The sequence below is a fragment of the Neoarius graeffei genome, chromosome 20 (genome assembly GCF_027579695.1).
Source record: "Neoarius graeffei isolate fNeoGra1 chromosome 20, fNeoGra1.pri, whole genome shotgun sequence".
NCBI lineage: Eukaryota > Metazoa > Chordata > Actinopteri > Siluriformes > Ariidae > Neoarius > Neoarius graeffei.
In genome coordinates this window covers 18,852,262-18,903,514 of record NC_083588.1, presented here as the reverse complement: position 1 = coordinate 18,903,514, position 51,253 = coordinate 18,852,262, and the positions used below count along the sequence as shown (strand labels likewise).

Sequence of the window (51,253 nt, the reverse complement as noted above, 5' to 3'; positions counted from 1 at the left end):
CAAGTGTTTGTAGCTTACCTTTCTCTGGTGGGAAAAAGATATACTTAAACTGTGACCCAGCAATATTTCCATGGTCTGCGGAATGGCCTTCTGTTATATAAGATTATAACAATTGATACGGTTCATCATCTGAAACTAGCGATATTCCAAAGCCTGTAAAACAAAGAAGCATTCTTCAGACCGATAAAACTCCCAAACCATAAAGGGTTCTCTTTCGGGTGTGTATAATGTTCAGTGTACCTCACTAGCAGCATTTATTGAAGTAAATGCATTTATACATGACACAGCAAATCAGCAGGTTTCCAAAGATTTTTTTTGTAATGTTTGTTTTATTTAACTAATCACTCATTTATAAATGTTTTAATGCTGTTCATCTGGGCCCGGGATCACGAAGCAATCTTAGTCTGAATGTAACTTCGCCATGAACACTATAAACATTACAGCCAATTTCAGAGAGGCTACATACAATTCCCAATATTCAGATAGATTTGTTTTCTCGATAAAGCTTAGCTGGTGCAATATACATCCTCAGAAATAAGATATTCTGAGATTTGATGTTGTTGTACGGTGTGGTAGACTCAGCCTAGACGCTTACGTTCTCATCAAGCTTGATTCGGATTTTCCTGCTGTAAACCCTCAACATGTTATCCATTTCTTTAAATCACCAATTTCATTGTCTTCCATGACAGAGCATGGCAAAATCGCTCCTCTCACGTCGCTCTCACGTAAAATTAATCTGACATCCGTCATATCGCTCAACTACCAACCCCGGCTATCCCCCACAATGCATTACAGTAAACAAGTGATGACGTAGTTATGCTTGGATGGGCTATTGCTGGGTTTCAGTCACGTGACTTTTCTTAGCGGTTTTACCGGAAGTGAAATAGCTGGTGGTCTAAATGGCTGCCATAGTGCAAACAACTAGCAATAACTTATCAGAGTATGTTCGTAATCTAGAAGCCACTGCTGGCTTTAGATATATTCAGAAGATTGCTATGTGCAATGGAATCGACCCCTCCAGTCTGGGAAAGAAGGATTTGCCATATGATCTCGAAAACTACCCTTCAGTCGAGTTCCCCGACATCTCGAACTATCTGGTGTTGGAGACGTCCTTCTACACCGCAAAACAAATGAAAGCATGGAAGAGTATGAAGAGTATGGCTGGGTAAAAGACCTCGGTATCAAGGCGCTGCCGAATGAGTCCTGTATTGGTTTTTTTAAGCTTTTCGTTCGCGTCTTTACAACGAAGCGCTGCAAGTTGAAATGTAAACAAACAACAGTTCGCTTGATTCTCACTTATGTTAACTCTTATCTCTCAGGTAAATCATTCACAAAGATCATCAGAAACTCCTTTAAAAACCTGGATCTTAGTTAAACAAGACGGAGAAGTGATCATGGCACACTGTAACTGTATGGCTGGGTAAGAATTTTGTCGTGACCTTCATGCATATGGACTTTGTAAGGAGTGAGGAGTTAACAAAGTAACAGCTGGGCACTTTAGCGCTTCGTGACTAAAAAAAAGTACCACATAGCAAGAAAAGTACTTGGAAAACACTGAGGACATAACTAAGAGGGATATGTAAACCTTTCATCAAGTGATCACTACAAACTCGAGCATGCTTCGACTCGGCTCCCTTTGATTTCAGTGAGAGGTTCAAAAGCCACCTTTATTGACGTCTTTTTGTGAAATCCTGTGTTCGTTCACCCTTTTTTATTAGTTCACGGGGAATCCTGAAGAAACTTTAATCAGTTTCACGGTTTGATCGATTCGAATAACCTAAAACATCCATCCATCCATCCATTATCTGTAGCCGCTTATCCTGTCCTACAGGGTCGCAGGCAAGCTGGAGACTATCCCAGCTGACTATGGGCGAGAGGCGGGGTACACCCTGGACAAGTCGCCAGGTTATCGCAGGGCTGACACACAGAGACAAACAACCATTCACACTCACACCTACGGTCAATTTAGAGCCACCAGTTAGCTTAACCTGCATGTCTTTGGACTGTGGGGGAAACCGGAGCACCCAGAGGAAACCCACGCAGACACGGGGAGAACATGCAAACTCCACACAGAAAGGCCCTTGGCGGCTGCTGGGCTTGAACCCAGGACCTTCTTGCTGTGAGGTGACAGTGCTAACCACTACACCATCGTGCCGCCCCCAACCTTAAACAACGTAAGCGTAAGGCATTTTTCATGCGAGCAATGCACCTACTTCATACAAACACTTTGTCAACTGAGCTTTAGTAGACCACCAGCTGAAGATTTGTATAACTAATAAAGCGGATGTGACGTCACATGAAACCCAGCAATTGCAGAGGTTTTGCTGCACAGAGAGGTGACAGGAAGCGGTCAAAACAAGAGTGAGCCATGCCATCCACATGAAGGAAGCATTAATATTTCTCAGACCAAGAAGGAAATAAAAGCAGATTAAATGCGAAGCACCATCACTGCCCGATCCTATAACTATTATTATTTAGTTTTATTTATATGTATATGCATTTTTTTATAGGGCACACTGTTATTGGAGCCTAGCTCTGTTGTGTGACCCCCACCATTTTATATATATATATATATATATATATATATATATATATATATATATATATATATATATATATATATATATATATATAAACACACACACACACACAGTGGTGCTTGAAAGTTTGTGAAGCCTTTAGATTTTTCTATATTTCTACATAGATATGACCTAAAACATCATCAAATTTTCACACAAGTCCTAAAAGTAGATAAACAGAACCCAGTTAAATAAATGAGACAAAAATATTATACTTGGTCATTTATTTATTGAGGAAAATAATCCAATATTACATATCTGTGAGTGGCAAAAGTATGTGAACCTTTGCTTTCAGTATCTGGTGTGACCCCGTTGTGCAGCAATAACTGCAACTAAACATTTCCGGGAACTGTTGATCAGTCCTGCACACCGGCTTGGAGGAATTTTAGCCCATTCCTCCATACAGAACAGCTTCAACTCTGGGATGTTGGTGGGTTTCCTCACATGAACTGCTCACTTCAGGTCCTTCCACAACATTTCGATTGGATTAAGGTCAGGACTTTGACTTGGCCATTCCAAAACATTAACTTTATTCTTCTTTAACCATTCTTTGGTAGAACGACTTGTGTGCTTAGGGTCGTTGTCTTGCTGCATGACCCACCTTCTCTTGAGATTCAGTTCATGGACAGATGTCCTGACATTTTCCTTTAGAATTCACTGGTGTAATTCAGAATTCATTGTTCCATCAATGATGGCAAGTCATCCTGGCCCAGATGCAGCAAAACAGGCCCAAACCATGATACTACCACCACCATGTTTCACAGATGGGATAAGGTTCTTATGCTGAAATGCAGTGTTTTCCTTTCTCCAAACAGAACGCTTCTCATTTAAACCAAAAAGTTTTATTTTGGTCTCATCCATCCACAAAACATTTTTCTAATAGCCTTCTGGCTTGTCCATGTGATCTTTAGCAAACTGCAGACGAGCAGCAATGTTCTTTTAAGAGAGCAGTGGCTTTTTCCTTGCAACCCTGCCATGCACACCATTGCTGTTTAGTGTTCTCCTGATGGTGAACTCATGAACATTAGGCAATGTGAGAGAGGCCTTCAGTTGCTTAGAATTTACCCTAGGGTCCTTTGTGACCTCACTGACTATTACACGCCTTGCTCTTGGAGTGATCTTTGTTGGTCAACCACTCCTGGGCAGGGTAACAATAGTCTTGAATTTCCTCCATTTGTACACAATCTGTCTGACTGTGGATTGGTGGAGTCCAAACTTTTTAGAGATGGTTTTGTAACCTTTTCCAGCCTGATGAGCACCAACAACGCTTTTTCTGAGGTCCTCAGAAATCTCCTTTGCTCGTGCCATGATACACTTCCACAAACATGTGTTGTGAAGATCAGACTTTGATAGATCCCTGTTCTTTAAATAAAACAGGGTGCCCACTCACACCTGATTGTCATCCCACTGATTGAAAACACCTGACTCGAATTTCACCTTCAAATTAACTCCTAGAGGTTCACATACTTTTGCCACTCACAGATGTGTAATATTGGATCATTTTCCTCAGTAAATAAATGACCAAGTATAATTTTTTTTGTCTCATTTGTTGAACTGGGTTCTTTTTATATCTACTTTTAGGACTTGTGTGAAAATCTGATGATGTTTTCGGTCATATTTATGCAGAAATATAGAAAATTCTAAAGGGTTCACAAACTTTCAAGCAGCACCACTGTAGGGATATTATTTTAATACGTATATGTTTTATGTGGGGCGGCACGGTGGTGTAGTGGTTAGCGCTGTCGCCTCACAGCAAGAAGGTCCGGGTTCGAGCCCCGTGGCCGGCGAGGGCCTTTCTGTGCGGAGTTTGCATGTTCTCCCCGTGTCCGCGTGGGTTTCCTCCGGGTGCTCCGGTTTCCCCCAAAGACATGCAGGTTAGGTTAACTGGTGACTCTAAATTGACCGTAGGTGTGAATGGTTGTGTGTCTATGTGTCAGCCCTGTGATGACCTGGCGACTTGTCCAGGGTGTACCCCGCCTTTCGCCCGTAGTCAGCTGGGATAGGCTCCTGCGACCCTGTAGAACAGGATAAAGCGGCTAGAGATAATGAGATGAGATATGTTTTATGTGTTTATTTATTGTATGAGGTGGAAGCTTAATAAAATAAAAAATAAAAATCCTGTAGACTAGATTATGTTTAAGTTTTCTAAACTCCTGATAGTTTATTTTGCTGTAATTGTGCTCGCACTGACTGCAACGAAACAACACTGACGGAATCTCGCTGCTCTGTGTTGCCATGGAGATGACGCAGCTGCTCAGGCCACGCCCTCAGTGCGTCTCAGGTGTCCGGTGTGACAGTCACGAGCGCTCCGGAAACACGGCTTCAGCGGAAGACGCTCGCTGTCCAGCGCCGGTGACGAAGACTCAAGCATAATGGAGGCCGAAGTTCGAGAGCAACATGAATGATAAGTACCACAGGGCAGCGCGAGATGGTTACCTGGATCTGCTGAAAGAGGCCACGCGGAAGGACCTGAACGCCCCGGATGAAGATGGCATGACCCCGACACTATGGGCCGCGTACCACGGCAACCTGGACGCTCTCAGGCTCATTGTAGCGAGAGGGTGAGCTTTCAGCTTCCTCCCCTTTCTCTATTTCACAACTTCAACTTGGACAAGAACCAAACACTGTATATATTTAACCCGAACTTTTAAGATTTATGTAATTTTATTAAATAACAAATTCCCATTCACTTTTTTTTTAGATAATTTTAACACAAACCTACCAAATAAACCTTACATGATTCATATTCATTAGTGTAATAAAGATTATATATTTTGAATGCATAATCCTCGGGTTTACGTATTTAATATTAATAAAGTACTCTAAATAAATAATAATGAGAGTAGTTATTTAAAATACATAAAGTATATTGTTTGAATTGCATAATAATCAGGTTACTTATACAAGATAAATAGCATATATGTATTTAAATTACATGCTTGGGTAATAAACCAAATTAATCAAAATGCATCACATTTATGCAATTCTTTTCCATTCAGTACAATCTTAAAGCTGCTTAAGAATAATCAGACCAGCTTCTGGATTCAAGACATTTATTAACGTTAATGCTTCGGCACGGTGGTGTAGTGGTTAGCACTGTTGCCTCACAGCAAGAAGGTTCCGGGTTCGCAGCCGGCGAGGGCCTTTCTGTGTGGAGTTCGCATGTTCTCCCCGTGTCCGCGTGGGTTTCCTCCGGGTGCTCCGGTTTCCCCCACAGTCCAAAGACATGCAGGTTAGGTTAACTGGTGACTCTAAATTGACCGTAGGTGTGAATGTGAGTGTGAATGGTTGTCTGTGTCTATGTGTCGGCCCTGTGATGACCTGGCGACTTGTCCAGGGTGTACCCCGCCTCTCTCCCATAGTCAGCTGGGATAGGCTCCAGCTTGCCTGCGACCCTGTAGAAGGATAAAGCGGCTAGAGATAATGAGATGAGATAATGCTTTGGCAGGACCCGAAACACTTTTCTTTAGAACAAATCTTTTGACATCTCTCTCTCTCTCAACTTTTCAGCGCCCATAGCTGTCGGCGTAAGAGAGGACAGTAGGGATGCTTCTCATTATGCCAACTTCTTTCCTTTCCTCTTTCCTTTCTCCTCACGCCTCGTTGTCAACCTGGGTAATGTCAGTTTCATATTGGACATTCATTTAACATTCAAAATAAAAACGTGATATATCCAGGGAAAAAATAAGTCTTGATACTGTTGATCACAACATACTGCTATATCGACTTGAACACTGGGTTGGGTTGACTGGTAAAGTTATCAATTGGTTAAAGTCATACTTAAAAGATAGAAGCTTCTTTGTTACCATGGGAAATTGTACCTCAACATCAATGTCCTTGACCTGTGGTGTCCCCCAGGGGTCGATCCTTGGACCATTACTATTCAACCTTTATATGCTCCCACTTGGACAAATTATCAAGAACAACTCAATTTTGTATCACTGCTATGCAGATGACACCCAAATTTATTTTGCTCTATCACCTAATGATTATGCCCCCCTTGAATGTCTCTACCAGTGTATCGACCAAATCAACAACTGGATGTCACAAAATTTTCTTCAGCTGAACACAGATAAAACAGAAGTAATTCTATTTGGGAAAAAAGATGAAAGACTCAGGATTACCACTATTCTTGACACAAAGGGGATTAAAACAAAAGATATGGTTAAAAATCTTGGTGTTTTCATTGACAGCGAACTAAACTTTGACAGTCACATGAAAGCAATCACTAACTCGGCATTTTATCACCTAAAAAACATTTCCAAACTAAGAGGACTTATGTCAAAAAATGATATGGAAAAACTTATACATGCCTTCATCTCTAGTAGGGTTGATTACTGCAATGGCCTTTTCACAGGCCTGCCAAAAAAGACCATCAAACGACTTCAGCTGGTGCAAAATGCAGCGGCTAGGGTTCTCACACGAACAAAAAGAACAGAGCACATTACTCCAATTCTAAGGTCCCTTCACTGGCTTCCAGTAAGCTACAGAATTGACTTTAAAGCATTGCTGCTGGTGTACAAATCTCTAAATGGTACAGGGCCCAGTTACCTCTCTGATATGTTGGAGCGGCCTAACCCAATCAGATCTACCAGATCACAGCAGCAAAATTTACTGGTAAAACCTGTTGTTAAAACAAAGTGTGGCGAAGCAGCTTTTAGCTACTACGCAGTACAGCTATGGAACCAACTCCCAGAGGACATTAAAAATGCTCCTGCTTTTGGCAGCTTCAAATCTAGATGAAAGCCCCGTCTACACGATCATACATTTGTCCATGGACATCGTCATACAAATGGACGTTGTATGATGATGTTCAAATTTTTAGAATCGTGTTTCTACTTTCCAACAAATGTTCACAACATCTTACAACATTTTGGGTCATCCACCAATCAGATTGTTAATTCGGGTCATGTGATCTACACTGCCTGTCATGTGACATACAAAATGGCAGCCCCCAAGGAAGAGAAGGTATGGACCTTTCAAGAGGTTAATTATTTAATTGAGCTGTATGAGGATAAGCCATGCCTCTGGAATACGAAGATTAAAGACTACAAGGATTAGCGAGAATTTCTTCAAATGATGTTTCATCCATTCTTAAGAATTTTTTGTAGCTACCAAAATCAGATTCTTGTAGCTCTTGTAGCAATGAATTATATGCCCCAAATGTCCCTCTCCGCTGTATCCAGTCCTTGGTCCATAACCTTTTTGTCTTTTTTTTTTCTCAAGTATACCAAAGACATGACCAGCAAAGCTGCTGAGCCACTCATTAAACTCAGGGAATCTTCAGCCTCCATATTGAAGGAATGTGTGATGTCATTTCCCTCCAATTTCTTTCATACTTCATCATACAAATGTCCACGAATGTATGATCGTGTGGACAGAAATCCACAACATGATCATACAAACTTGAACATCATCATACATTTGTATGATAATGTTTTGGACAAATGTATGATCGTGTAGACGGGGCTTAAGACCAAGCTGTTTTCAGATGCTTTCTGCTAACTGATTAATATCGTCATCTTTACATGTTTTAAACTTTACTTAACTTTTACAGTCTCTGCATGTTTTAAACTTTACTTAACTTTTATTCTATTTTATTCTGCCGTTTTTACTGAAGTTTTACTTCATTTTATTATTTTATTTCTACTATTGTTTAATTCTTATTTTTTTCTCTCTTCTTCCCCCTTTATTTTATGTAATTTTATTTTACTGTTGATTTTACTGTTTACTGTTTATTTTACTGTTTATGTAATTTTAGTTTACTGTTTTGCTTTTACCTCTGTAAAGCACATCGAACTGCCACTGTGTATGAAATGTGCTATATAAATAAACTTGCCTTGCGGAATGAGGGACATTTGTCTTTGTTTTCAAGGTTGGTTTGACAAGGCTTATCTTTGAATTTTGAATGTTAAATTAATGTCCAAAATGAAACTGACTTCAACCAGAATTTACCGGAGTTTAGCTTCTTCTCTAGGGCGGCACAGTGGTGTAGTGGTTAGCGCTGTCGCCCCACAGCAAGAAGGTCCGGGTTCGAGCCCCGGGGCCGGCGAGGGCCTTTGTGTGTGGAGTTTGCATGTTCTCCCCGTGTCCGCGTGGGTTTCCTCCGGGTGCTCCGGTTTCCCCCACAGTCCAAAGACATGCAGGTTAGGTTAACTGGTGACTCTAAATTGACCGTAGGTGTGAATGTGAGTGTGAATGGTTGTCTGTGTCTATGTGTCAGCCCTGTGATGACCTGGCGACTTGTCCAGGGTGTACCCCACCTTTCGCCCGTAGTCAGCTGGGATAGGCTCCAGCTTGCCTGCCACCCTGTAGAAGGATAAAGCGGCTAGAGATAATGAGATGAGATGAGCTTCCTCTTCTTCTATGTATCTTTGGCAGCCGGCTTCCAAAAAGTTGTGCTATTGCTCCCTATTGGACTAACAACGTTTCCGGTTTCCCCATTTCTTCTAACTTCTATGAAAACCAATCACATAAATTTTAAATAACAGAATTATGTTTGTTTTATACCTTTGATTATTTAAACCATATTAATATGTATTAAGTAATTACATTTCATACATTTTAGAATTGATTAAATTATGTAGATTATAATTAATTTTGATGCATACATTTGAAACATACACATTTTTAAATAAAATCAAATAGATATAAATGCATAAAAACTAACTCTGCCATGAATCATTTCTGTGAGTGTACTCCCGCACTGTACCAAGTTTCCCAAAAGCATTGTAGCAAAAAGATCATCTTTAAACGGTAGAGCGAGCAGCACAATGAATGCTCTCTCTCAGGAGATACACAGAAGGGTTGTTTTACAATCAGGGTACGCAAGCTAAAAATCACATTTAACACTTGTTATCTTCAATATCAAAAGGCTTGACTAAATAAACTTGGTTGTTTATTGTAGCCCTGTGATAGCTCTATTTATCATGCAAAAAAAAATTGGTGATAACGTTATTTTTGGTGACCGTCCTCTCCGAGACGGCTAATTTTTCAATATAAAATAACGTATCTAAAATGATTATTTTCATCCTAAAATGTGGTCAAGCTATTGGGACATAATATTAGAGACAACTAACACAAAGCTTACAGCCTTATATTTAAAAGCACTATGGAAGTAGTGGATTCTGAATTGTCAAAAAAAATGTCCTCTCCGAGAATCACTTCATTTGTTTCTCCCATCTTATAGCAGATTACACAAAACTACCATATACATATGTCAAAAAATTACCTGAAATCTGTTCTTTAACTTGTCCTTCACTTAAAAACTGGTACAAGAACCAGTTTGAATCAATTTGAATTTTGGACCCCTGTGACACAAACTTTGTACCCTAATTGTAAAACAACCCATAACCTTTATTTTTAAATACATTTCTGAGTGGATAGTATCTCCATCCTTGACTCTTGTATGCTGCATAAATGGGAATAAAAAAAATTAATTTTTTCGCAGTGCGGTTTCCATCAAATCCTGCGCTCAACAACAACAAACAGTAGAATTTTTGTCAACATTTATCTTTTTTTTTATACAAGATTTATCTAGGGCGGCACGGTGGTGTAGTGGTTAGCGCTGTTGCCTCACAGCAAGAAGGTCCGGGTTCGAGCCCCGTGGCCGGCGAGGGCCTTTCTATGCGGAGTTTGCATGTTGTCTGCGTGGGTTTCCTCCGGGTGCTCCAGTTTCCCCCAAAGGCATACAGGTTAGGTTAACTGGTGACTCTAAAGTGAGTGTGAATGGTCGTCTGTGTGTCAGCCCTGTGATGACCTGATGACTTGTCCAGGGTGTACCCCGCCTTTCGCCCGTAGTCAGCTGGGATAGGCTCCAGCTTGCCTGCGACCCTGTAGAACAGGATAAAGCGGCTAGAGATAATGAGATGAGAAGATTTATTTATAAGATTATCAAAAATCTTATAAATTTTTGCCAGCATTTCTCAGGAGAATCGCATTAATTTTACATCACGGATAGCGATAACGACAGTGTTCACAGCGAAAGTGAGTTTTACTACCCTGAGGAAGAAGAAATAAAAGAAAACATTTCAAGAGAAAGCTAAAAACCTGTAACTTGCTAACACCGAGCAAAAACGTGGCTGAATCCTGAATGACTCCGATTTGTATAAATAGGGGACTACATAGGCGGCAAAATGTATTTTTTTTTTCCTGCCATGGAAGTGCACTTGTATACCGAGGAGGAAGCAATTTGCATTACAGCCGTGAATGAGGATTCAAAATAGCATTAATTTTACAGCATGGATAGCGATAATGACAGTGTTCACAGTGAAAGCGAGTTTTACTACCCTGAGGAAGAAGAAATAAAAGAAAACATTTCAGGAGAAAGCTAAAAACCTGTAACTGTTGCTAACGGCAAGCAAAAACATGGCTGAATCCTGAATGACTATTTGTATAAATAGGGGACTACATAGGCGGCAAAATGTAGTTTTTTTTTTCCTGCCATGGAAGTGCACTTGTATACCGAGGAGGAAGCAATTTGCGTTACAGCCGTGAATGAGGATTCAAAATGGCGGCTCGGCTCGGTTTTCCCTTTCGGGCGCTCTCGTTTTCTGTTAGAATTTGGTAAAGAAAAAATAAATATATTATTTACCAGCTTAAGGTCAGTCCATATGGTGAAATACCGTGACCTCGGCCTTGAATACTGACCTCGGCCCAGAGAGCCTCGCTCAGTACTTTCAAGACCTCGGTCATGGTATTTCACGATACGGACCTCCCAGCTGGTAAATAACATATATATATTTTTCAGAGTTAGAATCGACCGCAAAGTTGGCATTTGAGCTGCCCTGCTGAGCCAGCCAGCCCTGAGTGCGTGACGTCACAGCGGTAACCAGTTTTAAGGCCGAGGCCCTTGACAGCTATCGACTAACGTCATATAAATAAAAATTGATGGTGAAAGTAAGAAATACCGTTACCGACTTGCTCAACTAATTCTGATTTGACTTCATTGATTGTGGGTTGACTGTCATTAAAACAGGATAGGTGTTATAACTTATGCAACATCCATGTACATGCATGCATTTTCACTGATAAAATGTAAAAGGCTAATTAAATAATCAGATGAACTGAGACAATCACATTCTGAAGCAATCTTATACTGGTAACTTAAACATACAATACAAGTTACATGTATTAATCTACATGCAGGTAAACAACGAGTGTTGTTGTTTTTGTTATTTTGTATCCAAATGAGAGTTGGAGCTTGCCCGTCTGTGTTCTCGCTTCTTGAAGGCCGATCTTGTGGCCGATTGTTTTGAAACAAACAATCTGATTTTCAGTTGTTCATTCAGTTCTCCGTTCACTCGCTTCTTCCATGTAAGGGCGAGATATTGCTGCCGAGGCGAGCATATCCAGCAGAGAAATCAGACGGCTGGTCCACTCATTCTCCATTTTCTTCATACTGAGTACTCCGCCATTACTGCTCAGCTCAGGCAATTACTAAAACCCGGGACGGGACGTCACCGGTTTTAGCAATAACCACAGGGAGGTCACTGCCCGAGCGATAATATGTCACATCCCGTTCCATCCCGTGTTTTAGCAACAACCCTCGGCTCACACTCCAGGAGAACTGGTGCAACTGAACGTACTTTCCTTTTCTTGTAGTTTTCTTTAATTGTTGGTACTGCACCCTCTTTCAATACAGGCTTATAGCCAACGCTCCTCAACAGATCAGAGGTCTCATACGAGTCTTCAGTAAAATGTGCAGAGGAGAGACCACTTCGTAGCCGTCCAATGTGTCCGTGAACTTCTCGCAAAATGTGTCCAAATCTTTGCAGTTTGAGTATTCTTCGGCCATGAATGCAACGTAAATCCACCTTCTGTCATGTTGCCGCACCCGCCAGCAACACATCTACATGGCATGGTGATAAATTAGCTCAAAATGGAGGGTCGAAGTTGCAGTCAGTTCTGTGTTTTAGTATAGTGGAAATGGCGATGAGACCGATAGACTTCCTCCTGTAACGTCACGGACGTCAAGGTCATTCACTCAGACCGCTACCTATATGAATCACTTTGATCGTAAAAATTACTATATTATATTTATTGTTAACGCTTAAAACTATTCCTGTGCCATTCTTGAGGTCTCAAGGCATTTATAAACAAAAAGTGAGGCCATGGCTCTGCGTATATACTTTAAGATGTTCTTAGTGTTAAGAGGGTTTTGGGAAACCCGCCACTGATTAGTAGCATGTGTCAAAACAGTACACTAATGTTGTGTTAAATACTATCCCACCTCATACTACCATACTAAGTAGTAGGCCATGTCAAAATAGTACGCTCCCTTTGTAACAGAATTCGACCATACTAACTAGTAGCCTCTGTTCAAACAGAACTCTGCCATTATAATAACATAGTACTATACTAACTCGCAGCCAATATCAGTATAGTACACTGATACTGTAACAGAACACTACTGTACTAAATAGCAGACTGGGTCCAAATAGCACTCTGTCGTTGTCATAGCATTCTCATCTCATCTCATCTCATTATCTCTAGCCGGTTTATCCTTCTACAGGGTCGCAGGCAAGCTGGAGCCTATCCCAGCTGACTACGGGCGAAAGGCGGGGTACACCCTGGACAAGTCGCCAGGTCATCACAGGGCTGACACATAGACACAGACAACCATTCACACTCACATTCACACCTACGGTCAATTTAGAGTCGCCAGTTAACCTAACCTGCATGTCTTTGGACTGTGGGGGAAACCGGAGCACCCGGAGGAAACCCACGCGGACACGGGGAGAACATGCAAACTCCACACAGAAAGGCCCTCGCCGGCCATGGGGCTCGAACCCAGAACCTTCTTATTGTGAGGCGACAGCGCTAACCACTACACCACCGTGCCGCCCCAAATTGTACAATGTACACTGTAATTGTAACAGTGTATGACTGTACTAAACAGTAAGTTATTTTAAAATAGTACACTGTACACTGCCATTGTAACAGTGTACTACTGAACTAAACAGTAGGTTATTTTAAAATAGTACTCTGTACTTTGTCATTGTAACAGTGTACTGCTGGACTAAACAGTATGTTATTTTAACGTAGTACACTGTACACTGCCTTTGTAAAAGTGCACTGCCATTGTAACAGCATACTATTGTTCTAAACAGTATGTTACTTCAAAATAGTACACTGTATACTCATTGTAACAGCATACTACTGTGTTACATAGTAGGTTATTTTAAAATGGTACACTGTACACTGCCACTGTAACAGTGTGCTACTGTACTAAATAGTAGGTTATTTTAAAATAGTACACTGTACATTGCCATTGTAACAGTGTGCTACTGTACTAAATACTAGGATAATTTAAAATAGTACATTGTCACTGTAACAGCATGCTACTATAATAAATAGTAGGTTATTTTAAAATAGTACACTGTACACTGCCATGGTAACAGTGCATTACTGTATTAAATAGCATATTCTTTTACAATAGTACACTGCCACTGTAACAGCATACTACTGTTTTAAACAGTATGCTACTTCAAAATAGTACACTGTACACTGCCATGGTAACAGTGCATTACTGTATTAAATAGCATGTTCTTTTACAATAGTACACTGCCATTGTAACAGCGTACTACTGTTTTAAACAGTACGTATGTTAATTCAAAATAGTACACTGTGCTCTGTCACTGTAACAGCATACTACTGTACTAAACAGTAGGATAATTTAAAATAGTACACTGTGCTCTGTCACTGTAACAGCATACTACTGTACTAAACAGTAGGTTATTTTAAAATAGTACACTGTACACTGCCATTATAACATAGTACTGTACTAAATTGTAGGATAATTTAAAATCATACACTGTCACTGTAACAGCGTGATGCTGTACTAAATAGTAGGTTATTTTTAAATACTACACTGTACACTGCCATTGTAACAGCGTACTACTGTACTAAATAGTAGGATAATTTAAAATAGTACACTGCCATTGTAACAGCATACTGCTGTACTAAATAGTAGGTTATTTTAAAACAGTACACTGTACTTTGTCATTGTAACAGCATACTACTGTACTAAAAGTAGGTTATTTTAAAATAGTACAATGTACACTGCCATTGTAACAGCATATGACTGTACGAAACAGTAGGTTATTTTAAAATAGTACACTGTACATGGTCACTGTAACATCATACTACTTTACTAAAAAGCAGGTTATTTTAAAATAGTACACTGTACACTGTCATTTTAACAGCATACTACTGTACTAAGCAGTATATTACTTTAAAATAGTATACTACACTGTTATTGTAACAGCCTACTACTGTACTAAATAGTATGTTATTTTAAAATAGTACATTTATACACTGTCATTGTAACAGCATTCTACTGTACTAAACAGTATGTTAATTTAAAATAGTACACTGTACACTGTCAATGTAACAGTGTACTACTATACTAAATAGTAGGTTATTTTAAAATAGTACACTTATACACTGCCATTGTAACAATGTACTACTGTGCTAAACAGTATGTTACTTTAAAATAATACACTGTACACTGTCATTGTAACAGCCTACTGCTGTACTAAATAGTAGGTTACTTTAAAATAGTACACTTGTACACTGCCATTGTAACAGCGTCCTCCTGTACTAAAAAGTGTTACTTAAAAATAGTACATTGCACACTTTCATTCTAACAGTGTACTACTGTACTAAATGGAAGGTTATTTTAAAATGGTACACTTTACACTCATTGTAACAGCATAGTACTGTACTAAATAGTAGGTTACTTTAAAATAGTACACTGTACACTGCCATTGTAATATTATAATACTGTACTTTGCACCAATCTACACCATTACCATACTAAGTAGTAGCCTTGGTCAAAATAGTACTCTCATGTTGCAAAAACATATTACTATACAAATTAGTAGTCTGCCATTGTAATAGCCTACTACCATTCTAAATAGGAGTCTGCTTTTGTCAAACCTGTACTAAATATTACCATACTAAATAGTAGCCTAGGTCAGGTCTGTCATTGTAACCGCATACTACCATACTAAATAATAGCCTGTGTCAAAATTAGAGCTGTGCAATATATCGTATTTTTATCACGATATCGATATTGGTGTCAAACGATATCAAAATTCATAATATCGATATGAAACGATTTTTTTGTCATTTGTCGAAAGGGACGTGCACAATATTTCTACAATGGCAATAAAACAACAATAACATTGACGTGACAGTAAGGTAAAACGAACCCTTCTGTCCCCTAAGGCACACCGTAGCCTTGCATACGTCATCCATTCTACTCCCGCGATATCTCCGCAACAGTAAGAAATCAGTTCTTCTGTTTTCATACGTGTCGGGTGATTTGATATATTGATTTCTTAATATGTTGTTTGATTTGCTTGCTAATAGTTATAATAATACAATTAACATATATTTACGTCATATTTTTGGATGTGGGACTGGGTAATGTAAAAATGGCATCTACGGAAGAAAACAAGCACAACAATATTAGCACATATCCAGCTTGCTAGCTGTGTTAGATGTGTTAAACCGTGTGGATTTAAGTGGAATAATTGCGAGTTGTCCTGTGGTCAAGGCAGTGTTTTAAGGTAAGGCAATTTGGTTATTAATGTTGCCCGCCGCGGCATGTTTACTTGGGTTCATTTGATTTTGACTTGTGCATCTGCAGCTAGCATCATGCTTTGAAGTAGGTTCTGCTAAGGACGGGTTTATTGCGCGATGTAGACGGACTCAGATGTAATTACATTGTTTTTAAAATTCCGTGCGCTTAAAACGGTGTCCCCCTGCTAATCATGTAGCCCTAATCATGTGTTGCTTTTACTTTTCTTAATGGCGAGTGAAATATCTCTGCAAATGGTATTTCAATGCTGACATGCCAAAAAGATAGCGGAGTCCACATTTGGAAGATGAAGGAAGAGAAGCCTGATGCTTGAAAATAGATCGCTTAATCCACAACGCATATCTGTATTTGAGACATAACCTGCAACTAGTGGGGATGTTTTGGAATGACTGTGCATGGGGTGTTTTTGGCCACAGAACACTAACCCACAGTAGTAGGAGGACTACTGGGTTCGTGGATTTTGTCTGTTGACTGAGCGAAGCATGGTGTTTGCCTTGTGCCATTTCACGTAGCATCTAGCCGCAGTGCCACCTACACTTTCAGGGAATGTTTACATGCCGCTGAGCTATTTTCATGTATTGGCCCTTTTCCACTACCCTTTTTCAGCTCACTTCAGCTCGCTTCAGCTCACTTCAGCCCGACACGGCTCGCGTTTCGACTACCAAAAACCAGCACGACTCAGCTCGTTTCAGCCCTGCTTAGCCCCTAAAACTCGCACCGTTTTGGAGTGGGGCTGAAGCGAGCCAAGCCGTGCCGAGTGAGGTTGGGGGCGTGAGCAGACACTCCCCTGTGCACTGATTGGTGAGGAGGCGTGTCCTCACATGCCCACACACGCCCCGCAAGCGCGCTGGGATCTGTAAACACCGCAAACCCGGAAGAAGAAGAAGAATTACGAGAATTTCTGAAGCCTTATGCGCCTCGCCTCATCTATACGCTCTTGCCAGTATCTGTTGGCGTTGTCGGTGACAACAAGCCACAGCACCAAGACCAGCAACACTAACAACTCCATGTCCTCCATGTTTATTGTTTACTATCCGGGTCGTGAGACTACCGCTTAAAAGCTCACTGAATCGGTGACATACAGAGCATCGTGGACGAGTTCGCGGAGCGCAAGGCTCGTCGTATGCCCTTCAAATAATGCGCGCAGTAGGCTATTGATGTTTTATTATGAGCCATGTACAGTATGTCACCTAATGTTTTTTTGTTTCTGAGTTATATGTTCGTTTGAAGGACTTAATGTACAAAATAACATAGTTGCACCCCGTAGTGTTGAAATTGGTAAAAACAGTGCATTCAGTGAGGTTTGCACCGCCCTCCTTTTATTTCTGACTCTTCCTGTCACCGTTGCAACCTCTGAGCGCTCATTCGTATGCCCTTCAAATAATGTGCGCAGTATAGGCTATTGCTGTTTTATTATGAGCCATGTACAGTATCCTAATGTTTTTTGTTTCTGAGTTACATGTTCGTTTGAAGGACTTGATGTACTAAATAACATAGTTGCACCCGGTAGTGTTGAAATTGGTAAACACCGCAGTTGCGGACATTTTGTAGCCTAAAATGATGTTATGATAAGCTTTAATAAAGGGCCCGGTCATTTGCCCCGCCCCCGGCCCGGCTCTGACTTGTTCCGCCACTGTCACTGATGTCACTGTTTGCGCTGCTTAACGACATCACGTGACGTCCACCCACTTTCGCTAACTCCACCCAATGTGTCCACCCACTTCCAGCCAGCACGGTTCAGCGCGGTTGTAGTCGAAATGCAACTCCAACAGCCCCGCTCAGCTCGACTCAGCTCGACTCGGCACGGCACGGCTCAGCCGCGTTTGTAGTGGAAAAGCGGCATATGTTAATTCTTAAGGACTTGTCTCTATATTGTGCGTGTTCACACACGGACTGGCCATCGGGAGTAGCGGGAGTTTTCCCGGTGGTTCAGTGTGGGCCGGCGGAGAAAAAAACAAAACAGTTGCGCGCTGGCCTTTAATATGATAAGCAATGTTAACAGTTTCTTTAAGAAACTGTTAACATTGTTTATTACAGTTGCGCGCTGGCCTTTAATATGATAAGCAATGTTAACAGTTTCTTAAAGAAACTGTTAACATTGCTTATCATATTAAAGGCCAGCGCGCAACTTTTTTTTTTCTCCGCCGGCCCACAAACTCCCGCTACTCCCAATGGCCAGTCCGTGTGTGTGCGTGTTTTAATGTTGGTGTCTTAACAACACACAAGCTTACGTTGTAGTGTGTGTGTGTGTGTGAGAGAGAGATTTTATCCTTGGCTGGCTACGAGCCAGTGTGGACGTTACGCAGTAATCACTGGTAATACCAGCGCTGGCTCCATCCTCTGTGATCGGAAATGTTGAGTGAGGAGAACGTGAGCCTTGTGCAGGCGATAGGACCTATGCAAAGTACGCGCTTGCACAGTAAATAGTTTAAGTAAAAGGCGTTTCAGGGTACAACGGGAAGGGTTGACAGGTAGCCTATGAGGCCTGTACTATAAAAATGTGGCCCGGTGCCTCAGGTGTTGATGATCAGGGCTTTAAAAAAAGGTGTATAAATATCGTTTTAAAAATCGCGATATCGATATTTACTGAAAAAATCGTGATATTGATTTTTTCCAATATCGAGCAGCCCTAGTCAAAATAGTAGTCTGCTATTGTATTACCAAACATTTGGCCAAAAGTGAATGCTGCAGTTGTATATGCATACTAGCAGGTTAATACAGTACATACATTGGTGCTTGAAAGTTTGCGAACCCTTTAGAATTTTCTATATTTCTGCATAAATATGACCTAAACATCATCAGTTTTTCCACACAAGTCCTAAAAGTAGATAAAGAGAACCCAGTTAAACAAATGAGACAAAAATATTATACTTGGTCATTTATTTATTGAGGAAAATGATCCAATATTACATATCTGTGAGTGGCAAAAGTATGTGAACCTCTAGGATTAGCAGTTAATTTGAAGGTGAAATTCGAGTCAGGTGTTTTCAATCAGTGGGATGACAATCAGGTGTGAGTGGGCACCCTGTTTTATTTAAAGAACAGGGATCTATCAAAGTCTGATCTTCACAACACATGTTTGTGGAAGTGTATCATGGCACGACCAAAGGAGATTTCTGAGGACCTCAGAGAAAGCGTTGTTGATGCTCATCAGGCTGGAAAAGGTTACAAAACCATCTCTAAAGAGTTTGGACTCCACCAGTCCAAAGTCAGACAGATTGTGTACAAATGGAGGAAATTCAAGACCATTGTTACCCTCCCCAGGAGTGGTCGACCAACAAAGATCACTCCAAGAGCAAGGCGTGTAATAGTCAGCAAGGTCACAAAGGACCCCAGGGTAACTTCTAAGCAACTGAAGGCCTCTCTTACATTGCCTAATGTTCATGAGTCCACCATCAGGAGAACACTGAACAACAATGATGTGCATGGCAGGGTTGCAAGGAGAAAGCCACTGCTCTCCATAAAGAACATTGCTGCTCATCTGTAGTTTGCTAAAGATCATGTGGACAAGCCAGAAGGCTATTGGAAAAATGTTTTGTGGATAGATGAGACCAAAATAAAACTTTTTGGTTTAAATGAGAAGCGTTCTTTTTGGAGAAAGGAAAAACACTGCATTCCAGCATAAGAACCTTATCCCATCTGTGAAACATGGTGGTGGTAGTATCATGGTTTGGGCCTGTTTTGCTGCATCTGAGCCAGGACGGCTTGCCATCATTGATGCAACAATGAATTCTGAATTATACCAGCAAATTCTAAATGAAAATGTCAGGACATCTGTCCATGAACTGAATCTCAAGAGAAGGTGGGTCATGCAGCAAGACAACGACCCTAAGCACAGAAGTCGTTCTACCAAAAAATGGTTAAAGAAGAATCATTATGAAAGTTAATGTTTTGGAATGGCTAAGTCAAAGTCCTGACCTTAATCCAATAAAATGTTGTGGAAGGACCTGAAGCGAGCAGTTCATGTGAGGAAACCCACCAACATCCCAGAGTTGAAGCTGTTCTGTACGGAGGAATGGGCTAAAATTCCTCCAAGCCGGTGTGCAGTACTGATCAACAGTTACCGGAAATGTTTAGTTGCAGTTATTGCTGCACAAGGGGGTCACACCAGATACTGAAAGCAAAGGTTCACATACTTTTGCCACTCACAGATATGTAATATTGGATCATTTTCCTCAATAAATAAATGACCAAGGAAAATATTTTTGTCTCATTTGTTTAACTGGGTTCTCTTTATCTACTTTTAGGACTTGTGTGGAAATCTGATGATCTTTTAGGTCATATTTATGCAGAAATATAGAAAATTCTAAAGGATTCACAAACTTTCCAGCACCACTGTAGTACTATTTTAATAAGCAATATAGTACACAAGAATGCTATGTCCTTAAGAAGTGAAAATGATGTTCAGTTCTAAGTTGTTACATTGCTTCTTTCAAGTTTGACCACAATGTCCTCCGAAACCACTTTACTACCTGTTCCCAACACAAAAGCAATATCCAGTTATTATCCAATCTGTCATCTGTCTGACAGTACAATATGTCATACAGGTCATTCTACACTTCCTTTCCATTTTTCTTTCAAGCTGACAGATTTATGTGGAATACAGTTCTTCATTTCAGAGAAATAAACTCACTTCTGCTACCATCCACTCCAGCATGTAAACCAATCATTGTCTAATCTATTTTTAACCTGTTTTATGGACAAATAATAGAAGTCCTGCACTGACTGAAAGGATCAGGCAAGTAGACTTACATTTGCGTTTTGTACAAGTATTTAGCATTTAATATGTAATGTACAAACCCCATTTCCAGAAAAGTTGGGATATTTTCCAAAATGCAAGAAAAACAAAACTGTGATTTGTTAATTCACACGAACTTTTATTTAACTGGCAAAAGCACAAAGAAAAGATTTTTAATAGTTTTACTGACCAACTTAATTGTATTTTGTAAAAATAAACAAAGTTAGAATTTGATACCTGCAACACACTCAAAAAAAAAGTTGGGACAGAAGTATTATTACCATTGTATTACATCACCATTCCTCATCTCATCTCATCTCATTATCTCTAGCCGCTTTATCCTTCTACAGGGTCGCAGGCAAGCTGGAGCCTATCCCAGCTGACTACGGGCGAAAGGCGGGGTACACCCTGGACAAGTCGCCAGGTCATCACAGGGCTGACACATAGACACAGACAACCATTCACACTCACATTCACACCTACGGTCAATTTAGAGTCACCAGTTAACCTAACCTGCATGTCTTTGGACTGTGGGGGAAACCGGAGCACCCGGAGGAAACCCACACGGACACGGGGAGAACATGCAAACTCCACACAGAAAGGCCCTCGCCGGCCCCGGGGCTCGAACCCAGGACCTTCTTGCTGTGAGGCGACAGCGCTAACCACTACACCACCGTGCCGCCCACCATTCCTTTTAATAACAATTTTTAATCATATGGGAACTGAGGATACTAATTGTTGCAGTTTTGCAATTGGAATTTTTGTCCATTCTTGCTTGATACAAGACTCAACAGTCTGTGGTCACTGTTCTCTGTTCTCTTGATGATGTGCTGTACATTCACAATAGCGGACGGATCTGGACTGGCAGCAGGCCAGTCAAGCACATGCACTCTGTCTATGAAGCCACACTGTTGTAGCCCATCCAGAGTGAGGCCTGGCATTGTCCTGTTGAAATAAACATGGACTTCCCGGGAAGAGGCGTCACCTTGATGGCAGCATACACTGATCCAGGGCTCAACATTAACGGTAGTCCGACTGTGCAGGACAACCAAATGTTTGGTCCGGACAAGTTAAATCTGTATCTGCCTGTCCAATGGGACAAGTTGAATATTTGTTGAAAATCACCATTTTTAAAGTAATTATTCAAGAGTTACATCAATAAAGTTCCAACAAAACTAGTTCAATCACCTCAGTGATACAGCCGTGTTATTGTTTATGAAATTCCAGGGAAGCCGAGTACAGCAGGTGCGTGTGTAAAATTAACCACATCGTAATACTTAATTATAGATTATTAAATTTTGAATTCATCGAAATCAGGGAAATCAAGTCAAGTTTATTTTTATAGTGCTTTTAACAATAGACATTGTCGCAAAGCAGCTTTACAGAATTTTAATGACTTTAACATGAGCTAATTTTATCCCTAATCTATCCCCAATGAGCAAGCCTGTGGCGATGGTGGCAAGGAGAAACTTCCTCAGATGACATGAGGAAGAAACCTCGAGAGGAACCAGACTCAAAAGGGAACCCGTCCTCATTTGGGTGATAACAGACAACGTGATTATAACATTTTTAACAGTTTTAATATGAAGTCTGTTTTGTTGAAGTTATAAACTGTTCACTGATGGAAACTTGAGTGCAAAACTGTTCATGACAACTGCAGTCCTAGAGTTAGCAAGTCAACTATAGTCCTCAGACATAAAAGCATTACCGTAAGTGTCCAGAGTATCTTCCAAGTGTGACTTTCAACTGTCCATATGGGGCCGTCCTCCACAGGAGTGATGTGATGAGACTCCAGCCAGACATAGAGCACCAACATGGCTCAAGCAGGTCCGAGGGGTAGAAGAGGTCAGCATCTTGGTCTCAGGATCAACATGTAACTCAGAGGAACAGACAGAGTGTGTGTGTGTGTGGGGGGGGGGGGGGGGGAGACGCAGGTGGTTAGGTATGCCCAATGTCACCTGATGAGTAGGAACAGTATACATTTTGCGCTGAGTACAAGCAGGGACTCCAGCAAAACTAACTCTGACAGCATAACTAAAAGGGGAGAGCCAGAAAGTAACACAGGCATGAAGGCACCCCGGGACATAAAACAGCACCCACTACACCATCAACAAACTCGAGTGAGCAAGTGAGTGGGGGGCTGACAGCATCTATACATCCCAGTTTACCAAAACACTCTATGTCTGAGGATCCTCCAGATCTACTCCTTTACCTCATAAACACCATTAACAAAAGGCTTGACTAAACAGATATGTTTTCAGCCGAGACTTAAATGCTGAGACTGTGTCTGATTCCCGTACACTACTTGGAAGGCTGTTCTATAACTGTGGGGCTTTGTAAGAAAAGGCTCTGCCCCCTGATGTAGCCTTCACTATATGAGGTACCAGCAGATAGCCTGCACCTTTTGATCCAAGTAGACGTGGCGGGTCATAAAGGACCAGAAGTTCACTCAGGTACTGTGGTGCAAGACCATTCAGTGCTTTAAAGGTCAATAGTAGTATTTTATAAACAATACGAAATTTGATTGTGAGCCAATGCAGTGTGAAATTGCGATCAAATACCTCAAAATAAATATCTGTGGTGAATTTTCATTTCATTCAGACATTCATTGTATTTTTCTTTTGTATGGTACACATTAACCATCACAGATGTTGTAAAATATTTCGTGGGAATTTTACGACAGTGCTTGTTTTTATTCACACCGTGATTCTGTCCCCTTCATCATGTCCAATGTGTTTTCTTTCAGTTTCGTTTCTTTCAATTAATTTATACGTCAAGTTTTACTGGTTTCATCAAGAGCTACTGTAGCACAAACTGCTGAAAAAGTTAATGCTGGCTAAAAGAGAAAGGTGTCCTCATTAACTTTTTCAGCAGTTTGTGCGACAGTAGCTCTTCTGTGGGATTGGAGCATATGGGATAGCATTCATGCCCCATGCAAACCAGTGAGCCTTCAATACCCATGACCCTGTCGCCAATTCACTGGCTGTCCTTCCTTGGACCACTTTTGGTAGGTACTAACCACTGCATACCGGGAACACCCCACAAGATGCCATTTTGGAGATGCTCAGACCCAGTCGTCTCGCCATCACAATTTGGCCTTTGTCAAAGTCCTTACGCTTGCCCATTTTTCCTGCTTCCAACACATCAACTTAAAGAGCTGACTGTTCTCTTGCTGCCTAATATATTCCACCCCTTGACAGGTGCCATTGTAATGAGATAATCAATGTTATTCATTTCATCTGTCAGTGGTTTTCATGTTGTGGCTCACTTAAATCCCAGTGTCTACGTCAGTGGTACCTTCACACACGTGCAACTCGCCCATGCTTTGGGCACTGATGCCCCCCATACCATCACAGATGCTGGCTTTTGCATCTTTCTCTGATAACAAACTGGATGTTTGTGTTCACCTTTGGTGCGGAGAACTCAACATCTGGTTTTCCCAAAAACAAGCTGAAATATGGACTCATCTGACCACAGCACATTTCTACTGTCTTTCGGTCCATCTGAGATATGTTCGGGCCCAGAGAAATCAGCAGCGTTTCTGCATAGAATTGATGAACGGCTTCCTCCTTCCGTAATAGTTTCAGGTTGCATTTCTGGATGCAGAGGCAGACTCTGTTAAGTGACAACGGTTTTCCAAAGTACTCCCAAGCCCATGTGGCTATATTTGTCACATTAGCATGACGGTTTCTCACTCAAGCAGTGCCACCTGAGGGCTCGAAGGTCACGCACATTCAACAGTGGTTTCTGACCTTGCACTTAACGCACTGAGATGTCTCCGAATTCCCTGAATCTTTTCACAATATTATGTACTGTAGATTTTGAAACACTTAAATTCTGTGCAATCTTGCATGAAGAAATGGTCATTTTGAATTGATTAACAATTCTCTCACAAATTTTGGCACAAAGGAGTGAGCCACGACCCATCCTTGCTTGCAAAGACTGAGCCTTTGGTGCTGCTCCTTTTATACTCAATTGTGTTACCAGTTAACCTGCTTATTGTGGAATCTTCCAAAATGGTGTGACTTGAATATCCTATAAACTTTTCAGTCTTATTTTGCTTCTGTCCCAACTTTTTTTGAGTATGATGCAGGCATCAAATTTTAACTTCATTTATATTTACAAACTACAATTAAGTTGGTCAGTAAAGCTAATGAAAATCTTTTTTTTTTTTTTTTGAGTTTTGTCCGTTAAATAAAGTTTCACACGAATTACCAAATCAAAGATTTTTGTTTTATCGCTTTTGGAAAATACCCCAACTTTTCTGGAAATGGGATTTGTAAATATTTTTATTCAGGTGCCCTTCCCATCCGTTTGAGAATATGGGAAGGGTTAATGAAAGACAATATACAAAAGCCTTTTGGTACCTTTCTGGCTGACCTGGTGTCCTGTCCTGGTCCAAGAGTTCCACTGAGTAATTAATTTGCAAAAATTCTCAAAAGGCTAATTTGGCCTCTGTGGAATCTATTGAAAGACACTGGTTATCGTGTGATCTCCTCCAGACAAAACCAGTATTGAGTGCCATGTGCACAGGCTATTTAACACACCTGCACGCAGGTAAAGGGAGCAATTACGGTAGCTGCCTGCAGTGTGTTGGTCTCTTGGGCATGTTTTCTTTTGTCTGTTAGGAAACGCATGCCAGTACACAGTGCATGCCAGAAGCCATGGCACGAGTTCCCACCACCACAGCCTTGAATATGAGACTTTATACAAGTCCATAACACAGGACAGAAAAGTCTGTTTTCCCATCTTAATTTATTGAGACATCAACTGCAAATGCAATTAGCCAGACATTTATAGTCAGTGGTGGATCATATAGCAGTCAGCACTTTTGAGATTACAGTACTGACTTACGATCAAGTGACTGGCTTTATAGCACAATCTGTCTCACTGGGCACTTTGGTAACAGTGACAGCACAATATATATTGTTCCCTGTAAGTCTGTGAATAGGGCTATTTTTAAGCTCTTCCGCTCTTTACTGTCGGTTGGACACAAATAGCGCAGGTTATTAATGTCGGCGTCTTTGTTTAATCAACAGCCAACAATTTTTCACTCCAGAGCACTTGCTCATGCTCACATGTGAGCATGATATCTGAAGAACTCCTGAACTTCTCAACACACATCACGCGAGCAGAAAAACAGCCCTATTCTGTAGCCATCATCCTTTCATGATGATAGAAATGATCTGCACAGTAAAACTGAGATACTGCGATAACGTCAAAGGGAAAGTTGAAATCAGGGTCAGACTGGTTAGCAGAGGATAGTCCTAGTGCTAGCTACGTCTAGTCCTACACACAGCTTCACTCACGTCTGTGAAAACCTCGCAGTTTTGCTCATCTATAATGTACTGCTGTGAGGCCTTGTCGGCGGCCCATAAACTATTAATGAGAGCCGTTGCTGCATGAGTCACACGGAGCCCAATGGAATCCAAGCCAAGAGCTGAGTGTGTCGGTTTCATTGGAATAAAAGCGCAAATGTGGGGTTACTTCCTTTTTCAAGAAATATGATCATATTTGTAAAGGTGCAGACCAATGAGAGCGCTCAGTCGATAATATTTTGTGCTTTCAGCAAAGTAGAAATAACTTTACTACAGTTTGAAAAAAAGTATGTTAAGGATAAGTTGCAACAAATATAATGTGATGGGCAAAGTACAAAGCACAAAATAATTTTTTTCTTAAAAAATTTGGCACAGGATTGTCTTTCTTGTAAATTAAGCACATGTATTTTTATTGCTCCGAAATCACTACATTAATTTATGCATAAGATTTCTTCCACAATGGTTAATGTCCTTCCACCTAATTGAGATGGTCATGTGCTTATTAAAGAAAGATCCCGGGAGGAAGTGTAGATTTTATTGCCTTGATGACAAATTACAAAGGAAAGCTGACGTGAAGTGTAGAATCATCTTTTAAAGAAATTGTGCTGTGAAAGTTTCGGCCCTGCTAGTAGGGCAGGTCCAGAGCATACATAAAGGCTTCTATTATTACTATCAGTGTTGATGTCACATGGTCCTTCAGTGCTCTTATTTAGACTGGTTTGAACATGATGCTGTCAATCGACCCTATCCCTGAGTTAAAAACAAGGAACTGCACTGAGTTTCTAAAGGAGTCAAAACACTACGTTACCTTTCTGAGTCAGAGAACATGTTATCAGTGCCAAGAAAAAGTTGTCTGGTTTTGCCACCAAAATTTTTAACAGAGGTTTAAAGCAGTGCACCAAAGTGTTTGTCTTTATTCTTGGCTATACTTTGAGTACCAGGAATTCAGCATTACATCACACTAAGTGCAATCCTACCGGTGTTCCCTGCAAGAAGACACTCATAGAGTTACTATCAAGGCAAGTCGGGGGTCAAATAACATGTACTGTCCCAGAACTCCGGTTCAGCTTCATTGGAGATGAACCTCCGGTCAGAAGGTTGTGGACCATGTATCATAGTCATTAATTGGAGCAAGTACAGTAGGGGGTATTAATGTCTCTGTAGCATTCCCGAGCGTGTTCGTAACCAGGATTTTCTTGTATATTTATATTTGTTAATGCTGGCCATTACCATTTCAGAGAAATAACACTCAGACAAGCACCTCAATATAATAATCTTATAAATAATTTATTATCCTCTCTAATCCTGTGCATGCTTAAGAGGGCAGTGTTGAAAGCAGGATCAAAGTATGTCAGGTTAACCTTTGTATGATCTCCAATTTTGGGTTTTGAAGAACAAATAAAGCATAATGCAACCTGAGCCTGTGTTGAGCACACGTCCAGGTTATTGTATGACAAATAAGCAGTCCACTTTACACCACACCATTGTCACAGAGATGAAATTGCTTCCTTATGATTGCCAGAAAATCAAGCCAGAAGTTGCAATGGCAAGTGACATACGAGATATTTTCCATATTGGTTATTTATTTTCTCTGCTGCTGTTTTAGAGGAAATCCTGACAAGTGTGACATATGGGGTAACACGCCACTCCACCTGGCCGCTTCCAACGGCCATCTCAACTGCCTGTCCTTCTTGGTGTCCTTTGGTGCAAACACATGGTGTCTAGACAATGACTACCACACGCCTCTGGACATGGCTGCCACCAAGAACCACATGAACTGTGTACGCTACCTGGACTCTATTGCTGCCAAGCAGACAGCTCTCAACCCCAAGCTGGTGGCCAAGTTGAAAGACAGAGCCTTCCGTGATGCCGAACGGCGCATCAAAGACTGTGTCAAGATGCAGCGCAAGCACCACCGCCGCATGGAGCGCAAGTTCCAGAAGGAAGCCACAGATGCTTCGCTTTCTGATGCCATGAGCTTCTCCAGCTACACCAGCAGCACTTTTAGCCGCAAGCTGCACCCATTCAACACTGCCACCAGTGTGCCATACTCACAGGTCAGCCTTGTTGATGTCTTTCAAAATACTGGAAAAGTCCTTTCAGAATCTTTTTTACTTTTGTTTGTGTGTCACGTATTCGTTGTGCAGTCTCTATGAGATTGTGGTCTTAAAGCTATAAGAATTGAAGCTTAAAGCCAATGTGGTTTCTTATGTTCCAGGCTACCCTCCATGCCACAGCCAGGGGCAAAACCAAGATCCAGAAGAGGTTGGAAAAGAAGAAGCATGGTGATGGGTCCTTCAAGATCTATGAGGATGGAAGGAAGAGTGTGCGCTCTCTTTCTGGTCTACAGTTGGGTAGTGATGTCATGTTCCTAAAGCAGGGTACCTACGTAAACCCAAAAGATCGGGGTCGGCGAAACGTCCGTGATATGTTCCCACGGGACAACGAAGATGCTATCTCGCGTGCCATCAGCGAGCCAGACCTGCATGGGGGAGACATGGACCACTCAGAGATTAGTACCGACTCGGGCCATGACTCTCTTTTCAACCGGCCAGGCCTGGGTACCATGGTCTTCCGGAGGAACTATGTGAGCGGTGGACTCTTTGGCATAGGCTCTCGTGATGAAGGCAGCATTGCAGGCAGCGGGAGGGCACCAAACGTCCGTCTGCGTAGCCGTCTTCAGCGATCTCCCAGTGTAGATGAGGATAGTATCGGCAGTGCTCGAAGCCTCCAGGCCAGGAACATGGAGGAGCTTCCGTGGGATGAGGTGGAGTTAGGACTGGATGACGACGATGAGCCAGAGAGTAGTCCACTTGAGGTATTCCTGGCTGCCCATTACATGAACGAGTTCATCCCTATTTTTAAGCGAGAGAAAATTGACCTGGATGCACTGCTGCTGTGTTCGGACAACGACCTCAAAAGCATCCACATTCCCTTGGGACCCCGTAAAAAGATCATTGACGCGTGCAAGAGACGTCTGGACACCCTTGAGGATCCTGACAGCATAGAAGACACAGAGTTGTAAGTTGACCCCCATGTTGTTTCCTAAATTATTTACATTCAAAATTCATCCAAAGAGCAAACATGTCACTAGGGATTAGTGTTATGGGATTAGTGTTATTAGTGTCCATTTTGCCACTGTTGGCTCCGCAGAGCTGTTTTTAAGCTCATAGTGGACCTTTAAAGGCCAAGAGAAATGCATTTTTTTGCGCTAAAACAGAACAGTAGTTAAATTCGGCGAGGTTTATTGAGTCCCTGGACAGAGGCAACTATTCTCTAAACCGCACGGTAGCGGATATATTCGCAGATAAAAGCCAAGTAAATTTAACCCTTTTAGACTCGCCCAGAAGTAGCAGACGGGAGCCGTGTGACGTTACTGGTGTGTGTCGGCCACAAACAACAACATGAGCGAGCAGAAATTTAGTGAGGGAGAAACTTTTAAGTTTTAGTAGTTTTTCATCAATTCAAGTTGATGACGATGAGGACAGTGGAAGAAGAAGTGGCCAGTGATAAGGAAGAAGTGAGAGGTATCGAACCCTACCGATTCGAACCAGGATTGTCCGATGAGAGCGGGGACAGTGACAATGAACCCAAGAACTATCATGAAGACCGACTTGCAAATATGGAATGGTAAGCTTTTCAAAACCATTCTTAGAATTAGAATAGACTTTTAAAAAAAGACTAAGAAGATATGCTAGCCTAGTACAGCTACAGCTGACAGTCTTCAGTTCAACTTTTCGGTGGCCGTGCATAGTCTATCGCTGGCAGTAGACTGCCCAGTAAATGCGTGGGGGGGGGACTGGAAGTTGAAGATGGATTCCTCAAATTAGTCCAAAGTCTTGACTAATTAGTGATTACCTTTATCTTTCGGGAAAAGGAACAGGGCCACTCCCTCCATGGCATTTGTGTTGCTGCACCCGGCAGTGATGCATCGCTTTCCGGGCGCTTTCCCTTTTTTTCTCTCCCCCTTCTTCTCCATAACAGTCGTAGATTGTAGTTTAACAATTTGTCTCTCTTTCTACGTCGTGTTCTGTCACAAGTTTCAGTCAAAATGAAAGTAATCTCGCAGAGAGTCGGACAGAAGCTACACTATGTGGACGTAAGTGGAAAAACCGCCGGTAAAACCACCCACACTCCTGACGTCACGCGAAAGCCAGCTAATCATGGCAACATTGGTACCGGAATTCCCTTGGCAGGAAATTTAAACTCGAGAAATTCTGAATGTTCCCTACATTTACGACGTGGGTTTCAGTTCTAAGTTTTCATTGTCGTGACTTGTACTATTATTATCCAAGGAGGAAGGGGGTACATTTCTCTAGGCCTTTAAAATAGTGGTGTGCTTTTGATTTTTTCAGAGTAATACACAGTTTACTTCGCAAACTGTCAAAGCAGACAACATGTCAGCTGTATGCTATTTCTCTTTACAGATAGCACAGAGGACTTGTTACTCTGTGCTTTTGGCCATACCGATGGTACGTCGAGGTACACGTGCAACAGGACAGAAAGACAGTTACACTGAAAGGAAGTGTAACTCTTGTGTGGATTTCAAACAATTAATGGTGCATGTCCCTTTACCATAGGGATAAATTTGGAATATCAGACTGAAAGTAGTACCTCTTTGACTGGCACAGATAAGAAAGTATTCATGTCAGCCGTAATAGCTGAATCGAGCTGAGGTTCCATGATTGCCATACAGTACATAACAGTACCGTAAAAATCCTGCTGACAACCCTGATGAAGTCAGACCCAATCAGCATTATTGTCATGATGTGTCTGCCCCTGTGGGGCAATGGTCTTAGTGCCTGTACTTCCAGTGCATGCACATATCTCTGCATGATGTATTTTTATGACATAGACTTGGGCAGATTTGAAAAGCTTGGGCTTCATCTCCGGGAACCTTTCACACACTGCCTAAATGACGTCAAACACATATTAAAGGTCGCCAATATACCTGGCAGCAAATGTGGGAACACTGTCTTTAGAGGTCAGTGAATGCCTGTACTGAGGTTGTATTGTAAACTTTTTGACCTCTGTTAGTTTGTTTACATTTGTCAAGCCATACTTCTGTTAAAGAATTGGGGCATGGGTATTTTTTTTGGTGATACAGAAATCTTACTTCTTTCTGATTTCTGTTTTTGGTTTTGTTTTTTGTACTCATGCCATATTACGACAAAGAAAATTTGTTTCAACATACTATCAATTTCACATCAACCAATGTATATTTGGTATACGGTACATGTACAGATTTCAATGCATTCCAACCCAAATAGTATGTGCTCTATCTCTTGTACATAACATTGTTTATGTGTTTTATATAATTTCTTAAAATGTAGCAATAAAAGATGCTAGCTATCACTAAAAATCCATGAAATTTTATATTCAGTTTATGGGCATACTTGAAGACAGTGCTGAAAAACTTGGAATGTGGGTGTATCAGTGAACCGTTTTGTAAGAGTATGAGTAGATCATGCATGAGGTTTTACTGTATGTGTCATAAAATAACAAAATCATAAAGACAAACACTCTAAACATTTTACACTATTAAAAAACTATAAGAACAACTGTTGTGATTATTGTATAAATTGCAATCTTAATCTTAAAGACCACACCAAAGGAAGTTCCTCTAAGAAGACATTTCTTGTATCAGCACATCTGTCTAGGTTTTCTTCCCAGAATTTACATCATTAAATAGCCTTTCATGATCCATTTCTTGCATGGACAGCATTTTGAAAGCACACCTTTAATAAGATCATTAAATTGTCATTTTCTTACTGAATTCCACAATTAAATGCTATGGCTTATTGGGGTTTTATCAGTTTTTATAATTACAGAATAACAAAACCTCTTGATTTTATTAATCATCAATTAGCTGAGAGGTGGCATGGTGGTGTAGTGGTTAGCACTGTCGCCTCACAGCAAGAAGGTCCGGGTTCGAGCCCCGTGGCCAGCGAGGGCCTTTCTGTGCGGAGTTTGCATGTTCTCCCCGTGTCCGCGTGGGTTTCCTCCGGGTGCTCCGGTTTCCCCCACAGTCCAAAGACATGCAGGTTAGGTTAACTGGTGACTCTAAATTGACCGTAGGTGTGAATGGTTGTCTGTGTCTATGTGTCAGCCCTGTGATGACCTGGCGACTTGTCCAGGGTGTACCCCGCCTTTCGCCCGTAGTCAGCTGGAATAGGGTTCAGCTTGCCTGCGACCCTATACAACAGGATAAAACAGTTAGAGATAATAAGATGAGATCAATTAGCTGACTGAATTACTGTTTTATAAATCATCTCCAGTATAATTAATGAGGTTTATGTATATATACCATTATATTACACCATACAGTGTCTTGCAAAAGTTAAAATTGTTTTATATTGTTACACAAACAATAATTAAGATGAAAAAACTGAAATCTGGAGTGTGCATAGGTATGTCTCTATTAGCTTAGCACATCTAGCCACTGGGATTTTTGCCCGTTCCTCAAGGCAAAACTGCTCCAACTCCTTCAAGTTAGATGGGTTGCGTTAGTGTACAGCAATCTTCAAGTTATGCCACAGATTCTCAATTGGATTGAGGTCTGAACTTTGATTAGGCCATTCCAAGACATTTAAATGTTTCCCTTTAATCCACTCCAGTGTAGCTTTAGCAGTATGTTTAGGGTCATTGTCCTGCTAGACCGTGAACCTTCGTCCCAGTCTCAAACCTCTGGCTGATTCAAACAGGTTTTCCTCCAGAATTGCCCTGTATTTAGTGCCATCCATCTTTCCTTCAGTCCTGACCAGCTTTCCTGTCCCTGCAGATGAAAAACATCCCCACGGCATGACGCTGCCACCACCATGCTTCACTGTAGGAATGGTGTTCTCAGGGTGTTGGGTTTGCGCCACACATGGCATTTCCCATAATGGACAAAAAGGTCCATTTTTTGGCCCTCGCATGCAGAGCCCCATAGGTATAGAGTGTGGATACATAAAGAAACCCATCGAGTTGTTTTCTGATGGTTTCAGTCCTGTGCGTGCGTGCCTCCATACCAGTGTTAGTAGTAATTACCAGTCATACACACCGCCTAGTGGCCAGTGTTCATAATTGCCAGTCATACACACCATCTCATGGCCAGTGTTAGCCAGTAAAGAAATAAAACAAAATAGGCTGGCTATGATATAAGAAGATTCTGCAACCCAGAAACAGATGGGAGCTTCGCTTTTAGGCAGTGCCTAAATCTATATACCGTATTAGTCTCATCTGACCAGAGAATCTTCTTCCATGTGTTTGGGGAGTCTGCCACATGCTGTTAAGCAAACTCCAAACATGTTTTTTGTTGTTGTTTTTAAGTAATGGCTTTTTTTCTGGCCACTCTTCTATAAAGCCCTACTCTGTGGAGTATTCGGCTTAAAGTAGTCCTATGAACAGATACTCCCATCTCTGCTGTGGATCTTTGCAGCTCCTTCAGTGTTATCTTTGGTGTCTTTGTTGCATCTCTGATTAATGCCCTCCTTGCCCGGTCTGTGAGTTTTGGTGGGCGGCCTTCTCTTGTCAGGTTTGTAGTGGTGCCATATTCTTTCCATTTTGCGATAATGGATTTAATGGTGCTCTCTGGGATATTCAAAGTTTGGGATATTTTTAATAACCCAACCCTGATCTACACTTCTCCACAACTTTGTCTCTGACCTGTTTGGAGGCTCCTTGGTTTTCATGTTGCTTGCTTAGTAGTGTTGCAGAGTCAGGGTCCTTCCAGAACAGGTTGGACATCATGTGACAGATCATGTGACACTTTGATTGCACACAGGTGGATCTTACTCAACTAATTATGTGACTTATGAAGTGAATTGGTTGGCCGAGCTCTAATTTAGGGGTTCCATAGGAAAGGGGGTGAATACCTATGCACACTCCAGATTTCTGGGGGTTTTTTTTCATCTCAATTATTGTTTGTGTCACAATAAAACAACAATTTTCACCTTTAAAGTGGTCGGCGTGTTGTGTAAATCAAATGGTGCTCACCCTCCAAAAATCCACTTTAATTCCAGCTTGTAATGCGACAAAACAGGACAAACACCAAGGGGGATGAATACTTTTGCAAGACACTGTATATTCCACATCCCCACCTAAGAGTGTTCCCAAGTGTAAATGAAGACTTGAGATATGTAAAGGCAAACATGACACCTTTTTTCATGAACAGTTCCTCTTGCAAAATTAAGTGGGAGCCAAAAGTACAAACTTCTCTATATTAATTACATGAAGTAACAATTCTCTCTGTTTGGCTCATGAGAAAGGAAAGCTAGTCATATCCTCCTGGCTATGGATGACTGTCATAGTGAGTGATTCAGACTATCTCCCAACTGCTATTCTACCAACAACAGGGTGAAAGAAGCGGCTCCATTTCTTCAAAGGATAATTAAATAATATTCCATCATATATATATATATAGTAAACTCTATATCCTCTATAACTCACCAATAAAAAATTTTGTACATACAGATCTGTACATTAGTACGTACTGTATATAGAGTATATTCAAATATATATATATATACACACACACACTACCGTTCAAAAGTTTGGGGTCACTTTGAAATGTCCTTATTTTTGAAAGAAAAGCACTGTTCTTTTCAATGAAGATCACTTTAAACTAATCAGAAATACACTCTATACATTGCTAATGTGGTAAATGACTATTCTAGCTGCAAATCTCTGGTTTTTGGTGCAATATCTCCATAGGTGTATAGAGGCCCATTTCCAGCAACTCTCACTCCAGTGTTCTAATGGTACAATGTGTTTGCTCATTGCCTCAGAAGGCTAATGGATGATTAGAAAACCCTTGTACAATCATGTTAGCACAGCTGAAAACAGTTTAGCTCTTTAGAGAAGCTATAAAACTGACCTTCCTTTGAGCAGATTGAGTTTCTGGAGCATCACATTTGTGGGGTCGATTAAATGCTCAAAATGGCCAGAAAAATGTCTTGACTATATTTTCTATTCATTTTACAACTTATGGTGGTAAATAAAAGTGTGACTTTTCATGGAAAACAAAAAATTGTCTGGGTGACCCCAAACTTTTGAACGGTAGTGTATATATTTATATATATTATATAATATATATATATACACATACAGTAGGGCAAAAGAGTATTTAGTCAGCCACCAATTGTGCAAGTTCTCCCACTTAAAAAGATGAGAGAGGCCTGTAATGTTCATCATAGGTACACTTCAACTATGAGAGACAGAATGGGGGGAAAGAATCCAGGAAATCACATTGTAGGATTTTTAATGAATTAATTAGTAAATTCCTCGGTAAAATAAGTATTTGGTCACCTACAAACAAGCAAGATTTCTGGCTCCCACAGACCTGTAACAACTTCTTTAAGAGGCTCCTCTGTCCTCCACTCATTACCTGTATTAATGGCACCTGTTTGAACTCGTTATCAGTATAAAAGACACCTGTCCACAACCTCAAACAGTCACACTCCAAACTCCACTATGGCCAAGACCAAAGAGCTGTCAAAGGACATCAGAAACAAAATTGTAGACCTGCACCAGGCTGGGAAGACTGAATCTGCAATAGGTAAGCAGCTTGGTGTGAAGAAATCAACTGTGGGAACAATTATTAGAAAATGGAAGACAAACAAGACCACTGATAATCTCCCTCAATCTGGGGCTCCACGCAAGATCTCACCCCGTGGGGTCAAAATGATCACAAGAACAGTGAGCAAAAATCCCAGAACCACACGGGGGGACCTAGTGAATGACCTGCAGAGAGCTGGGACCAAAGTAACAAAGGCTACCATCAGTAACACACTACGCCGCCAGGGACTCAAATCCTGCAGTGCCAGACGTGTCCCCCTGCTTAAGCCAGTACATGTCCAGGCCCGTCTGAAGTTTGCTAGAGAGCATTTGGATGATCCAGAAGAGGATTGGGAGAATGTCATATGGTCAGATGAAACCAAAATAGAACTTTTTGGTAAAAACTCAACTTGTCGTGTTTGGAGGAGAAAGAATGCTGAGTTGCATCCAAAGAACACCATACCTACTGTGAAGCATGGGGGTGGAAACATCATGCTTTGGGGCTGTTTTTCTGCAAAGGGACCAGGACGACTGATCCGTGTAAAGGAAAGAATGAATGGGGCCATGTACCTTGAGATTTTGAGTGAAATCCTCCTTCCATCAGCAAGGGCATTGAAGATGAAACGTGGCTGGGTCTTTCAGCATGACAATAATCCCAAACACACCGCCCGGGCAACGAAGGAGTGGCTTTGTAAGAAGCATTTCAAGGTCCTGGAGTGGCCTAGCCAGTCTCCAGATCTCAACCCCATAGAAAATCTTTGGAGGGAGTTGAAAGTCCGTGTTGCCCAGCGACAGCCCCAAAACATCACTGCTCTAGAGGAGATCTGCATGGAGGAATGGGCCAAAATACCAGCAACAGTGTGTGAAAACCTTGTGAAGACTTACAGAAAACGTTTGACCTCTGTCATTGCCAAGAAAGGGTATATAAAGTATTGAGATGAACTTTTGTTATTGACCAAATACTTATTTTCCACCATAATTTGCAAATAAATTCTTTAAAAATCAGACAATGTGATTTTCTGGATTTTTTTTTCTCATTTTGTCTCTCATAGTTGAGGTATACCTATGATGAAAATTACAGGCCTCTCATCTTTTTAAGTGGGAGAACTTGCACAATTTGTGACTGACTAAATACTTTTTTGTCCCACTGTGTGATTTTATATATATATATATATATATATATATATATATATATATATATATATATATATATATATATATATATATATATATATGTACAAAAATGTTGCATTGACAAGATGACTATTAATAAATGCGTGGGAAAACATAACAGCTGCAGATGCTTCCAGACAGGTTTACTGCATGATATTAAATAATTAACCAATTAATATCCTACCCTTTCATGTCCTGTGACTGGTATAAAATGTTATGGGAGGTGAGATGTGGTGAGTAGGATCCAAGAGCAGAACACAGACAGTAATCAAATAAATAGAGAGTTTTAATCCAGGGAAAAGGGCGTGGCACAAGGGTAAACAAACGGGACAAAGACAAATGGCAAAAATAATCCAGATAACAAGAGACAGAAAACTAGACAAAAACATGAAACAGGCAAGGACAAAAAATGCTAGGACAAGAAACCAAAAACAAGAAGAAAAAAAAACCCTAGTGCAAAAAACCATGAACTAGAAATAAACCCTTAGTGCAAAAACCATGAAATAGAAAAATGAGCTTGAGCAAACAACCATGAAACATAACAGAGGCACAGAAACGGCTAGAAGCAAAGCAAGACGTTCTGGCAAAGTTCCTGCCTGAGAACGGCATTTTTATAACAGCAGAGAAAACCAGGAAGTGAATGCAGCCATGAAAGAATTCCCGTTCCGGATTCGGATCGGCGCTGGCGTGAGAGATTCGTAATCTCCGGAGTGGATGTCCAGAGCAGAGCATGACATAAAAATTCTAAGCAGGCCCAGTTGACCTTGATTTCGGACCAAGAGGAAAACATCCGAGTAACACTGAAAGAGGGTTTATTATTATCACGTCCATATGTGGTTCTTCCCCAAACTGTTGCCTCAAAGTTGGACACAATTGTCTAAAATATCTTCATAAGCTGTTGCATAAAAATTTCCCTTCACTGGTACCAAGAGGCCCAAACATTTTCAAGCACGACAATGCCCCTGTGCACAAAGTGAGATCCATAAAGCTAAGGTTTGCTGAGATTGGAGTGGAAGATCTCGAGTGGCCTGCACAGATCCCTGATCTCAACCCCACTGAACACCTTTGGGATGAGTTGGAACGGCAAGTGTGCACCAGCCCTCCTCACCTAACATCAGTAATCGACTGCATTAATCCTCTTGTGGCTGAATGGGCAAATCCTCACAGCCATGCTCCAAAACCTAGTGGAAAGCCTTCCTAGAAGAGTGGAGGTTGTTATAACTACAAAGGGGGACTACATCTGGAATAGGATGTTCAGAAAGTGCATATGGGTGTAATTGGTCCACAATATACAGTAGGTGGTCATATTTTGTATGTTATTATACATACAGACCACTTTTTTCATGGAATAAAAACATGTATTCTATTCCCTTCTAGTGGTTTTATTGATGGCATGCAATATTGTTATCATATCGCTTATCCTTCGTGTATTACACCACTCTCCCCAATGGAGAATGAGCGTACAATATTGTTATAATATTGCACGTTGTCAAGAGAACATGACGTCGCACATCGGCGCTCATGCAAAGATCCAATGACAACTTTTCTGCTGCGCATGCGCAGAATCGTTTCTTTGTCAGCTAGGAAAGAGCGAAGACGAGGCTAATCCAGTGCTAGGTTTAAGTCCAACATTAGACAACCTGTGTCTATTGGAGATGATAGATAAGGTTAGGGTTAACCCTAACACATACACACATGTTAGCAGTAGAAGAGTAATAGCAGAAGAGTGAAGAAGTATGTCTGAAGACAGAGCCTGTTAATTTATGGTGGATAGAGTTGCAGAGTTACGGGGTTAAACACATGAGAAGAAACATCATTTATCTCTGTCTAAGGCTGTGAAGATCCACGAAAAACCTTTATTTCTCTTGTGTTTTGTGTTTGCTTGTCCCTCAGTTTTTGTCAGAACCTTGTGTTGGCCTGCAAGAAAGACAGCTAGGATATACCAGTTGAATATATAGAGGATATTACACGGTTGCATGAAGATATGAAGTTTATCTTCATGTGGTGAATGTATATTTCATGAGTGAGTGAACAAGTGAAATATTTTTCAACACAAGAAGACAAACTTCATATCTTCGCACCACCGTGTAATATTGTATGGACACATCCACAAAAAAATACGCAAGTTAATCAAAAGAATTTTAATTTGGAGCCGGTTCGTCCTTTTAACAATGCACATCAAGACAGCGGGAAAGCACTGGGAGTGACATCATCAGAGTAAAATATTGGGAATTATTATACATACAGGCCATTTTTTCCATAGAAAAAATGGAATAAAAACATTTATTATATTCCCTTCTAGTGGGTTTATTGATGGCATGCAATATTGTTATCATATCGCTTATCCTCCATGTATTACACCACTGTCCCCAATGGAGAGTGAGCGTGCAATATTGTTTTAATATTGCATGTTGTCAAGACAACACGGCGTCGCACATCGGAGCTCATGCAAAGATCCAATGACAAAACTTTTCTGCTGTGCATGTGCAGAATCGTTTCTTTGTTGGCTAGGAAAGAGTGAAGACGAGGCTAATCCAGTGCTAGGTTAAACTTGTAACCTTCTAGTGGGTTTATTGATAGCATGCAATACTGTTATCATGTCGCTTATGCTCTGTGTATTACGCCACTCTCCCCAATGGAGAACGAGTGTGCAATATTGTTACAATATTGCACGTTGTCAAGACAACACGATGTCACATGTCGGAGACGTAAGACTTCCGCGTTAGTGAGCAACAGTGACAATTTGTAAACAAACATGGCTGCCAGGGTAGCTTCGTTAAAAATGGAAGATTTTGAGAGAATTTTGGCTGCCAGGTAGCTCTGTTGTGTGTAGCTGTCAATGTTGATTTTAAAAGTAACTAAGTAGGACTTCCGGTGGCGCCATGTTGGATAAGACAACCTAAAAAATTAGCTCTCGAAGAAACCAATTAAAACTAGCTCTTTTAAACATTATTATCGACAGAAAGCGGGCCAAAGTCAAGGAAACTTGACAACGAAAGTTAACAACAACAAAAAAGATGGAGACAAGATCTAACAAAAAGGACATTGCAAATATTGGAGGTACGGACTCGGCAATTGGAATCACGCCGGGTAAGGGACCCGTCGGTGGGGATCAGGACTCGGTAATATTGGCGGAGTTACGCAAGTTGAGACAAGAGCACACAGAAGCGGCTAATGACAACACGAACACTCTAGTAAGACTAGAAACTAATCTAAAGGAGATTATAGAGAGAACTGTTTTGCTGGAGCAGCGAACAGTGGACATGGAAGAAAGGTTGGGGGAGACTGAAGACAGGGCAGCGCGGCTGGAAAGATCAGTCGCCTTTCTTCTTCACCAAGAGGCAATGTTAGCTGCAAAATGCGACGATTTGGAGTCGAGGGCGAGACGTAAAAACATACAGATACACGGTATCCCGGAGGGCTCGGAGAAAAACGACACTATAGAGATCTTGCAGTCACGTGACCGGAAAGTACACAACCCCCATCTTGTCGGTCAAAAACACCGCTGAATACTGCTGCACTCGTGTACAGAATGGATCAATTTCAACCGACGGACTACACGGCTCATTTTTCTAATGAACAGATAACTAGATATATGTCTAAAATAAACGATCTACAGATTTGTGACCCTTATGGCTTACCGGACGGAGTTTTCACAACCGGATTTTGAACTGCCAGCGGAATACCCGGACGTGTATGATTACCTCATTAACTTTCCCTCGCTGTTCAGTGGTGAAGCACTGCGTGCTTATAAATCTCTGGACAGTTATCTTTACAGAAATTCAGGATTTGTCAGCGACTCAGATGTGGCATCTTGTAAACAAGAAAATAATCCTCATTGGATGGGTAAGTCACTTAAGTATTGAGTATAGCACTGACCAGCCGATTATAGAATAGAATAAGGTAATTCCAAATCGTCCGTCTTGTTTACATGGATCTGGCGTTGGAGAGGTAGAGGCTTGGCAGTGGAGGTTTGAGTAGCTGTTTTCTGAGCTTAGTCAACAGGCCGGCTCTGCCTGTAGCCTCGCTTTTGCTTCCGCTCCCGGCACCGCCTCCTTCGCTTTGCTTCCAATAACAATCCACGGAGACCCTGCTGGTCTCGCCATCTCGTCTGGAATGTTTTTTTTTTTTCTCGTCCGGAATGTTGTGCATGCGATGGAAATCGCTACAAACAGTCATTTTCTGCTGGAAACCAATGTCCAGTAAGTCCATACGGTTGTAGTGGATATTGAAGTCCGGTACAGACGAATAACACGCAAAAATACACACAAAAAACATAAAAAACGTGCACAGGTAGGGAGAGCTTGTAGCCGCAGCCATTGTAGTAGAATTGTATATAGTAGGGTTTTCCAGAAGAAAAGGTAGAAGTAAAAGCAGAAGTAGAACCAGAAGTAGAAGTAGAAGGCGGAATATGGCGTTTGACCGACACGATGGCGTCTGTCACAATCTGGATCGGCTGTGACGTCACATGCAAGTGCTCCATAGGATTTGTGACGGACTTCATCCGATCATCACTACAAATCCCAGCGGCCGTGGACATCTGCATCGAAAGGGCACACCGCTCGCTGATTGCTAAACCAAAAGAGAGCGCGGCCCCCCCCGCAAGCCATCATCGCCCACTTCATAGATTACCAGGTGAAAGACCGTATCATACAGCAAGCATGGAAACAAAAAATAACATTTGAGGGACGGACCATCTACTTCAACCAAGACTACACTACTGAGATACAGAAGAAAAGAAAACAAGTACGAGATGTAATAAAAAAACTGAAGGAGAAGAACATAAAGGCACAGTCTCCATACCCTGCACAGCTGAAGGTGTTTCTGGAAACAGGGACTAAGACATTCGCCACACTGATGGAAGCTGCACCCATGCTGAAGAACATGGGGATTCAGGTGGAGGAGGACGTGTGGGAGAAACTACAGAGAATGAGGATGCAGGGCAGCTGGACTGAGGTGTCAGGACAGAAGGGGAAGAGGAGACGGCCACGCATCACAGAGGCAGATCTACAAGCTCTCATTCAATGAACTCTGAGGTTCACAGTGGTAAGGACTAGACAACAGTTGGGAAACTGAAGGTGAAACTAGGTGACAATCCTGAAGGGTTTATATCTCATCTCATTATCTCTAGCCACTTTGTCCTGTTCTACAGGGTCGCAGGCAAGCTGGAGCCTATCCCAGCTGACTACGGACGAAAGGCGGGGTACACCCTGGACAAGTCGCCAGGTCATCACAGGGCTGACACATACCCCTTTTCCACCAAATCAGTTCCAGGGCTGGTTCGGGGCCAGTGCTGGTGCTGGTTCACAACTCGTTCAACTTGCGAGCCAGCTGAGAACCAGGTTGCTTTTCCATAGCTCGCGGTGCTAAGGGAAGCCACGTCATTACGTCGCTGTATACGTCAGTTACGTCGCTATGTTTGCATAAACCTTGGCGTGAATATCGAAGCAAAAACAGCACGGAAGCAGCAGCAGCAGCAGCAACAACAACAATAATAATAATGGATGACTTCGCGTTTGTACAGCTGCTGCTTCTCGTCGTTTAAAAATGGCGATCTTTCGCGGTCTTGTTATTGTTATTAACAACTCCGCCCCCCCGCTGACGTAAGCGGTTCTTTCCTCTGGCCCAGCAGAGAGTTGGTGTTAGCCTGGAACCGGTTTTTCTGGCCCCAGAGCCAGTTCTTTGTCAGTGGAAACAGAAAACCCAGTTCCAAACTAAGCACTGGCCCCGAACCAGCCCTGGAACTGCTTTGGTGGAAAAGGGGCCACAAAGACACAGACAACCATTCACACCTACGGTCAATTTAGAGTCACCAGTTAACCTAACCTGCATGTCTTTGGACTGTGGGGGAAACCAGAGCACCCGGAGGAAACCCACGCGGACACGGGGAGAACATGCAAATTCCGTACAGAAAGGCCCTCGCCGGCCATGGGGCTCGAACCCGGACCTTCTTGCTGTGAGGCGACAGCGCTAACCACTACACCACCGTGCCACCCTAAGGGTTTATATAATACGGTTAATTTAAATATCTGTCTAATACAATGCTTAAAGAGTATAAAAGGAGTTAGTTATGGGATTTAAGTACTACTTACACAGATTAAAGTCAAAATTGGTAGAATGAGCAAAACTGAAGCTCAGTTTGAGTAAGCGGCAACTTAATTACAGCCGAGAAGTTGCAGGTGCACATTGTGCTATTTTCCCAGAGAGATTTTGCCACATCTCTCTGATGATGGGACTTTTGGGAGTCAGAGTATATTATTGTTGTATATTAGTTCAGAAGGAGATGTGTATTGTTTGTTTTTGCGCTGTGTGCTGTTTTACACAGTTGTTTTGATTTATAGGAGGAATAGAGCTTTCGGCTTACATTTTAAAGTATTATGAATAGGTTGAACCTTGTTTCTTATAATGTGCATGGCTTAAATCATCCCATTAAGAGGAAGAAAATATTGAGTCAGCTGAAGAAATTACAGTGTGCAATTGCACTAACACCTGAATGAAAATGAACATAAAAAATTGAAAAGGGAATGGGTAAACCAGGTATTTCATGCTTCATAGGGCAAGAAAGGGGGGTGGCCATACTAATTAATAAATCCATACCATTTTCTGCAGAGAAAGTGATTAATGATGATATGGGAAGATATATCATGGTGGTTGGCACAATAGGAGATTTGACTATTTCGATATTAAACATATATGCCCCAAATGAGGAAAATGAAACATTCTTTAAAAACATAGCTAATATAATTACTAGTAATGGACGAGGGATGATAATTATGGGGGGGGGGGGATTTCAATGCTGTACAGAATGGTAAGTTGGACAGGTTGCCATCAGAGAGGGGACCAAATACAAAAAAATCCAAAGTCCTAAATAATATTATAAAAGAATTAGGCCTTATCGATCCATGGAGACATAATAATCCTAAAGGAAGGGACTTTACCTTCTATTCTAACCCACATGGTAGTTACTCGAGAATAGACTTTTTGTGTGTGTCAAAACAACAGATACATAAAATCAGAAATCGCAGTATAGAGCCCATAACTATAAGTGACCACGCCCCTATTACGTTATCTCTTGAGCTGGGCAGGGAATCCTTCTTTAAGTACTGGAGACTCAATGTGTCAATCCTATCAGACAAAAAGGTTGTCAAAGAACTAAAGGAATATTTTCAAATACAACCCCAATTCCAAAAAAGTTGGGACAAAGTACAAATTGTAAATAAAAACGGAATGCAATGATGTGGAAATTTCAAAATTCCATATTTTATTCAGAATAGAACATAGATGACATATCAAATGTTTAAACTGAGAAAATGTATCATTTAAAGAGAAAAATTAGGTGATTTTAAATTTCATGACAACAACACATCTCAAAAAAGTTGGGACAAGGCCATGTTTACCACTGTGAGACATCCCCTTTTCTCTTTACAACAGTCTGTAAACGTCTGGGGACTGAGGAGACAAGTTGCTCAAGTTTAGGGATAGGAATGTTAACCCATTCTTGTCTAATGTAGGATTCTAGTTGCTCAACTGTCTTAGGTCTTTTTTGTCGTATCTTCCGTTTTATGATGCGCCAAATGTTTTCTATGGGTGAAAGATCTGGACTGCAGGCTGGCCAGTTCAGTACCCGGACCCTTCTTCTATGCAGCCATGATGCTGTAATTGATGCAGTATGTGGTTTGGCATTATCATGTTGGAAAATGCAAGGTCTTCCCTGAAAGAGACGTCGTCTGGATGGGAGCATATGTTGCTCTAGAACCTGGATATACCTTTCAGCATTGATGGTGTCTTTCCAGATGTGTAAGCTGCCCATGCCACACGCACTAATGCAACCCCATACCATCAGAGATGCAGGCTTCTGAACTGAGCACTGATAACAACTTGGGTTGTCCTTCTCCTCTTTAGTCTGAATGACACAGTGTCCCTGATTTCCATAAAGAACTTCTAATTTTGATTTGTCTGACCACAGAACAGTTTTCCACTTTGCCACAGTCCATTTTAAATGAGCCTTGGCCCAGAGAAGACGTCTGCGCTTCTGGATCATGTTTGGATACGGCTTCTTCTTTGAACTATAGAGTTTTAGCTGGCAACGGCGGATGGCACGGTGAATTGTGTTCACAGATAATGTTCTCTGGAAATATTCCTGAGCCCATTTTGTGATTTCCAATACAGAAGCATGCCTCTATGTGATGCAGTGCCGTCTAAGGGCCCGAAGATCACGGGTACCCAGTATGGTTTTCCGGCCTTGACCCTTACGCACAGAGATTCTTCCAGATTCTCTGAATCTTTTGATGATATTATGCACTGTAGATGATGATGATGATGATGATGATATGTTCAAACTCTTTGCAATTTTACACTGTCGAACTCCTTTCTGATATTGCTCCACTATTTGTTGGCGCAGAATTAGGGGGATTGGTGATCCTCTTCCCATCTTTACTTCTGAGAGCCGCTGCCACTCCAAGATGCTCTTTTTATACCCAGTCATGTTAATCACCTATTGCCAATTGACCTAATGAGTTGCAGTTTGGTCCTCCAGCTGTTCCTTTTTTGTACCTTTAACTTTTCCAGCCTCTTATTGCCCCTGTCCCAACTTTTTTGAGATGTGTTGCTGTCATGAAATTTCAAATGAGCCAATATTTGGCATGAAATTTCAAAATGTCTCACTTTCGACATTTGATATGTTGTGTATGTTCTATTGTGAATACAATATCAGTTTTTGAGATTTGTAAATTATTGCATTCCATTTTTATTTACAATTTGTACTTTGTCCCAACTTTTTTGGAATCGGGGTTGTAAATGACAATGGTGAGGTCTCACTATCAATTTTGTGGGAGGGAGGAAAAGCAGTCATAAGAGGGAAAATAATAGAAATAACAGCCAGATTGAAAAAAGCTCGATTGGAACAGCAAGGAAAGCTAGAAAGTAAAATCAGAGAGTTGGAGTTAGAACATAAAAGGACATCTAACAACTCCATTCTCCTTGAATTAAAAGTTAGGCATGAGTTCGATGAACTTCTAACATATAAAGCAGAAGGAGCTCTACGTTTTATAAATCAAAGATATTATGAAATGAGCAATAGGGCAAGCCGGTTACTGGCATTCCAATTGCGAAAAGCTCAAACAAATAGAATAATTACTAAAATTAGGCATCCCAGTTCCAAACTAATCATGGCAAAGCCAACTGAGATAGCAGAGGCCTTTGCAGAATATTATAAAAATTTATACAGCGACTCAGAGTCTAATCTTATTGAAACCAAAACACAAGAATTCTTTAAAAAACTACATTTACCAGCATTAACCATAGAAGAAGCATCTGAAATGATAAAACCAATTTCATCACAAGAAATAGCCAACACTATAAAAACCCATAACATCAGTATTATGTAAAGTTTTTAACTATGCTCTATCAACAGGAAACCCCCCAGATACTTGGTCAGAAGCCATAATTTCCGTGCTACATAAGGAGGGCAAAGATCCGATTTCATGTGAGGGATATAGACCTGTCAGTTTGCTTTGTAATGATTTAAAAATATTAACAAACATACTAGCACAGAGAATGCAACAACATATAACTAAATTAATCAAACCAGATCAAACAGGGTTTATTCCGGGAAGACAGGGGGCTAACAATATCAGGAGAACATTAAATCTTATATCATGTGCTAAAAACACCCTCCAACCAACCATGCTGCTTAGCCTAGATGCACAAAAGGCGTTTGACCGCGTGAAGTGGAACTTCTTATATCAGGATTTCATTCAAAGTTTATTGACTGGGTAAAAACTGCTTATAAAAATCCCAAATCACAGATCAGAGTCAATAGCTGTTGCTCAGACTTCTACCTCAAAAGAGGAGTCAGGCAAGGAGATTGCCTGAGTCCGCTGCTGTTTGCTGCAAGTATTGAACCGTTAGCAGAGTCAATAAGACAAAATAAAAACATTCTCATTCTCTCTAGCCGCTTTATCCTTCTACAGGGTCGCAGGCAAGCTGGAGCTTATCCCAGCTGACTACAGGCGAAAGGCGGGGTACACCCTGGACAAGTCGCCAGGTCATCACAGGGCTGACACATAGACACAGACAACCATTCACACTCACGGTCAATTTAGAGTCACCAGTTAACCTAACCTGCATGTATTTGGACTGTGGGGGAAACCGGAGCACCCAGAGGAAACCCACGCGGACAACATGCAAACTCCACACAGAAAGGCCCTCGCCAGCCCCGGGGCTCGAACCCAGGACCTTCTTGCTGTGAGGCGACAGCGCTAACCACTACACCACCATGCCGCCCAAATAAAAAATAAAAGGAATAAAAGATTAAGGGGGCAGAGATCATAAAATATCGTTATTTGCGGACGATTTATTAACATATGTAAGTGAGCCCTCCACGTCTATACCAGCCCTACTGGACAACCTGAAAGAATATGGTGAAATATCAGGGTACTTGACAAATGAAGTCAAATCAATGGCTATGATGCTTTCAGGAAAGTGTCCAGTGGAACTTAAAGAAAAGGTCCACTTTAAATGGACTGAAAAAGGGTTTAGATACCTGGGTATAATTATTACTCCTGATACAGCACAGCTAGTTGAAGCTAACTATGGGAAACTGATAACTGCAATAAAGGGTGATTTGGCTAGATGGGAAGTTTTACCCTTGAGTCTGGTGGGAAGAGTAGAAGCAGTAAGAATGAATATATTGCCAAGACTGTTGTTTTTGTTCCAGTCATTGCCTATTGTGATTTCTGGTGCTTTTCTAAAAAAATTGGACAAAATTATATCGAAATTTGTATGGCAAAATAAGAAAGCAAGAATTAAATACAAGACGCTTCTTAGTAAAAAAGAGAGGGGAGGGTTGAACTTACCTAACTTAAGAAATTACTATTGGGCAGCACAACTCAGAGCCTTAATTATGTGGATTACTAAAGAGAAAGATTCAGTGTGGGTGGAGATGGAACAAAATGCATGTCAGCAGGTACCTTTAGAATCACTCCCATTTCTGAACGAAAAGGCTTGGAGGAGAATCAGAATGGGTAATGAGTGGATCAGGGGAACAATGAAAATTTGGTCAGCAGTATGAAAGAAGTTGAAACTGTCGAATTCTGTAGGCAGGGCTACTAAAATAGCAAAGAACCCAGACTTTGTACCATCTACCATGGATTCAGGATTTAACAAATGGGCTAACAAGGGGCTAATATACGTATATCGATCAAATGTTTCAGGGACAAACATTGAAATCATTCACACAACTCCAAAAATGTCTGTGAAGATTCTCAGTCATCCAGGTACATAGTAATCTGTGGTTGGTAGAAGAGAGCAACTGGACTTGCTTGAAGATTCTTGAAAACGTTTCACCTCTCATCCAAAAGGCTTCCTCAGTTCTGTCTGACTAATAGGGAGTATCAGGTATTTATCCTCTCCTGGATCATCATAGAATCAGAATTCTGATGGCTGCATTGTAGGTGGCTGATAAAAGATGTCATAGGCTACATCCACACGACAACGGCAACGAGATTTTATTAAAAAAATATCGCGTCCACATGGGCAGTGGATCAGTAAAATATCAGGTACATATGGCAACGCAACGCTTGCTGAAAACGATGCAATACACATGCCACACCACTACGTGCGCTGTAAGACGGTCCCATCGGAGACACCAGAACAATAGAAGAAGTAGGACGCATGCGCATAAACCCCTTCTTCTACCCGGCATGAAGCACTCAGGAACAAACACACAACAACAAGAAGAAGATGGCTGCGACTACGTGAGGAAATCGTGCCTTCTGTGTGTACAAATTAGTTTTATTAGTGTGCATAGTTTTATATAACTTAATTTTCTTATTGTGTGCGAACATTTTGAAAAGCATTTTTATATAATTTATATAACTTTTTATATTGTGTGTGAACATTTTGAAACGCAGTCTTATCCAATAAAAAAAAGAAATTCAAGAAATGCTTCAGTTACTTGTTTATTTAAAAGAAAAGCTGTATACAAAAGTGAATGCAATGCAGTGGTTCATACAAAACAGCGAGAGTGCTGCTTGTTCTAGTCATGTGGTTGTGACGTCATCGTAAACAAATCCATTCTACTCATCCAGACGACTTCGCAACAGCGCCGTTGCCAGATTTTTCCACTCTGGAACCCGTTCTCAAAAAATATCATTTTGGGGCACCCAAAACGCCGGTGCCGTGTGGACGCCAGGCCGAAACGATAAACAATTTTATCAGATTCACCTGAATCTGTTGCCGTGTGGACATCCTCTTAGGCCCAATCCCAATTCTAATTTCTACCCCTTCCCCTCCCCCTTCCCCTTCCCCTTGGCCCTTCCCCTTGAAACTGAGCTACAAGGGATAGGGCTTGAAATTCAACCCTTACGTATTGGGATAGCCCTTCAACGATCGCATACATCATCGCGTACCTCCGTCAGCGTTTACGTTAGCAAAACGCGACCAAATGCGTCATTGGCTGCGACCAGCCGCTACAGTCAGAGACAGAGGCAGAACCAGAAATCTCTGCTGGCAGGGTGTGATTTGTTAACTAACACCACTGAATGGGATATCTTTGGTGCTTCGTGCACCACATCCGACAGAATGAGGTGTCAGAACACTCATGTAAACAATAAAAGCGAGAATAACAGAACAAAACGTACGCAGTCAAGCAAACGAAAACAATACTCACTCCCAAAGCTTTTTAGCAGCAGCTTGGATTTCAGAAATCGCTGCTCATTCTCAGCTCGAAAGCGAATCAAGCGGCGTGTTTCCTCTGGATAACAACTTAAAACACGTAAATAATGGATAAAATACATTTATGACAATCTTTCGCCGCGGGAACCGCCATCTTTCTGAAATCCGCATGAAATCTCGCTGAAATCCGCATGGCATTGTGGGAAATCACTCAAACCCCTTCGTTCGGAGTCAGCTCCAGGAAAATCTCCGTTTGGAGGGGTACAGAAGCCCTACCCCTTCCCCTACCCCTCCGCGTTAACTGGGATTGGGATACCCCTACCCCTTCACGTGAACGCGCAAAATGGAGGGGAAGGGCCAAAGGGTTGGTCCAAGGGGTGAAATGGGATTCGGCCTTAGACACCTTGAGAGGATAAATACCTGATACTCCCTATTAGTCAGACAGAACTGAGGAAGCCTTTCGGATGAGAGGTGAAACGTTTTCAAGAATCTAAGATTCTTGAAAATCTAATTTAATTGGCCCCTGAAGTGCCCTGTGCCTGTTGCGTCAATACAACTGAATGGAAGAAGAAACAGACCCGTGGAGTTTTTTTTTTCCATTGCTTAACATTACCACAACGTTTACCATTCCGCTTCCATGAAATCAAAGAGGATGCACAAGTACTAATGCCAGTCAGCGGCGACGAAACTGATGTTCAACTAGGCGAATTCATTCTTTGGTGAGTCAAATCTTCTTGTTGGTTGTTAAGTTTAGGTTTGTATTAGACTAAACTGTAACTACATTAAAGCTGTTGGCTTCTAAACTTGTAAGTCACTGCACTTGTTAGCGATGTTAAGTTGTAATTTGTTTGGTAAGATAGCAATAGCTTTGACCTGTTTATTCAAAGCTCAAGATTTTGTGTTAATCTTAACTATCGTGTTTGGCAGATATAGAGACAGAGAGAGCATGAAAAGAAAGACGCAGGGAATTCAGCAGTTTCTTATCAAAAGAAAAACTGAAAGTGAGGGTTTAAACGAGGGCAGCACAAGTACGCAGGCACCAGCGCCACAGGACGGTCAACAACTGCAGTACCAGTCTGCTAGCCCAAGCCCCTCTTCACCAGATCAGAGAAAACATGATGTAGTAGGCAAAACCAGATGACTACAAATAATACAATGTATTGTACCGGTATTTCTGGAAATGGTATTAATTGAGATTGCATAGAGAAGACATGCACAGTTTAAGGGTCTACTTTAGTTCTAGACTTGTATGTAGTTCAACTTTAGCTGTAATAGTAACCCTCTAGGTAATGATGCCATGTTGTATGGGTGTAATGTACTTAATTGCATTTTATTTATTAAAATAACTAAACTGGTAGTTGTCAGATGGCATTTTGAATAGAAATACGGGTTATTTATTTTGTGACATATTTCTGTATTAGCTCTATCGGATGGTGCAGGTTCAAATGATGAAAGCCAGAGTGAGGGCAAACCTGACTGCTTCAACCCACAAGAACTACCCGGACCACAGTCCCCAGATAGTGCTTCCTCCAATGGTAAGCTGTGTTCGTCTTAAAATATGACTAAAAGATTACAGGCAATGTGTATTGCACTGACTGTGATTGTTTCATTCTTTTCCATTTGC

General features: G+C 41.3%; 1 protein-coding gene across 2 annotated transcripts; it reads left to right on the top strand.

The window, feature by feature from the left end:
- The first annotated feature begins 4,896 nt into the window (after positions 1 to 4,896).
- Positions 4,897 to 31,789, top strand: ush1ga (Usher syndrome 1Ga (autosomal recessive)). 2 transcript variants are annotated; one of them, XM_060901383.1, is made up of 4 exons: positions 4,897 to 5,140; positions 27,851 to 28,301; positions 28,463 to 29,265; positions 30,672 to 31,789. In XM_060901383.1, exons 1-4 carry the CDS (start codon positions 4,977 to 4,979, stop codon positions 30,673 to 30,675), a joined length of 1,422 nt encoding a protein of 473 aa, XP_060757366.1. In that variant the 5' UTR covers positions 4,897 to 4,976; the 3' UTR covers positions 30,676 to 31,789. The 2 variants fall into 2 exon arrangements, with proteins under 2 accessions (XP_060757366.1, XP_060757367.1); XM_060901384.1 differs by lacking the exon at positions 30,672 to 31,789 and having other exon boundaries at positions 28,463 to 29,269.
- Positions 31,790 to 51,253: the final 19,464 nt, after the last annotated feature.

Coding starts and splice junctions, on each gene's coding strand:
- ush1ga (XM_060901383.1), top strand. CDS start 4,977: ATGAATGATAAGTACCACAGGGCAGCGCGAGATGGTTACCTGGATCTG. Junction 5,141..27,850: donor AGGCTCATTGTAGCGAGAGG/GTGAGCTTTCAG, acceptor CTGCTGTTTTAG/AGGAAATCCTGACAAGTGTG. Junction 28,302..28,462: donor CCAGTGTGCCATACTCACAG/GTCAGCCTTGTT, acceptor CTTATGTTCCAG/GCTACCCTCCATGCCACAGC.